Raw genomic sequence first — 71,611 nt, forward strand, 5'->3', positions numbered from 1 at the left:
CGACTCGATGGCATCGGCCGCGTGGCGGACGTTGGCAGAGTTTAGGCGCCGTGCCAGCGTGTCTGGCGCCATCCAGCCTGCTCCTCCGCCATCGAGCAGGTCCCTGACCCTGGTCACCTCACCAGCCACAGCCCTCTCTTCCGACCGCCACATGAAACCTCGGCCGTGGAGGTACGGATTCCCGAGCAGCGGCTCCTGCAGGACGGCCGCCACTCCAGCCGGCGGAGAGCTGCGCTTGGTGGAGACTTTGTTCCAGACCCTTATGAGTTCCCTGTAAAAGACAGGCAGCTCCCGGAGGGCGGTCCTGGCACCCCCCAAGTTCACAAACAGGAGCTGCGTGTCATAATTGAGGTCGCGCTGCTGGCGGAAGAAATACCTCGCCAGAGCACACCACCTAGGAGGAGGCTCGACGTAAAGGTATCTCTGCAGGGTCTGAAGACGGAAAGTCGCGAGCTGGGCGCTGACGCACACCAACGACTGACCGCCCTCCTCAAGCGGGAGACTCAAGACCGCGGCAGAGACCCAGTGCTTCCTGTTGTTCCAGAAGAAGTCCACCAGCTTCTTCTGTATCTTGGCGACAAACGCAGGGGGAGGGGTCAAAGTGACCAGCCGGTACCACAACATTGCGGCCACCAGCTGGTTTATGACTAGCGCTCGACCCCTGTAGGACAGCACTCGGAGCAGTCCTGTCCAGCGCCCTAGGCGAGCGGCGACCTTGGCCTCCAGCTCCTGCCAGTTCGCCGGCCAGGCTCCCTCGTCGGGGCTAAGGTAGACTCCCAGATAGAGGAGATGGGTCGTGCTCCAGGCAAAAGGCCTGAGCTCCTCCGGCAGGGAGTCCACCCGCCACTGACCCACCAGGAGTCCGGAACATTTCTCCCAGTTGATCCTGGCGGAGGACGCGGCCGAGTAAATCTCCTGGCACTCACGCATCCTCCGCAGGTCAGCGGGATCCTCTACCGCGAGGAGCACGTCATCGGCGTAAGCCGAGAGGACGACCTCCACGCCCGGCCCTTGCAGTCCTTGTGCATGAAACTCTTTTGAGTTTACCTGCGAAAACATAAAACATTAAACGGTGCCACCCGACCTGGGTGACACTCCAGACATTTACAAGGCCCTTTTTTTTTTTCCCCCTTTTTTTTTTGGGCACTAAAATCACAATTTTCCCCAGTGCCCCCTATAAAAGGGAAGGGGGACACTAAAAGCACCGGCAATTAAAACAAATTAAACTTTAAAACGTAAAATCAAATTAAAATTTGGTTGCCGGGCATGATGATGCACTCCAGTCCCTCCGGTGCCTACCTCTCGCGGAAGGCCGCGAGCGTACCGGCGGACACCGCGTGCTCCATCTCCAAGGACACCCTGGACCGGATGTAAGAGCGGAAGAGAGGCAGGCAGTCAGGTTGAACGACCCCCTCGACCGCCCGCTGCCTGGACCGGCTGATGGCACCCTTGGCCGTGCCCAGGAGCAGTCCTACGAGGAGGCCTTCGGACCTACCTGCTCCCCTCCGCACAGGGTGCCCAAAGATCAGGAGAGTGGGACTGAAGTGCAGCCAGAATTTCAGGAGCAGCCCCTTCAAATAATGGAACAGGGGCTGCAACCTCGTGCACTCAATAAAAACATGGAACACGGACTCCTCCAGACCGCAGAAATTGCAGGCGGCCTGGGAGTCCGTGAACCGGCTTAAAAATTTATTGCACGGCACTGCTCCGTGCACCACCCTCCAGGCCAAGTCCCCGATGAATAGTGGGAGGACCCCTGCGTAGAGTGCCCTCCATCGGGGACCCCCGCCTCCTCCGGACGGCAAGATGGTACGCCATGGCGTGTCCGGACGGCCGGCGAGGATGGCAAAGTTGAGGGTGTGCAGGAGCAGCCCGTACAGGAAACCCCTCCGCGCGGAACTGAAAGGCACGGAGGGGATTTCCCCGAGGCGGCTCAAGTTGTGAGGCGCCGGCCCCCGAGGGAGGTTCCGGGGTTTGGCGCCGATGAGGAATTCCGTCCGGACGGGGGTCAGTTCGGACGGGATCTCCCCACGTGCTTGAGCCTCCTCGATGCACCTAACGGAGTCAGGGCCCAGAGCTGTTTTTAGCGACTCGATGGCATCGGCCGCGTGGCGGACGTTGGCAGAATTTAGGCGCCGCGCCAGCGTGTCTGGCGCCATCCAGCCCGCTCCTCCGCCATCGAGCAGGTCCCTGACCCTGGTCACCTCACCAGCCACAGCCCTCTCTTCCGACCGCCACATAAAGCCTCGGCCGTGGAGGTACGGATTCCCGAGCAGCGGTTCCTGCAGGACGGCCGCCACTCCAGCCGGCGGAGAGCTGCGCTTGGTGGAGACTTTGTTCCAGACCCTGATGAGTTCCCTGTAAAAGACAGGCAGCTCCCGGAGGGCGGTCCTGGCACCCCCCAAGTTCACAAACAGGAGCTGCGTGTCATAATTGAGGTCGAGCTGCTGGCGGAAGAAATACCTCACCAGAGCACACCACCTAGGAGGGGGCTCGACGTAAAGGTATCTCTGCAGGGTCTGAAGACGGAAAGTCGCGAGCTGGGCGCTGACGCACACCAACGACTGACCGCCCTCCTCAAGCGGGAGACTCAGGACCGCGGCAGAGACCCAGTGCTTCCTGTTGTTCCAGAAGAAGTCCACCAGCTTCTTCTGTATCTTGGCGACAAACGCAGGGGGAGGGGTCAAAAGTGACCAGCCGGTACCACAACATTGCGGCCACCAGCTGGTTTATGACTAGCGCTCGACCCCTGTAGGACAGCACTCGGAGCAGTCCTGTCCAGCGCCCTAGGCGAGCGGCGACCTTGGCCTCCAGCTCCTGCCAGTTCGCCGGCCAGGCTCCCTCGTCGGGGCTAAGGTAGACTCCCAGATAGAGGAGATGGGTCGTGCTCCAGGCAAAAGGCCTGAGCTCCTCCGGCAGGGAGTCCACCCGCCACTGACCCACCAGGAGTCCGGAACATTTCTCCCAGTTGATCCTGGCGGAGGACGCGGCCGAGTAAATCTCCTGGCACTCACGCATCCTCCGCAGGTCAGCGGGATCCTCTACCGCGAGGAGCACGTCATCGGCGTAAGCCGAGAGGACGACCTCCACGCCCGGCCCTTGCAGTCCTTGTGCATGAAACTCTTTTGAGTTTACCTGCAAAACATAAAGACATTAAACGGTGCCACCCGACCTGGGTGACACTCCAGACATTTACAAGGCCCTTTTTTTTTTTCCCCCCCTTTTTTTTTGTGTTTTTTTTTTGTGGTTTTTTTTTTTTTGGGCACTAGAATCACAATTGTCCCCAGTGCCCCTTATAAAAGGAGAGGGGGACACTAAAAGCACCGGCAATTAAAACAAATTAAACTTTAAAACGTAAAATCAAATTAAAATTTGGTTGCCGGGCGTGATGATGCACTCCAGTCCCTCCGGTGCCCACCTCTCGCGGAAGGCCGCGAGCGTACCGGTGGACACCGCGTGCTCCATCTCCAAGGACACCCTGGACCGGATGTAAGAGCGGAAGAGAGGCAGGCAGTCAGGTTGAACGACCCCCTCGACCGCCCGCTGCCTGGACCGGCTGATGGCACCCTTGGCCGTGCCCAGGAGCAGTTCTACGAGGAGGCCTTTGGACCTACCCGCTCCCCTCCGCACAGGGTGCCCAAAGATCAGGAGAGTGGGACTGAAGTGCAGCCAGAATTTCAGGAGCAGCCCCTTCAAATAGTGGAACAGGGGCTGCAACCTTGTGCATTCAATAAAAACATGGAACACGGACTCCTCCAGACCGCAGAAATTGCAGGCGGCCTGGGAGTCCGTGAACCGGCTTAAAAATTTATTGCACGGCACTGCTCCATGCACCACCCTCCAGGCCAAGTCCCCGATGAATAGTGAGAGGACCCCTGCGTAGAGTGCCCTCCATCGGGGACCCCCGCCTCCTCCGGACGGCAAGATGGTACGCCATGGCGTGTCCGGACGGCCGGCGGGGATGGCAAAGTTGAGGGTGTGCAGGAGCAGCCCGTACAGGAAACCCCTCCGCGCGGAACTGAAAGGCACGGAGGGGATTTCCCCGAGGCGGCTCAAGTTGTGAGGCGCCGGCCCCCGAGGGAGGTTCCGGGGTTTGGCGCCGATGAGGAATTCCGTCCGGACGGGGGTCAGTTCGGACGGGATCTCCCCACGTGCTTGAGCCTCCTCGATACACCTAACGGAGTCAGGGCCCAGAGCTGTTTTTAGCGACTCGATGGCATCGGCCGCGTGGCGGACGTTGGCAGAATTTAGGCGCCGCGCCAGCGTGTCTGGCGCCATCCAGCCCGCTCCTCCGCCATTGAGCAGGTCCCTGACCCTGGTCACCTCACCAGCCACAGCCCTCTCTTCCGACCGCCACATAAAACCTCGGCCGTGGAGGTACGGATTCCCGAGCAGCGGCTCCTGCAGGACGGCCGCCACTCCAGCCGGCGGAGAGCTGCGCTTGGTGGAGACTTTGTTCCAGACCCTGATGAGTTCCCTGTAAAAGACAGGCAGCTCCCGGAGGGCGGTCCTGGCACCCCCCAAGTTCACAAACAGGAGCTGCGTGTCATAATTGAGGTCGAGCTGCTGGCGGAAGAAATACCTCACCAGAGCACACCACCTAGGAGGGGGCTCGACGTAAAGGTATCTCTGCAGGGTCTGAAGACGGAAAGTCGCGAGCTGGGCGCTGACGCACACCAACGACTGACCGCCCTCCTCAAGCGGGAGACTCAGGACCGCGGCAGAGACCCAGTGCTTCCTGTTGTTCCAGAAGAAGTCCACCAGCTTCTTCTGTATCTTGGCGACAAACGCAGGGGGAGGGGTCAAAGTGACCAGCCGGTACCACAACATTGCGGCCACCAGCTGGTTTATGACTAGCGCTCGACCCCTGTAGGACAGCACTCGGAGCAGTCCTGTCCAGCGCCCTAGGCGAGCGGCGACCTTGGCCTCCAGCTCCTGCCAGTTCGCCGGCCAGGCTCCCTCGTCGGGGCTAAGGTAGACTCCCAGATAGAGGAGATGGGTCGTGCTCCAGGCAAAAGGCCTGAGCTCCTCCGGCAGGGAGTCCACCCGCCACTGACCCACCAGGAGTCCGGAACATTTCTCCCAGTTGATCCTGGCGGAGGACGCGGCCGAGTAAATCTCCTGGCACTCACGCATCCTCTGCAGGTCAGCGGGATCCTCTACCGCGAGGAGCACGTCATCGGCGTAAGCCGAGAGGACGACCTCCACGCCCGGCCCTTGCAGTCCTTGTGCATGAAACTCTTTTGAGTTTATCTGCGAAAACATAAAACATTAAAGAGTGCCACCCGACCTGGGTGACACTCCAGACATTTACAAGGCCCTTTTTTTTTTTTTTTTTCCCCCCTTTTTTTTTTGTGTTTTTCTTTTTTTGGTTTTTTTTTGGGCACTAAAATCACAATTTTTCCCCAGTGCCCCCTATAAAAGGGAAGGGGACACTAAAAGCACCGGCAATTAAAACAAATTAACTTTAAAACGTAAAATCAAATTAAAATTTGGTTGCCGGGCGTGATGATGCACTCCAGTCCCTCCGGTGCCCACCTCTCGCGGAAGGCCGCGAGCGTACCGGTGGACACCGCGTGCTCCATCTCCAAGGACACCCTGGACCGGATGTAAGAGCGGAAGAGAGGCAGGCAGTCAGGTTGAACGACCCCCTCGACCGCCCGCTGCCTGGACCGGCTGATGGCACCCTTGGCCGTGCCCAGGAGCAGTCCTACGAGGAGGCCTTCGGACCTACCCGCTCCCCTCCGCACAGGGTGCCCAAAGATCAGGAGAGTGGGACTGAAGTGCAGCCAGAATTTCAGGAGCAGCCCCTTCAAATAATGGAACAGGGGCTGCAACCTTGTGCACTCAATAAAAACATGGAACACGGACTCCTCCAGACCGCAGAAATTGCAGGCGGCCTGGGAGTCCGTGAACCGGCTTAAAAATTTGTTGCACGGCACTGCTCCGTGCACCACCCTCCAGGCCAAGTCTCCTTGTGCATGAAACTCTTTTAGGAGTCTACCTGCAAAACATAAACAACATTAAACTGTGCCACCCGACCTGGGTGACACAGCAGACATTTTCAAGCCCCTTTTTTTTTTTTTTTTTTTTTGGTTTTTGGTTTTTTTTTTTTTGGGGCGCTAAAATCAAATTTTTCCAGTGCCCCCTATAAAAGGAGAGGGGGACACTAAAAACACCGGCAATTAAAACAAATTAAACTTTAAAACGTAAAATCAAATTAAAATTTGGTTGCCGGGCGTGATGATGCACTCCAGTCCCTCCGGTGCCCACCTCTCGCGGAAGGCCGCGAGCGTACCGGTGGACACCGCGTGCTCCATCTCCAAGGACACCCTGGACCGGATGTAAGAGCGGAAGAGAGGCAGGCAGTCAGGTTGAACGACCCCCTCGACCGCCCGCTGCCTGGACCGGCTGATGGCACCCTTGGCCGTGCCCAGGAGCAGTCCTACGAGGAGGCCTTCGGACCTACCCGCTCCCCTCCGCACAGGGTGCCCAAAGATCAGGAGAGTGGGACTGAAGTGCAGCCAGAATTTCAGGAGCAGCCCCTTCAAATAATGGAACAGGGGCTGCAACCTTGTGCACTCAATAAAAACATGGAACACGGACTCCTCCAGACCGCAGAAATTGCAGGCGGCCTGGGAGTCCGTGAACCGGCTTAAAAATTTGTTGCACGGCACTGCTCCGTGCACCACCCTCCAGGCCAAGTCTCCTTGTGCATGAATCCCAAAAAGTTAGTTTGCAGGTGCAGCAGGTAATCAGGAAGGCGAATGGAATGTTGGCCTTCATTGCGAGAGGGATGGAGTACAAAAGCAGGGAGGTCCTGCTGCAACTGTATAGGGTATTGGTGAGGCCGCACCTGGAGTACTGCGTGCAGTTTTGGTCACCTTACTTAAGGAAGGATATACTAGCTTTGGAAGGGGTACAGAGACGATTCACTAGGCTGATTCCGGAGATGAGGGGGTTACCTTATGATGATAGATTGAGTAGACTGGGTCTTTTCTCGTTGGAGTTCAGAAGGATGAGGGGTGATCTTATAGGAACATTTAAAATAATGAAAGGGATAGACAAGATAGAGGCAGAGAGGTTGTTTCCACTGGTCGGGGAGACTAGAACTAGGGGGCACAGCCTCAAAATACGGGGGAGCCAATTTAAAACCGAGTTGAGAAGGAATTTCTTCTCCCAGAGGGTTGTGAATCTGTGGAATTCTCTGCCCAAGGAAGCAGTTGAGGCTAGCTCATTGAATATATTCAAATCACAGATAGATAGATTTTTAACCAATAAGGGAATTAAGGGTTATGAGGAGCTGAGTCCACGGCCAGATCATCCATGATCTTGTTGAATGGCGGAGCAGGCTCGAGGGGCTAGATGGCCTACTCCTGTTCCTAATTCTTAGGTTCTTATGTTCTTATTGCACCTCCCCATTAGACCTTGATTAATCTGAACATTACACTTAAAATGTAATTTGAAGGGAAGATTTTAAAAAACTTCAATGAGAACACTGGTCTTATGACTCATTAAATCCGAGTATTTCAATGCAAATATAATAAATGCATTGGAATAATATTGCATATGAACAATTAAATCAGGACTTGCTAAATTAGAGCATTTAATTCAAAATGTAACCATTGCAAGCTATATTTTATTGCAGGCACCAATAGTGATTCAGCATATTTTAATCATTGGTCCACAATAAAGCTCAAATAAACCCTTAGTGTTAATTTCCTACATTATAACAGTGACTACATTCCAAAAGTACTTCATTGGCTGTAAAGTACATTATTCTGGTGGTCGTGAAAGGCGCTATATAAATCCAAGTCTTTATTTCCTTATAATTTAGGAATATCAACTTACAAGATTTTCCTATATAAGAAACCATTTAAGGTTTTATAACCAAAAAAAAAATATTTTACCTTTTAATCACTAAGTGTTCATTTGAGCTTTATTGTGGAGCAATGATTAAAATATGCTGAATTACTGTTGGTGCCTGCAATAAAATATAAATTTTATAATCATTGGTATTATAAGAGTTGGCATGCATAAGCTTCATTTTATAAGTGGGAACACCAAAACACGATTTATTATTGAGGAAAGGATGTTACTGAATATTAGTCTTATAATCTAGTATATTTATCACGCAAAGTCAAGTTTACTAAACATAAGTTTGTTTTATATTTAATAAATCTAACAAATGAAAGGTAGCCTTTCAGAAATTGGAACATTTGATCTGGATTTAATGATTTGAATTTTGACGTCAACATTTGCTGTCAAATTAACTTCAAAACAGAGGTAGATCCTTACTGTGCATTATTTATAATTTGATCCTTTAAATAAAGACATTATCCCAAATAGTTTCTATCTTGAATGAAAGTTCCTGGGCACCACATCTATTTATACATGTTTTTTTGATACTGTTCACGTTCTTTTGTCAGGTGAAGATACAATGTAGAAAATGAGCGCAGCTTCTTTCCTCCCCCGCCCACCCCCCCACCATTGACACTTAAATCAATCAAAGCCAATGTGGAATGCAGCAGCTTAGCGTTGCACTGGTGGGTTGCCTAGATTTGCTGCACTGCCCAATGAGCAGCTAGTTCGCGAGCGAGTGTAGCGCCAGCAACGGCGTTGGTGATTGGACAGTGGCAGAATCGAAAATGGCGGCGACTGCGGTGGAGCATGTTGTGGCGGACGCCGGAGCTTTCCTGAAGAACGCGCCGCTGCAGGTTGGTGGGCGGCCGCTATGCAGCCTTTGTGGAAAGGGGCAGCAACAACCTTGGTCTTGTAAATTGTTTTGTGTTTGTTTCTCGGGGTCTGGGGGCGGGACGGAGCGCTGTCAGATCTCAGGCCTCCGTTTTGCCTAACGGTTTAATGAGAACGCTGTTGGAAATGTTACAGACCTTCCAAAAGATCTCGTGCATTCATCCCCCCTGCATTTCACCATCTGTTTCAGACTCGCCGCCTTCAACAGTGTAGATCGAATGAAAAACTTGGATTTCAATAGCACCTTTCACCACCTCAGGATGTCCCAAAGCACTTTACAGCCAATGAAGTATTTTTTGAAGTGTAGTCACTGTCATAATGTAGGAAACATGGCAACCAATTTGCGCACAATAATGTGATAATGACCAGATAATCTGTTTTTCTTTAAGTGATGTTGATTGAAGGATAAATATTGTGCAGGACACCGGGGATAGCCCCCCCTGCTCTTCTTTAAATAGTGTCATGGGATCGTTTACGTCCACCTGAGAGAGCAGAAGGGGCCTCGGTTTAGCGTCTCATCCGAAAGACTGCACCTCCAACAATGCAGCACTCCCTCAGTACTGCACTGGAGTGTCAGCCTGGATTTATGTTCTCAAGTCTCTAGAGTGACTTGAACCCACGACCATCTGACTAAGATGCAAGGGTGTTACCAACCGAGCCACGGCTGACTCTCAAATAATCAAAAAGGAGATGGATTGGATAACCAAACATATTTTTCTTTGTGATGCTCATCAAAGTAGGTTGGCATTTTTGAACCACAGTAATTGAGTGTAACTGCGTGAATGGAACTTTCTAGATCTAATTGTGCGCTGGCAAAGTTTCATACATTATCAGCCTGGTGTCAGGTACGTGTGAGAATCCATCGTCAGGCTCAAGATTCTCCAAACCAAACTGCTGAGCCTGGCTGATCTATTCCCTCTGGTCATACGACTGAGCCAGGCTGATTAGTCAATTCTCAGAAGCACCCTGGAGTACTCTGATACAAAATTACTGCATTTACCACAGAGTCAGAAAGTTGTGGGTTCATGTCCCACTCCAGAGACTTCATCACAAAAATCTAGGCTGACAGTCCAGTGCAGAATCCGAGGAGTGCTGCACTGTTGGAGATGCTATCCTTCAGATGAGACGTTAAACTGATTTCTCAGGTGGACGTAAAAGATCCCACGGCATTATTTTGAAGAAGAGCAAGGGAGTTATCCCTGGTGTTCTGGCCAATATTTATCCCTCAATCAACATCACTAAAACAGATTATCTGGTCATTATCACATTGCTGTTTGTGGGAGTTTGCGGTGTTCAAATGCCACCGCATTTCCTATGTTTTTCTGTTTTGCTGCTGTAAAAATTCCTAGAAAGCTTTAATAATAAACTTAATGCCTCCACATCATAAAACGCAAGTGAGCAGGAAAAAGGAGCTTGTATCTTTAAAATCAGACTTTTGTCAGGTGAACAGTTTTGAAGTTTCCAGTGTCTGATATAAAATAATGCCTGCGACAACCCCGTGGATTTTACCCAGGACTGGAGATGTGACTTTTTTACCTTACCTTACCTTGCCTTGCCTGTAGACACTGAGGCCATTTGTAGCATCTCCAATCATTCCAGCTAAAATTGGCCAATTCAGCACAGACCTGAGCGCTGCCTGTCAGCATAGCCTCAATACCACATCGCATGATGCTTTTAGTCATGGAGCCATTGAGAGGTCAGATGTTTGCTAAGCAGGATGGAAATGTAGAATTTGACATTTCTGCGTGAACTTCAGAAGATCCTAAGTTATAACAAACTGTTTCCAAGTGAAATTATAGCAATGCATTAGTTTTGCATAATTTGCAGATTTGACGGGAAAAAAAATAGTGATTGGTTATAGTTATCTAACAGGACACGAGACTTGGTAGATGTGCTCGATGTTTGTTCGTTTGGCAGTCTGCACATGAGCAATCTACTTGTTCTCTGGCTGCAAGATGGGACAAATTGGAAGAAAAAAAATTGAAAACTGAGATAAAGAAAATAAAATTAGTAGAAAGAATAATGGAAGAAATATGAAAAAAGCTGGATGGTGGGTTGGGAGGAAGCAAACGACTAAAGGAAAAAAAAGTAAAAGAAATGTATCTTTGTAAGAAATTGTAACTTCTTTGGCTGTAAAGCACTTAGCCACATCCCATGTATAACTTTTGAAATATTTGTTATGTAGGCAGATGTGGAATCTAATCTATATATAGCAAGGTAGGACAAATAGGAAGCTAGATGAATGAGCAGATAACCTGTGTTTGGTAATAGTTGAGTGAGGACTGGTGGCCATGTCACCGAGAGCTCCCTTCTCTTTAAATAGTGACATGGGATCTTTTATGTCCACCTGTACCCCATTCTCTTCCTTAATGTCGCCCCCACCCACCTGCAACCAAAAAAAGATATTTCAAGAGAGGAGTTCGAAGTTCACAATCTGAGGGAGTTGTTAAACAAGATTGATTATATATTTTCTTTCAACGTGGGCTGGGAGTTTATCAAATTAACAACATTTGATTTGAGAGATAAAATCGATAAAAGTAGTTTTCATTGCATTATAGCTCTTAATGTTTTTATTGATTTTAGGAGTTTGGAAAAAGCATCTACACAATAAAGGAAGTTGTGAATGAAATACGGGACAAGGAAACTAAGCGAAGGCTGGCAGTTTTGCCATACCAGCTCCATTTCAAAGAGCCATTTCCTGAATATATCAGACAAGGTGAGGTTCCCCCTATGTGATTTGCTTAGTTTAAAGTGTAAAAGAAATATAGTTTTGGTTATAAAATCTTAAGTTCTTGTTATTTTTTGGTTTCACTTTTTTTAAACAAAGTGGATATCATTGTGTAATGAAGGAAAGCAAGAGCTTGCATTCATAAAATACCTTATCAAAAGTGCTCCAAAATGCTTCACTTTGAAATGAGTCAGTTATGTAGGTGAGCACAGTAGCCATTTGAGCCCAGCAGTGCTGTACAGTTACCAGTTTGTTAACCAAGTTAAGAACCCTACAGTCCGTGAACCTTTATTTAATAGCAATCATAATATGATCAAGCTCGACGTTGTGTTTCAAAGAAAGAAAAGTGAAACAGCTACTAAGATTCTAAATTTAGGCAATGCCAACTTCAACGCAATGAAACCGAGACTGTCCACAGTAAACTGGGTAAATCTGTTAATGGGTAAATTGACACGATCAGTGGGAGGTGTTCAAAAAATAAATTAACGTGATGTAGAACCAGTTTACACCCCTAAGGGACATGAGCTCTACTTGCCAAAAATAAACAGCCATGCATAACCAAACTAAAAGAAAAAACATACAGGTACAAAAATGCAAAAAATCCTGGCGACTGGGAGAGATATAAAGAACAACAGAAGGTGACAAAACAAATAATAGCTCCAAAAAGGGAATTTGAAAAGAAACTTGCAAGGGATATTAAAATCAACACTTTTTTTTTAAACAATTATATTCGGAAAAAGAGGGTGCTTGGGAGCAATATGGGCCCCTTGAAAACTGATAATAGTGATATTGTAAATGAAAATAAGGAAATGGTGGACATGTTGAATAATTACTTTGCATCAGTATTTACAGTAGAGGAAGAGGATAGTATGCTGCACATCCCAAGGAAACTAATATTGAATCAAGGTCTTGCCAAAATTAATCTAGCAAAATAACAGTAATGAAGAAGATAATGGCACTAAAGAGTAACAAATCCCCGTGGCCAGATGGTTTCCATCCCAGGGTTTTAAAGGAGTAGTTGAGAACATTGCAGATGTCCTAACAATAAACTTTTAAAATTCTCTCAATTCAGGAACTATCCATTTAGATTGGAAAAATTGCACATGCCACTCTGCTATTTAAGAAAGGTGAGGGTGGAAACTGGGGAATTATAGACCAGTTAGCCCAACATCTGTTGTCCAGAAATTACTAGAGTCTATAATTAAGGATAGGTTGACTGACCCCTTGAAAATTCTGCTGATCAGAGAGCCACCATGGATTTGAAAAGGGTAGGTCATGCCTGATGAGCCTGATTTGAATTTTTGAAAAGGTGACTAAAGTAATGGACAGGGCAATGTCTACGGATGTTATTTTATATGGACTTTCAGAAGGCATTTGATAAAGTCCCTCATAAGAGACTGTTAACTAACTAAAGTTGAAGCTTATTGAATTGAAAGTAAATTATTGACCTGGTTAGGAAATTTGCTGAGTGGCAGGAGACGGAGTGGGGATAATGGGCAGTTACGCTAATTGGCAGGATGTGACTAGTGATGTCCTACAGGGATCTGTGTTGGGGCCTCAACTACTCACTATGACTTCGATGATAGGATAGAGAGCCATAGATCCAAGTTTGTCGATGACACAAAGATAGTTGGCATTGTTAGCAGTTTAGATGGAAGCATAAAATTTCAAAGAAATACTAATAGATTAGGTGAATGGGCAAAACTGGCAAATGGATTTTAATGTAGGCAAGTGTGAGTTCATCCACTTTGGACCTAAAAAGGATAGAACAGAGTACTTTCTAAATGGGGAAAAGCTAGAAACAGTGGAGGTTCAAAGAGAATTAGTGTTCCATGTATATACAGTTACGACCTCCGAAATCCGGAGTTCTAAAAACCAGCATGTTCCGAAAACCGGACATTGTGCAGATCGGAGGAGGAGTTGTCTGAAATCCAGACCGGACTTTTTTTTTTTAAACGGCGCACGAAGTAAGGAGTCATCCAGATGTGATTAGACACTTTGGCTCTGATTTTAACTGCCCCCCTGCCGGGCAACAGGCCATAGGAAGTTAAAATGAGGGCAACGATGTTAGCCCCTCTGATCCCGATGTTAACCTACAGGAAGGCAGCGGGTTCCTCTTTAAATATCGGACATCATCGGGAACTGATCTTCGGTTTTAGTTGGCGGCCTGAAAGGTGGAGCAGTGGCAACTTCCCCGCCCTTGGAGGCCGTGTACACCCGTTGTCCGGTCATCACCGTGAATTCAGGCAGACCTCTCGAGTCCGTGGTCGACCGGGTTTCTTAGGCAGCGGTCGTCGGACTGTTTCGCTGAAGCCATGGAGAAAATAGTCAGGAATCCCGATTTATGGGGAAAAATGGGAAACATTGGAAGAAGTCGAGTTCTTCAAACATTTTCTACTAATGCCTTTAAAGAACAGTTATATCAATATATATGCAAATTAACACAATGGAAATCACCACAGTGTAGAATAACAGCGGGAATGTTAACTGCCGATTTCTTTTTTGTACTATACAACCTGAAATCTGACACAGTTCTTACTTGTTTTCTATATTTATGAATATAGATAGGTGCATGTAAATTACTGTCCAGGCAGGTAAGTTATGAAACAGTTTTTTTAGGTTTCCTTAGGCCACCCTTGCCCCAGGCCGCTTCCATCCCACGCATCCAGAGCCCCCCCTCACCATTTACTTGATTGCCGGAATTGTTCTCATGGGCTGTGGCCCTCTGCTGCCGAATTGTTGCTCCAGGCAGTGGATCGGGCGGGTTGCTGAGAAAAGTTACGGATTCGGGACATCGAAATCTGGAAATACCCGAAAGTCGGCCCAGGGGTTTCCGGTTTTGGGACATCGTATTTCTGTACCGAAAGGGGAGCGGGCAGGGAAGTGGAGCTGAGTCCATGATCAGATCAGCCATGATCTTATTGAATGGTGGAGCAGGCTCGAGGGGCCAAATACTCCTGCTCCTATTTCTTGTGACCTTATGAAACCCGGAAAAAACTGAATGGCCTCTGTCCCGAGGTTTCTGGATTCCGGAGGTTGTACCTGGAGTTTGTTTATAATGTTATGGACAGGTACAGAAAGTAATCAAAAAGGCTAATAGAATGCTAGCCTTTATATCTAGAGGACTAGAATACAAGGGGTAGAAGTTATGCTGCATCTACAAAACCCTAGTTACACTGCACCTGGAGTACTGTGTTCAGTTCTGGGCACCACACTGTAGGAAGAATATATTGGCCTTGAAGGGAGTGCAGCACGGATTTAGCAAAAGGACACCTGGACTCCAAGGGTTAAATTACGAGGAGAGATTACACAAACTAAAGTTATATTCCCTAGAATTTAGATGGTTATGGGATCAAAATTTTCAAGATATTAAGGGGAACTGACTGGGCATAGAGAGAAGCTATTTCTGCTGGTTGGGGATTCTAGGACTAGGGAACATAGCCTAAAAGTTAGAGCCATTCAGGAGTGAAGTTGGGATACTCTTCTGCAAATGGCATTGGTTGCTAGGTCAATTGTTAATTTTAAATCTGAGATTGATTAGATTTCTGTTAACCAAAGGTATTAAGGGTCATTGGGCAAAGGTGGATATATGGAGTTAGGTCACAGATCAGCCATGATCTAATGAAATGGCAGAACAGGCTCAAGGGACTAAATGGCCTACTCCTGTTCCTATGTTCCTAAGTTCTATTGATTCTTATGTTTGTGCACCATCTAGCAAAAATGCAGGCTATTAGCTTGCCTCTGTGGGAGGATTCTTGCCTCTTGAGTCATAAGGTTGTGGATTCAAAGCACGTAATTTCAACATTCCAGTGCAGTATTGAGTGAGTGCTGCATTGTTGAAGCTGTGGCCTTTTGGATCAGATGTTGCTCATGTCAACAATCCCATGTCACTATTTGAAGAAAAGCAGGGGAGTTCTCCTGGGGTTGTGGCCACCAACTCCACTGAAACAGATTAATCAGTCATTCATCTCATTGCTGTTTGTGGAAGCTTGTTGTGTGGAAACCACCTGGTGCATTTGCCGAAGTATGGAGAAGTCCTGAGGATGTGAAAGGTGCTATATAAATGCAAATTGTTCCTAAAGTTCTCTAGATTCAAAGCTTCTTTTAAAAATTGCTTTTTGATATTTTCTTCACAGTAACTGAATTTTCCAAAAAAACTGGAGACTATCCCAGCCTCTCAGCAACTGACATTAAGGTTCTGGCACTAACCTGTCAGCTTGAAGCTGAATTTGTGGGAGTTGGCCACCTGAAAAAAGAACCTGCACAAAAAGTAAGTCATTTATCATGTAGAAGTTCTTTCACTAATGGGCTGTCTTGTACTGTCTGAACAGCAACACCCGTAGAAATCTGTAGCTGCACAAAAGTAACTGCAGACACATTTTTGGGGATGGCATGGTTTATCTTTACAATGGCATGGTGATCGTTATTAAGGAAAATTTCTATATAAAAATCATTTATTGTGGGTTGTAATATATGTGTATACTAATATTAAAGACTGAATTTGATTTTTTGCAGAATCTAAATGTTTTATGTGATAATGATATAATAAAGTAGTCAATGCCTGTACGCAGCAAGATCTGGACAACATCTAGGCTTGTGCTGATAAGTGACAAGTAACGTTGTGCCACGAAAGAGCCAGGCAACGACTATTTTCAACGAGGGAGTGCCTAATCACCTCCCATTGACATTCAATTGCATTATCAACATCCTGGGGGCCTTCATTGACTAGAAACTCAATTGGACCAGCCACACAAATGCTGTGGCTACTAAAAAAGGTCAGAAGTTGGGTATATTGCAACATGTGTCTCACCTCCAGACTCCCCAAAGCTTCCATCACCTACAAGGCACAAATCAGAAGTGTGATGGAATACTCTCCAGTTGCCTGGATGGCTGCAGCTGCAACAGCACTCCAGAAGCTCAACACCATCCAGGACAAAGCATTCTGCTTGATCGGCACTTCATCGACCCTGCCCCCCCCTCTATCACTGGCGTGCCATGGCTGCAGTGTGTTCTAGCTACAGGATGCACTGCAGCAAGTCACCAAGGCTTATTCGGCAGCACCTTCCAAACATGTGTCCCAAGAATGAATTCTAAAAATGCAGGGAGTTACCTCTGCGTTTGACTGATTCTTCCCTTGTTGCTGTGATTTATGCATTCAAAATAGTTTGTTAGGCAGCCCATGACCAAGCTTTATATGTAAAGCTCTCATTGGTATGTAATGAAGCTATGTTCCTGCGACTTGAATAAGGCATCTCCCCAGTACTGAGGGCAGTCAACCCCTTCCCGGGTTTCTGCCAATGCTGCTTCATAAGCAGTTTTAAGGAGATGAATCAGAATTATCTGAACAATTTGGCCTCCATTGTTTTCCCACCTTGCCATCTCTGGAAAAGCATTGGTTTCTGCTCAGCACCTTACCTGGGAGTATGAACAAGGATAGGAACTTTCCATATGAGGAATTCTATGTTTGGGTCACAGTACAGTGGAGTACCAGCATTCTAGGTCATAGTTTTATAAATGACATTCACTTGCCAATCTGAGATCACAAAAGTGGAAAAAGAAATGGTTACTGGTGGTGCAGGGTTTCAATCGGGTAGCAAAATATAGAGCTGTTTATTGAATCACATCTGAATGTCTGCACTGTGGAAACTTTAATTTTGCATAGGCTGTTGTTCTGTTTCTAATGAGCATCTACTGCACATGGATAGTTTTAGAGGAACAGTCAGTTACTTTACAAATGTTTTGAATATGGTGGATGTTTTTGAGTTTCTAAAATAAGATCTTATTCATATGAAAATGATGGGCAGGAAAAGACCAGCTGGTCCATCAAGCTTCCATTCAATGCACTTTGCCCAGTATTTTGAAATCAAATCTGATACCATAGTAGTACAATCTAATACACAGGCTTGCAAATCCAGAAAACATTTTTCAAAGGGATTTGTATCTCTTTCGTTCTGCTGTTGCTGAATTAAAATTAGGCCCAAAACTGAAAGTGTGAAATGGGACCAATAATTAACAGAAGTCACTGGTCCACAGTAAAAACTGCTTGTTTGCCAAGGTAATATAAATTACGGAGTGACTCCTGCCAATGACCAGAAGCTGCGCAGAAGCGCACTGCATATTCATCTTGAACCGGAAGCTTCTGTTTTTGTTTCAAAGATCCCGCTTCCTCCCGGCATTTCAATTTAAAAAAAAAAGCGAACCGGCTCCCATGACGAACCTGAAGTGCGCAGGCGCAGAACATTTCCGGTTCATTGGCAGCAGTTGCGTCCTATCTGTACATCCTGTGTCAAATACACACATTCATTGGATATATGGTTTATCTAAAATCTGCAGAAACTTTCTGTGCAGGTATGCTGAGCCCAGTGCAGTGAGCATGTATTGGCATTTCAGTATCATGTGCAGGAGTCACATTGCCACACTCTCTGCTTCAAAATGTACACATCTCATGTAAGCAATCCAGTGTTTATTTTGTATAATAGAAATGTTAGGCAGATATATTCAAGATAAAAAAAAATCACTAATTGTGGAAAATCCAATTTGTTTCTTTTTGGTAGGTTGAAGTGAGCAGCACTTTAAGACACCCAGAATCACTGATCAACATAGCAGGCTTTCACCTGCCATCGAAGGTAAATGAAATTTAAAACGCATAGTTTAGAATATTCGAATTCTCAAACAACAACTGTTGATAGTTAGCTTTGTACATACTACATTCCTAAACTCTATTATCAAAATACAGGTTGTATCTCTCCAGTCCGGGACTCTTTAGTCCGGAGACATCCCTGGTCCGCCATCAGTCCCGGCGTGGACTGCCCCTTTAGGCGGTGTTGCGGCGCGCGGGCTTGGCTGGGCTGGGCTGGGCTGCTGCTGCGGTGTGTGTGTGCAGCGATTGGTTGGAGCGGCTGTCAGTCAGTCCGGGTTCTGCTGGTGCTGGGGACCATGCCTACAGGCTGCAAGCGGGAGCCACAGACACAGAGCACATGCATGTTGCACAAAAGCGCTGCCTGCAGCTTGCTGTCCCTCTCTCTCTCTGTCTCAGGGGAGGGGGAGGGGTCTGTGCATTATGCAAAGCGTTCTGACCTGCCCGGTGGGGGGGGGGTCGGTGAGGGAGGCAGGCTCTGATTCTCTGTCTCAGGATCCATCACACATTCCATACTGCAAGAACCGCTGTGTGTGTGTGTGTGTGTGTGTATGTGTGTGTGTGTGTGGGGGCCGTCGTGGTCTTTGGAGGGGGGAGGTGTGTGTGTGTGTGTCGGTGCGAGGAGGCTGCCGCTTCCACCAGTCAGGCTCTGCTCGCAGCTTAGACACAGACTGACACAGGGAGTAGGATTGTGGGTAAGGGTCGGCGTCTCTCCTTGACTTTATCCTCCACTTTATCTCCGATCTCTAGTTTTATTTGTGTATTTGGTTTTTTGCGGTGTTAGTGTTGGTGTTCACTGAGGTAAGCGGGCCGGGCAAGGGAAGGGCACGTGGCTGACTGAGGCACCGAAACTGGGCCTGAGGATTTTAAAAAAACGGAATGATTCTGGACAACAAAACATTACGCAGTAGGCTTCAGCGCAGCGCATGCGTAGAACGCATCCGGATCGTTGTCAGCAGTGTTGTCACCAGTTGACCTCCCGTGGTTCGGAAAATTCTCTGGTCCGGCACCGGTCAGGTCCCAAGGGTGCCGGGCCAGGGAGGCCCAACCTGTATAGAACAGTAAAGAAAGACTTGCATTTAAAAAGCGCCTTTCATGACCCAAAGCGCTTTACAGCCAATAAAGTACTTTTGAAGTGCAGTCACTGTTGTAATGTAGGAAACGCAGCAGCCACTTTGCGCACAGCAGGCTCCCACAAACAGCAATGTGGTTATGACCAGATAATCTGTTGTTGTTATGTTGAGGGATAAATATTTGCCAGGACAATGGGGATAACTCTCCTGCTCTTCGTCAAAATAGTGCTGTGGGATCTTTTATGTCTACCTGAGCGAGCAGACGGGGCCTCGGTTTAACGTCTTATCCGAAAGATGGCACCTCCGACAGTGCAGCACTCCCTCAGTATGCACTGGAGTGTCGGCCTAGATTTTTATGCTCAAGTCTCTGGAGTGGGACTTCAATCCGCAATCTTCTGACTCAGAGGCAAACGTGCTACCCACCGAGCCACAGCTGACACTAGTCACTGTTGTTTTGTGACGGCTGCAACAGCCAAATTTGACACAACAAGTTTCCATAAACAGCAGATGAGATGAATGATTAGTTAATCTGTTCTGGTGCTGTTGGTTGAAGATGAAATTGGCCAGGACATTGGGATAATTCCATGCTCTTTGAAAATTTGCCTTGAGATCTTTTTATATTCGCCTGAACAAGCAGACAGTTTAACGTCTCATCTGAAAGTACTGTCTCTCAGTACTGCATTGAACTGTCAGCCTAGCTCAGCTTCAAGTCCCAGAATGGAGCTTGAATTTAAAGGTTTTAAGGCATATCTTCCAAATGCAGACTTTCTTTGTTTTGTACCCTAGTGTTTTAAGAACATAAAAACATAAATAGGTGCATGAGTAGGCCATTCAGCCCCGCGAGCCTGTTCCGTCATTTAATAAGGTCATGGCTGATCTTCTACCTCAACTCCACTTTCCTGCACTATCCCCATATCCCTTGATTCCCTTAATATCCAAAAATCTATCAATCTCTGTCTTAAATATACTCAACGACTGAGCATCCACAGCCCTCTGGGGTCGAGAATTCTAAAGATTCACCACCCTCTGAGTGAAGAAATTTCTCCTCATTTCAGTCCTAAATGGCCGACCCTTTATTCTGAGACTGTGATCCCCTGGTTTGAGACTCCCCAGCCAGGGGATAGATACATCCTCCCTGCATCTACCCTGTCGAGCCCTTTACTGTACCTTATTTAGTTAAAACTTAGTGGATTCATCTTTTGAACGAGATGGACCTACTTTGTAATATTGAATATGTATAACTGCATTACTAATTAAAATAAGAGATGAAAATTGGAAATTGAAGATCGAAACTGATGTACTGGGGCAAAGGGAAATGAGGGGGAAGAATGAGAGAGAATGGTTTGAAGTTGAGAGAAACATGGCACTAAGTCAAAGCCAATGCTGTTCAGAATGGATTAAGTTAGACCAGATTTGGCTGAAAAAACAGGTTTTCATTCATCCCGTCCCAACTCCCCCGGCCTAATGTATACGCTCCATGCAGACCTGGTGGTTTTGGTTTGATTCTCAGAGGGTGCTGCTGAGTTAGTTGATTTCAACTGGGACAGCAGTCAGGAGCACCAAGAAAAGGAAAGTTTAGTCAGGCTCCTATGTGTAAAGATTGGTTGAAGACAGGATCAGAAGTCACTATGATGTCCCCCATATTCAAATAGCCCATCTAGATTTGCATCTAAAATTGCCCATGGATTACCAGCATGAAAGAAGTCAGCCTCCCTCAGGACATCAGGGAAGAAAGTTGGGAGGTGGGGGAGGAGGAGAAAGAGGCAAATCGCAGAAATAACATTTCTGAACTGCTCAAGAAGTCAAAACTTGCAACTATTGTAAAAACTTGAAACTAAAATGTGATATCTGTTTTGAGCTAATAGCTTTAATTTAGATCTGAACTTGTTTAGACTGAGTCAGTTGAGATTAAAGAAAGAAAGACTTGCATTTATATAGCGCCTTTCACATCCACCCGACATCTCGCAGCACTTTACAACCAATGAAGTACTTTTGAAGTGTAGTCACTGTTGTAATGTGGGAAACGCGGCAGCCAATTTGCGCACAGCAAGCTCCCACAAACAGCAATGTGATAATGACCAGATAAACTGATTTTGTTCTGTTGATTGAGGGATAAATATTGGCCAGGACAACGGGGATAACTCCCCTGCTCTTCAAAATAGTGCCATGGGATCTTTTACGTCCACCTGAGAAAGCAGACGGGGCCTCAGTTTAACATCTCATCCAAAAGATGGCACCTCCAACAATACAGCAATCCCTCAGCACTGCACTGGAGTGTCAGCCTAGATTTATGTGCTCAAGTCCCTGAAGTGGGACTTGAACCCACAACCATCTGACTGAGGCGTGTGTGCTACCTACTGAGCCACAGCTGAGTGGCTGAATTAAGTTGAATTGTACATTCAAACAAAGCTGTTTCGCTCATCCTTCCCACGGGACCTTTGTGATTTAGAAACTCTTGTATTCTAGCTTGTGAAGTATGTATTAATGCAACAATGTAAGAAATACTGAAAATCATTTTCTTTTTATGCAACAGCTTCCAGAGAAAGGTTGCCCAAAGGGAAGTTGTGTCATTCCTTCAGCTTCAGAGGCTGGCCATCCCACCAGAACAAATCATTCTGGTGGGTCAGCTGTGGCTGATTCATCAGAATTCAATGCCTTTCAGTACTGGAGAAGCCCACTACCGAGCATTGAAGAAGATCTACAAGACTTGCTGGTAAGCAATATGAGTTTTATTCTGATGAAAGGTCATCGACCTGAAACGTTAACTCTCTTTCTCTGACCTGCTGAGTGTTTGCATCATTTTCTGTTTTTTATTTCATATTTCCAGCATTTGCAGTATTTTGTTTGGTTTGGGTTTTATTCTATTGCTTAAATAAGCTAATGTTACTGCTTGTACATAAACATTAAATGCAGGCTAATCTCCAGCCATGGAGAAATAAATGTAGATATTCCGATTCTAATACTTTGCTGCCTACCAGAAACTGATGTGCTAACCTGCATTACTTAGCAGAACAAAGAGAATGTCTGCATTTCAAGAGAGAGACCACTGAATCAACAACAAGAAGAACTGCATGGAAGTGAAGGGGGGGAGGAGGAGGAGGAGGAGGAGGATGACGACGATGATGATGATGGGTGGATAACACCTAGTAACATTCAGCAGATCTGCCAGGATATGGGTTGCTCCGAGACGGTAGCAAATGTCAAAGTTGGTTGTATCACCACAGATTTTGCCATGCAGGTAATGGATTTTGTTCTTCATTTTAAGTTTTTGAACTATTTGGTAGAAAACTTAGTGGTTAGAATCATGGAATGGTTACAGCACAGAAGGAGGCCATTTGGCCCTTTGAGCCCATGCCAATATCCCAGTCCCCTGCCCTTTCCCCGTAGCCCTGCAAATTTAGCCCTGATTATTTATACTCCTGCTTGAAAACCTATTGAAATCTTAATTGTTGCCATGTTGTTCCCTCACAAAAAAAAGGTAAAATCATTTGTACCTCACCATTTGAGCTGGTGACTATACCTGTGTCCCAGTGACAAGTGGAGATGAATAATAGTGACAGACCTTGCATGTGCAATTGAGCTTTATTTTACATTGACAAGCTATGGTGAAGAGCTAAGGCCCATAGTGCAAGACACCACACCGGTTGGAAAAAGAGAGGACAAGGTAAATCAGGAAGAACCGATTAGGTGTAAATTTCCTTGGTTTCATACAGTTGGAACATAGACAGGAGGAAGAGGGTGGAAGATGTATTTAGAGCATAAAAAGATTGAAAGAAAAGTTCAGAGGCGCAGTGACTATAGTCATCTAATAAGATTACAACAGAGAGAGTTCTCTTAGAGTCTGCTCTGACATACTGTATACTGCACTGGAGGTTGTACCTACATGAAGTGACTATTGTGCTTATGTTTTAAGTACATATTTTGCACATTGAGTGACTACACATTATTTAGACATACACTTATTTTTTCTCCTGGTTTCGTGGCCAATATTTCATCATAGGCAGTTCCTCGAAATCGAGGAAGACTTGCTTCCACTCTGAGTGAATTCTCAGGTGGCTGTACAGTCCAATGCGGGAATTACAGTCTGTAACAGGCGGGACAGACAGTGGTTGAAGGAAAGAGTGGGTGGGGTGCCTGGTTTGCCGCACGCTCCTTCTGCTGCCTGCGCTTGCTTTCTGCATGCTCTCGGCAACAAGTCTCGAGGTGCTCAGCGCCCTCCCGGATGCTCTTCCTCCACTTTGGGCGGTCTTGGGCCAAGGATTCCCAGTTGCCGATGGGGATGTTACACTTTATCAAGGAGGCTTTGAGGGTGTCCTTGAAGTGTTTCCTCTGCCCACCTGGGGCTCGCTTGGCGTGTAGGAGTTCCGAATAGAGCATGCCTCCTAGTTTTAGTTTCCCCTAATAGTGTCGGGCATGCGGACGATGTGACCCGCCCAACGGAGCTGGTCGAGTGTGGCCAGTGCTTCAATGCTGGGGATTTTGGCCTGAGCGAGAATACTGACGTTGGTGCATCTATCCTCCCAGTGGATTTGCAGGATCTTGCGGAGGCAGCGCTGATGGTACTTCTCCAGCGCTTTGAGCTGTCTGCAGTATATAGTCCACGTCTCTGAGCCATATAGGAGGGCAGGTATCACTACTGCTCTGTAGACTGTAAGCTTGGTGCCAGATTTGAGGTCCTGGTCTTCAAACACTCTTCCTCAGGTGATCGAAGACTCCGCTGGCACACTGGAGGCAGTGTTAGAACTCGTCATCGCTGTCTGCCCTTGCTGATAGACTCCCGAGGTATGGAAAATGGTCCACGTTGTCCAAGGCTGAGCCGTGGATTTTGATGACCGGTGGGTAGTGCTGTATGGCAGGGTCAGGTTGGTGGAGGATCTTTGTCTTACGGATATTCCGGAGATGAAGGGGTTGACTTATGAAGATAGGTTGAGCAGGTTGGGCCTACACTCACTTCATTAGAATGAGAGGTAATCTTTTCTAAACATATAAGATAATGAGGGGGCTCGACAAGGTGGATGCAGAGAGGATATTTCCACTCATAGGGGAAACTAAAACTAAGGGGCATAGTCTCAGAATAAGGGCCGCCCATTTAAAACTGAGCTGAGGAGGAATTTCTTTTGAGAGTTGTTTGTCTGTGGAATTCTCTGCCCCAGAGAGCTGTGAAGGCTGGGTCAGTGAATATATTTAAGGTGGAGATAGACAGATTTTTGAGCAATAAGGGTTATGGGGAGCGGGCAGGGAAGTGGAGCTGAGTCCATGATCAGATCAGCCATGATTTTATTAAATGGCAGAGCAGGCTCGAGGGGTCAAATGGCCTACTTCTGCTCCTATTTCTTCTGTTCTTATGCTTAGCGTAAGGCCCATGCTTTTGTACGTCTCAGTGAAGGTGTTGACGATGGCTTGGAGTTGGGCCTCTGAGTGTGTGCAGATGCAAGTGTCGTCCCCGTCCTGTAGTACGATGTGGGAGGATGGGACGACCTTGGATCTAGCCTGGAGGTGACGTAGGTTGAATAGGTTCCCATTGGTTCTATAGTTTAGTTCCAGCGGAGAGCTTGTTGATAGTGAGATGGAGCATTGCAGCAAGGAAGATCGAGAAGAGCTTTTGGTACGATGATGCAGCCCTGCTTGACCCCAGTTCGGATGTGGATTGGGTCTCTGGTGGATCCGTTGGTCAGATTACGGCTTGCATGTCATCGTGAAGCAGGTGGAGGATGGTGACAAACGTTTGGGGGCAGCCGAAACGCTCCATAGTTACTCCAGGTTTACAATTTCAAAGACCTTTGTGAGGTCAAAGGCCATGTACAAGGGTTGGTGCTGTTCCCTGCATTTCTGTGTAGTTATCGTGCGGTGAAGACCATGTTCGTTGTACCCCTTAGTGGACGGAATCTGCATTGTGACTCTGGGAGGAGCTCTTCAGCCACAGGGAGACGATGGTTGAGGAGGATTCTTGCGATGACTTTGCCAGTGGCCGACAGCAGGGAGATTACTCTAGTTGCTGCAGTCGGACTTGTCTCCTTTTTTGAAGATGGTCACAATTACGGCATCTCTGAAGACCAACATTTATCCCTCAACCGACATCACGAAAATAGATTCATTTGTTATTGTTGTTCGTGGGATAATGCACTGTGCAAATTGGCTGCTGTGTTTGCCTACACTATAACATTACATGATAAATACAAGTTCTTTCTTTCTTTCTTTCTTAGAATGTCCTTATTCAGATGGGGCTTCATGTGATCTCATTAAATGGAATGCTTATAAAACAAGCAAGAAACTATATTCTGCGTTGTCATGCATGTTTCAAGTAAGTATTGATCATTGGAACGTAATTTTGTGAATCTCAAACTATTCAGTGATTTGCAACAAAAAACAGGAATTTCATGTGGGGTATTGGAGGATGAGCACATGCCATACCACCGAAGGCCAAAAACTGCAGATGCTGGAAATCTGAAACAAAGCAAGGAAAATGCTGGAAACTTTCAGCAGATCAACCAGCATCCGTGGAGAGAGCAGAGGAGTTAATGTTATGGGTATGAATCCTTTGTCAAAACCCAAAGATATTACAGATGAACAGCAGTAAAAAGGGGGAGAAAAAACGGTACCCTCGGAGAAATAAATGGCCTGTAAAGTGCTTGTGGAAATCAGGAGTTGGTTAAATAGCTAAAGTAATATTGGCATGAGGAAATACGAGGCATAATGAGAGGGAAAAAAAACATTTGCAAGACACTGAGAATGTGTGAAAACCGAGGAGGGGAAGGATGAGGCAGGTAGAAATAGAAGCACGAAAAACTGTCCGAGTGGAGCAGGCTTCTGCAACCCAGAAGCACGGGAGAAGAAAGAAACCGTCAACACCAAGGGTGTAGACCATTCCACCAGCATGGTGTTCTAGCGGAGGGTCCCAACCCCAAGCACCAAGTCATGTGGTATGTTTAACCCCAGTCCATTCTGAATTGAGTTTTAATTGATTTTTATGCTCATCAAGGCAAAGGATACTATTGTCGGGATTGTTCTGATTTTAGGGACCCAGTGTTGGCATCCAGTAGTCACTGAGTAATTATAGCACAAGTAACTGCAAAGTAAGATAGCCTCTTTGGTCCAATATTGTGCTTTAGCTCCAAGCTCAGAAGAGCACCTCTGAAATAATAATTTCCATAGCAGACATCTTTATTCCTCTCTGAATAATTGCTGACTTGGAGGCAGTTTCATGGTGTAGACTGAGACACATTGAAAACTAATTTCCCCATCTTAGCCCAGCAGTGCTAAGGCCAATTGTAGCAGTCTTACTGCGACTGAAATAACGAATTGTGAATTGCTGACCACCTGTGGATGTAACCAGAGTCCTTCTTATGTGACAGAGATGGTAATCCTACCTCTGAGCTACTATATAAATGTACCAAAAAATAGGAAGGGATGATGACGATAACTGAAATCCAGAGTTGTCTCTCTAAACTTGCCTCTGGTTGGTTTTAACTAGGACTACATCTAACATGAACAAGACATTCTGCCCAAGCTGTGGTAACAAGACACTGAAGAAGGTAGCAGTGACTTTGAATGAGGATGGCAGTCTTCGCATGCATTTCTCAAAAAACCCAAAAGTGCTAAACCCACGAGGACTGAGGGTAAGATCCTGTTTTTTTTTTTAAATGCATTTATACTATTCAGTGTTATGCCTGTTATATTTTTAGTCTGAAAACATCCACTGTTCCAAAATTGCTTGATAAGAGTATAGTTGATATAATTGAAAACAAAGCATGGATGTTAGTGAAACGTTTAAGTTACAGCTGTAAAAACTATATTCCAGTAATACTTAATTCACAATGTATGATATTTTTAAAGTTCGAATTCATTGAAGTTTTGGTCCAATGTTTTTTTTAAACTTGCACTATCAAAAAAAACTCTGCTCCCTAAGTAACATGCAGGTGCTCAAAACTGAAGTGGGTGGGGCGCTGGTTGGTGAGAAGGTGAGTCGATTCTTTATGATCATTGGGAGGAGCAATAGGACTTGAAATGGTGTAATTGAAATATTACATTCTTTTTGTAATCACTCCCCTCTTCCCATTGTCATCCCAATTGCTTTAATGATAGTGAGAAATTTACTAGAATTTTTTTTTTCTGGATTTCTGGTGGGGTGGGGGGGGAGGTGAAAGCTAAATCAAGGAAAATGTCACTGGTCTGTATCATGTAATCTCTTTTACAATATGCTGGGATGAATGCTGTTGTGGAATGTAGTAAAGCTTTGAAGAGCGAAATAATTTAAAAGAATACTAATTACATGGAAGGAATATGAGTCTTGTTTCAGAAGGAAAGATTTCCTTTTTAAGAGCAACCTTTTCTTAGGTTTTTAGTCAACTATAGTTTACCAAATTGTAAATACCTTATTTGGCATGATACATTTATATCAGGTATTCTTATGATTAAAATTGTGTTTGAGTTGCATTCATTTTTCCCCCCAATAGTATTCTCTCCCATCACCACATGGCGGGAAGCACGGCAGTAATCCACATTTGAGTGAAGATCAGAACTTTCCTCAGCAACGACTGTCCAAAAAGGCTAAGCAGAAGACGAATGTCTTTGACCCAGATTATGCTGCCGGGGTTTCTCCATTTGTGGAGAATGACATCTACAGCAGAGCTGCTAACTTAAACATTCGGGACAACCGAATTGGAGCTGGGAGGAGGAGGATGAACCCAAATGCTGTAACAAAAAAATTTGTTAAGAAGAAATAAATGTTTCCTTTCCAACTATTACACTGCAATTTTTCAGTATCCTACTAGAGTTTTCAATCAAAATTTGATGCTGTAAAACTATCTATTATGTAAATTCAATGAGGGTTGTTAAAGGATGTTCATTATTGAACACCCTTTTTATCAACAATATTGCCTGAAGGGACATGACTCTTGCAATTATTTACCTAGGCTGTTCTAAACCAGTAATCCCATATATGCATAATGTTTTCTAAAGAAGGTGTATTTATACTTGTGTTGCTGGGGCAAGAGGGTTTAGCAGTCAACACAATGTCTTCAACCACATGCTTCTTGCTTCATTAATACAAAAATTCGCCAGTGGAATTTAGCAAATCCTTTGAGTCTGGATTCTCTGGCGATGCTCTACAGTGTTCATCCACTTAAATTTTTTCTCAATGTTTCATCAAGCTCTGGTTTCCCCTTCTGATGTATTAATCTGCATTCATGACATCAAAACATTCTTATTGGTTCAGTAACTTCCAACGTTGATAATCTCTTGATTCTGTTTTTAAAATTTGACACACATTTAAAAAATAATACTTAACCACAATTGGTGCCACTGCATGGCTGTTTATCAAAAAATGCTGAATTAAGTTCTATCTTAAAAACTTTTGGGAGGGGTACAAGTAACCTAAAAATTTCAGTGTACACAATTTTAATTAACCTTTTATTTCAGGAAATGTTGAGGCTTTTTACAGAAGAGGGTCTCAGATTTTGCAGCAAGCCACAGGGCTCTCACCTGTTGATTACATGCAGCTCTAGACTGCTTGGCATAAGAAATAGGAGCAGGAAGGAGTAGGCCATTTGGCCCCTCGAGTATGCTCCGCCATTCAATAAGATCATGGCTGATCGGATCTTGGGCTCAGCTCCACTCCCCACTCGCTCCCCATAATCCTTGACTCCCTTATCATTCAAAAATCTGTATCTCCACCTTAAATATATTCAAAGATCCAGCCTTCACAGCTCCCTGGGGTAGAGAATTCCAAAGATTCACAACCCTCAGAGAAGAAATTCCTCCTCATTTCTGTCTTAAATGGGTGACCATTCAGAAACTATGCCCCCTAGTTCTAGAATCCTCCACGAGGGGAAACATTCTCTGCATCTACCCTGTCCAGCCCCCTCAAAATCTTATACGTTTCAATAAAATCACTTCTTCTAAACTCCAATGAGTATAGGCCCAATTTGCTCAACCTTTCTTCATGTGACAACCATATGTATAGTTTGATGGATAACGTTAGACTTAACTGTCTTTAAATAATCAGCCCTAAGCAAGCAGTTCCCATTTCACACACAAGGCCACAGTTCCCCATGGTTATTGGTGGTGATAAAAAAAAAATAAGGTGGTGCATCTTGCATTCCAGATTTGACACCTTCATCCCTAGGATTGTATCAATTTAAAAATGGAAAAGTGCACTGTAAACTACCTTTGCACAGTAGTAAATACAATAGTTGTATTAGTTAAAATAGCAATTACTGTGGTGGTACATGTAACAATAGTAATGGCAGAAGGTTAATTTAAATAAATTAAATTGAGTTTGTATTTACAATATTTATGTGGGTGATGTTTCAAATGATTGCTTTTTGTGATTTTTGCAAATGCATTTCTGAATGCTTTTAAAGTGATGGTGAGCTTTCAAATTAGCTTCAGTAGGTCAATGAAAAGAGAGTGAGAGATATACAGCCTGCTAGTTATATACTGTACCAACTATGTTTTAAACCTAAAACAAAGTTTTGTATTCTGGTATCAGAATTCTGATATTTTATTAAATTTAGATAAACTTGTTCAGTAATAGTTATTGCGTTGACTTCATTTACAAATCATTATTGTGTTGAATTCAGTCTGCTAAAGCTTAAGTGGCACATCACACACTGATTAACTGCACTTCAGAATGGTGGGACATGGATGTTTAAGTTCAACAGACACAGCCATTAGATTATTACAGCAGATATTTGAATAATATCTTGACGGCACACATGCACAGTATTCAATCTGGGCTTTTTTGTCTCTTGGATTCATTGTATTAAGATTCATCTTTGTTTCAAGAAGCAATGTGTCTTTGCTGCAATTTGATTGTGGAAATCAGTTCTTCTACTGCGATCTCTCAATTAAATATATAAAGTGGGTCAATATCCTAGTCTTTTAAAGATGAGAAGTACTGAACTGTCAGGACCAGCATTTTTGATGTGGGTAAGAACTGAAGCCTGCTTCAGATTCCAAGGAAGCAGGTTATTCTGCAATAGATGGAGCAAAACCTCCCTTTTGCATTTATCATTGCGTATAATCATAGAATCCTGCAGTACAGATGGTGGTCATTCGGCCCACCATGCTTATGCCAGCTCTGTGAAAGAGCTAGCCAGTTAGTCCCACTGATCTGTTCTTTATCCATAGCCCTGATTTTTTTTTTTTCCTTTTCAGATATTTATCCAATTCCTTTTTGAAAGTTAATATTGAATCTGCTGCCACCACTTTTTCAGGCACTGCATTCCAGATCACAACAATTTGCTGCATAAAAAAATAATCACCACTCTTTTGGCAGTTATCTTAAATCTGTATCTGCTGATTACTGACACAACCCTCCAGTGGAAACGGTTTCTCCTTGTTTACTCTTTGAAAACCCCTCTTAATTTTGAACTCCTCTATTAAATCTCCCTTCTCCTTCTCCACTCTACGGATCACAATCTCAGCTTCCTTGGTCTCTCCCCATAACTGAAGTCCTTGATCCCTGGTCTGATAAATCTCCTCTGCCCACCTCTTCCAATGCATTGACATTCTTTCTAAAGTCCGGTGCCCAGAATTGGATACAATATTCTAATTGAGGACCAACTGTTGATTTATAAAGGTTTAGTGTGCGTCTATTTATAAATCCAAGGATCCCAATGGAATCTTGGTCTTTATTACAAAGGGGATGGAGTATAAAAGCAGGGAAGACATGCTACAGTTGTACAGGGTATTGGTGAGGCCGCACCTGGAATACTGCATGCAATTTTGGTTTCCATATTTACAAAAGGATATACTTGGAGGCAGTTCAGAGAAGGTTCACTAGGTTGATTCCAGAGATGGGGTTGACTTATGAGGAAAGGCTGAGTAAGTTGGGCCTCTACTCATTGGAATTCAGAAGAATGAGAGGTGATCTTATCGAAACGTATAGGATTATGAGGGGGCTTGACAAGGTGGATGCAGAGAGGATGTTTCCACTGATAGGGGAGACTAGAACTAGAGGGCATAATCTTAGAATAAGGGGCCGCCCATTTAAAAGTGAGACGAGGAGAAATTTCTTAGAGGGTTGTGGATCTGTGGAATTTGCTGCCTCAGAGAGCTGTGGAAGCTGGGACAGTGAATAAATTTAAGACCGAAATAGACAGTTTCTTAAACAATAAGGAAATAAGGGGTTATGGAGAGCGGGCAGGGAAGTGGACCTGAGTCCATGATCGGATCAGCCATGATCACATTAAATGGTGGAGCAGGCTCGAGGGGCCGTATGGCCTACTCCTATTTCTTATGTTCTTATATGCTTTTATAATAGCTTTATCAACTTGTCCTCCCACCTCCAAAGATTGTGAACCCTCAAGACTCTTCCTGCACCCCATTTGGGGATGTACACTGTATAAGAATTTAATATTGTAAATATTACCTGCACAAATCAAATTCATCATAAAACACTACATATAGGAGGGAATAGTGGCAGATGTTTAGCAGAGTTAATGTTGACCCTGTATACAAAAAGGGAGCTGGAACACAATCTGGGAACTATGGACCAGTCAGCATAATGCGTGGTAGAAAAGATATTGAAATCTATACTAAAAGAAGTGATAGACGAGCATCTAGAGACAGAAAACATAAAAATAGCATAGATTCCGAAAGATTGTCATGCTTAACTAACCGGATACTGTAGTAGTAGATATCCTATACTTGTATTTTAAAAGGTATTCAATAAGGTACCACACGGTAGGCCCATGATGAAGGTTAGGGCATGTGGAGTCAGGGAACAAATAGCGAATGGATAGAAAATTGGCTAAAAAAACAAAGCAGAGAGTAGGGATAAAGGGTAGTTACTCAGAGTGGAGAAAGGTAGAGTGTGTTCCACAGGGATCAGTGCTGCACCTACTGTTGTTCATAATTTACATGAATGATTTGAGAAGAGGTAACTCAATATCACAATTTGCAGATGATACCAGACTCAGGTTTTTATAGCTTAACATGGAGTAAGAATACAACACAATACAAGAACATAAGAAATAGAAGCAGGAGTAGGCCATACGGCCCCTCGAGCCTGCTCCACCATTCAATAAGATCATGGCTGATCTGATCATGGATTCAGGTCCATTTCCCCGCCTGCTCCCCATAATCCCTTATCGCCTTATTGTTTAAGAAACTGTCTATTTCAGTCTTAAATTTATTCAATATCCCAGCTTCCACAGCTCTCTGAGGCAGCGAATTCCACAGATTTACAACCCTCAGAGAAGAAATTCATCCTCATCTCTGTTTTAAATGGGTGGCCCCTTATTCTAAGATCGTGCCCTCTAGTTCTAGTCTCCCTCATCAGTGGAAACATCCTCTCTGCATCCACCTTGTCAAGCCCCCTCATAATCTTATATGTTTCGATAAGATCACCTCTCATTCTTCTGAATGCCAAGTAGAGCCCAACCTACTCAACCTTTCCTCATAAGTCAACCCCCTCATCTCCGGAATCAACCTAGTGAACCCTCTCTGAACTACCTCCAAAGCAAGTATATCCTTTTGTAAATATGGAAACCAAAACTGCATGCTGTATTCCAGGTGTGGCCTCACCAATACCTGTATAGCTGTAATAAGGCTACCCTGCTTTTATACTCCATCCCCTTTGCAAAAAAGGCCAAGATACCATTGGCCTTCCTGATCACTTACTGCACCTGCATACTATCCTTTTGTGTTTCATGCTCAAGTACCCCCAGGTCCCGCTGTCCTGCGGCACTTTGCAATCCTTCTCCATTTAAATAGTAACTTGTCTTTGATTTTTTCTGCCAAAGTGCATAACCTCACACTTTCCAACATTATACTCCATCTGCCAAATTTTTGCTCACTCACTTAGCCTGTCTATGTCCTTTTGGATTAGAAAACTTGCAGGCTGGGCAGTTAGGTTGTAAATTAACTTTAACATGGATAAATATGAGGTGATGCCCTTTGGTAGGAAACATAAAAACATCACCTGCAGCGTAGAAACTTAATTTGGGTAGAAGGGGAAGGGGATCTAGGGATACAGGTTAGTAAAGCAATTAAAAATGCTAACAAAGCACTGGCATTTATTTTTAGGCATATAGAATTCAAAATAGTGAAGTTATGTTAAACTTGTATAGGACCCTGGTCAGGACATACTTAAACATCTTGTGCACAGTTCTGGTCTCCAGTGGACATAGAAGCACTGGAGAAATTGCAAAGAAAATTTAAAAGTATGTATCAGAACTGAGAGATTACAGCTATTGGAAAAGATTGAACAGGTTTAGGTTTTTTTCTTTTGAAAAGAGAAGACTTAAAGGTAACTTGATAGAGGTCTTTAAAATTATGAATGGGTTGGACAGGGTAGATGTGGAGAGAATTGATCAGCTCTGCTGGATGGGCCACATCGTCCGCATGTCTGACACGAAACTCCCAAAACAAGCACTCTAGTCGGAGCTCTGACACGGCAAGCAAGCCCCAGGTGGGCAGAGGAAATGCTTCAAGGATGCCCTCAAAACCTCCTTGAAAAAATGTAACATCCTTATCAACACCTGGGAATCCCTGGCTCAAGACTGTCCAAAGTGGAGGAAAAGCATCCGGGAAGGCGCTGAACACCTCGAGTCTCTTCACCGAAAGCAAGCTGAAGCCAAGTGGAAGGAGCGCGCGGGAACCGAGGACTCCCCCACCCATCCATTCCTTCAACCACCGTCTGCCCCACCTGTGGCAGAGACTCTTCAGTCACGAGAACTCATTTTTAAGAACGTAAGAAATAGGAGCAGGAGTAGGCCATACGGCCCCTCGAGCCTGCTGTGCCATTTAATATGATCATGGCTGATCCGATCATGGACTCAGGTCCACTTCCCTGCCCACTCCCCATAACCCCTTATTCCCTTATCGGTTAAGAAACTGTCTATCTCTGTCTTAAATTTATTAAATGACCCAGCTTCCACAGCTCTCTGAGGCTGCGAATTCTATAGATTTACAACCCTCAGAGAAGAAATTTCTCATCTCAGTTTTAAATGGGCAGCCCCTTATTCTAAAATTATGCCCCCTAGTTCTTGTCATGTATTCAACTGTCATTGTAACCCATGTATAAGCTGACCTAAGTTGTACACCTTGAGAACACTGACCACAGGGGGCAAACTTGTGGGAGACACTCCTAACCTGGACTTTACGGTATAAATGGGGAAGCTCCATCCACTGTCTGTCTCTTGAGGTCTTGGTAATAAAGGTCAGATCCCAAAGTCTTATTGGGATCATAGGTTTAGTCTTTCAGATGGTCTACGCTCCCTCGTGGAGCGCCGCAGTTGGGGCTCTGGTTGTTGGACACTGACATGAGTGTCTGTCACCTCTGGTGATTCTGGCCTGTCCGGGCTGACCGCAGGGACTGTGCATTCTTCTGAATGCTCTTGTTGCTCATTCACTGGCGGTGTTGTGAGCTCCATCTCATGGTCTTCTTCAGGTTCCTCCGTGTCGATGCTGAACCTTTTTTTTACTTGGTCCAGATGCTTACGGCATATCTGACCATTGTTGAGTTTTACCACGATGACCCTATTCCCCTCTTTGTCAATTACAGTGCCCTCAAGCCATTTGGGCCCCATGGTGTGATTGAGGTCGACTACAGGATTATTTATTTCTATACATCTCCCCCTCGCATTGCGGTCATGGTACTCGTTTTGTGACTTGCGCTTGCCCTCAACTATGTCGGTCAGGACTGGGTGAATGAGGGACAACTGAGTTTTGAGTGTCCATTTCATTAGTAGCTCTGCGGGCGGGACCCCCGTGAGCGAGTGCGGTCAGGATCTATAGGCCAGCAGGAGGCGCGATAGGCGGCATTGTAGGGAGGGTTCTTGAATCCTAAGCATACCTTGCTGAATGATTTGGACCGCACGTTCCACCTGGCTATGGAAGGCCGGCTTGAACGGCGCAGTCCTGACGTGGTTGATGCCATTGCCTGACATAAACTCTCTGAATTCGTGGCTTGTGTAACATGGGCCATTATCACAAACCAGGATGTCCGGCAAGCCATGGGTTGCAAAGATCGCACATAGGCTTTCCACAGTGGTGGATGACGTGCATGAATTCAGAATGATGCACTCGATCCATTTTGATTACGCATCTACCACAATAAGGAACATCTTACCCATGAACGGGCCCGCATAGTCAACATGAATGCGTGACCATGGCCTGGTGGGCCAGGGTCACGGGCTGAGCAGGGCCTCCCTGGGGGCATTACTCAGCTGGGCACATGTTGTGCACCTGCGAACACAGTGTTCCAGGTCTGAATCAATTCCAGGCCACCAAACGTGTGACCGGGCAATGGCCTTCATCAGCACAATGCCTGCGTGCTCGCTGTGGAGTTCCCGGATGAATGCCTCTCTGCCTTTCTGGGGCATAACTACCCGGCTGCCCCATAGTAGGCAGTCGGCTTGGATGGAGAGCTCATCCATCCGTCTGTGGAACGGTCTGACCTCCTCAGGGCATGCTCCGTGTGCGGGCGCCCAATCCCCAGTCAGCACACATTTCTTAATCAGGGATAGGAGGGGATATCTGTTTGTCCAGATCTTGATCTGGCGGGCTGTGATGGGGGAGCCTGCGCTGTCAAAGGCATCGACAGCCATGACCATCTCAGCGCTTTGCTCTGCTGCCCCCTCAGTGGTGACCAGCGGAAGCCTGCTGAGCACGTCAGCGCAATTTTCAGTGCTGGGCCGGTGCCAGGATGGCGTAATCATAGGCAGCCAGCGTGAGAGCCCATCGCTGTATGCGAGCTGGTGCGTTGGCATTGATAGCCTTGCTGTCAGATAACAGGGATGTTAATGGCTTGTGGTCCGTCTCTAACTCAAACTTCCTACCAAAGAGATACTGATGCATTTTTTTTTACACCATAGGCACATGCCATATCCCCGTTCTGCTTGAGAGAGCGACCTGGAGGCATAAGCCACAGGTTTTAGTTGACCCTCAGCATTGCCCTGCTGCAACACGCACCCAACCCCATAGGACGATGCATCACATGTAAGAATCAATTTTTTACAAGGGTCGTACAGGGTCAACAACTTGTTTGAACAAAGTAGGTTTCACGCCCGATCAAAAGCCCGTTCCTGACAGTCCCCCCAAAACCAATCGTAACCCTTACGTGCTCAAGTTCGGCAGAAAGTTCCCGAAATAGTTCAACAGTCCCAGGAATGAACGCAACTCTGAAATGTTGCAGGAGCTGGGTGCTCGTCAAATCGCCTCTGTTTTGGATTCAGTGGGCCAAATCCCATCTGCAGCAACCCTCCTGCCCAGAAACTCAACCTCAGGGGCTAAAAACACACATTTAGACTTCTTGAGTCGCAGGCCTACCTGGTCCAGTCGTCGTAGCACCTCCTCCAGGTTGTGGAGGTGTTCCTCGGTGTTTCGACCCGTGATGAGGATGTCGTCCTGGAATATGATCGTTCCAGGAATGGATTTAAGCAGGCTTTCCATGTTTCATTGAAAAATCGCGGCGCTGATCGAATGCCAAACGGGCACCTGTTATAAACTAACAGACCCTTGTGCGTGGTGATGGTGGTCAGTAGTTTGGATTCGTCGGCCATTTCCTGGGTCATACAGGCTGAAGTGAGGTCCAACTTGGTGAACAGCTTGCAGCCTGCCAGCGTGGCGAAATGGTCCTCCGCTCTCGGGAGCGGGTATTGATCTTGTAGGGACACCCGATTGATGGTGGCCTTGTAGTCGCCACAGATCCTGACCGAGCCATCCGCTTTTAGGACGGGAACGATGGGGCTCGCCCAATCGCTGAATTCAACAGGCGAGATGATGCCCTCTCTCAACGGCTGGTCCAATTCGCTCTCAATCTTTTCCCGCATCACATACGGCACCGCTCTGGCTTTGTGGTGTACTGGCATTGTGTCCGGGGTGATGTGTATCACTACTTTAGTGCCTTTGAAAGTCCCGACGCCAGGTTGGAATAGTGAATTGAATTATTGCAGAACTTGTGAGCACGAACTTCGCTCCACAGATGACATTGCGTGAACATCCCCCCATTTCCAGTTCATCTTTGCTAACCAGCTCCTCCCCAACAGTGCGGGACCATTTCCCGGGACAATCCAGAGCGGCAGCCGATTCACTCACCCTTTGTGTGAGACAGCCAACGTTGCACTGCCTAGCACCGGAATGATTTCTTTAGTGTAAGTCCATAATTGTGTCTCAACACATGCTAATTTTGGTCTGCTGGCTTTAAATGGCCATAGCTTCTCAAATTGCTGAACTCCCATGGGTGACTGGCTGGCCCCAATGTCCAACTCCATGCGTACAGCGATGCCATTTAACAAAACCTTCATCATCATGGATGGCGTTTTGGTGTATGAACTGTGAATATTCGCCACATGGAACCGCTGAACCTTGGCGTCCATCGATTTGCCCCAAAAGTCATCCTGCCTCAGAGGACCCTCTTCTGGCCCATCCACCTCATATATTAGTCTGGTTGCAGGCTTCCTGCACATTCGAGCTAAATGGCCACTGAGATTTTAGTTCCTGCAGACAAACTGTTGAAATCTGCAAGATCTGGCTGGGTGTTTTCCCCCACACCTCCAGCATGAGTTAAAGCTTCCATTGTTGGGAACAAAGGGACTATGGCTAGGCATTCCGCCATGTCCCTTGGACTCCTCTTAAGTACCCTGTTAGTGGGTGTCAATGGCCCCATCCCGGGCCACATTGTCCACTGTGATGGCATGAATGTCCGTTTAGCCTGCCATTGTCTCTGTTGACGTCCTACTCTGGGGTCTATTGCTGCCTGGGGGGTGTCGAGCTGCCCCTGCCTGCCTGCGGGGCTCTGAGCCACATTGATGATGTTGACTCCCTGATCCCTCGCCGCGTTAGAGGCAGAATTGCGCGCGTATATTATTTTCGTCTCTTCCTCCCCCGCCATGAAAGTTTGAGCTAGCAACGCCACCGTTTCCAAGGTCAAATCGTTGGTCTCAATTAACTTGCGGAAAATCCTCACATGACCGATGTCCTCGATAAAGAAGTCCCTTAGCATCTCTCCCCTGCAGGCATCTGTGAACTTAGAGGCTGGCCAAACGCCGGAGGTTCACTACGAAGTCTGGTATGCTCTGTCCTTCCTGATGTCGGTGGGTGTAGAATCTGTGTTGGGCCATATGTATGTTACTCACCGGTGTGAGGTGCTCCCCAATCCATTTGCTGAGTTCTTCAAAGGTTTTGTCCGCTGGCTTTTCGGGTGCTAGTAAGTCCTTCATGAGCGCGCAAGTCTTTGGTCCGCAGCTGGTCAAAAGATGAGCCCCTTGCTTGTCGGCTGCTGCATCCCCCAGCCATTCTTTCGTAACGAAGCTATGCTGAAGCCTCTCGACAAAATCGTCTCAGTCTTCCCCAACACAGTATTGTTCCTCTGTGTTACCGGTGGCCATTCTCATGGGTCGTGAATTCCCGTTTCTCGTCGCCAATGTAAAGTCCTTACTCTATAGCATGAAAACACACGAGGCACATTCTGGAAACAAGGTCACTCTGTGATCTTAACTCTTTATTCACAGGACTCCAAGTGATGACCCTGCGTGGGACCTCCCTTTATATACCTGTGTGATCAGGTAAGGAGTGTCTCCCACAAGTTCACCCCTTGTGGTCAAGGTGTGCATCTAGGTTGAGTGTATACAGTAATACAGTGGTGTTACATTGTGGTTACATACATGACAGCTTATGCCTCCAGAAGTCTGTCCCGGGCAGAAAGGGGCTACGGGATGGTAGAAAAGGAAGCACTAGCATGTGTATATAGAGTAAAAAAAATGCACCATTACCTGTTTGGCAGGAAATTTGAGCTGGAGACAGATCACAAACGCCTAACGTCCCTTTTGGCCGACAGCAAGGCCATAAATGCAAATGCATCGGCCCGCATACAGAGGTGGGCACTTACGTTAACCGCCTATGACTACACAATTCGGCATAGACCGGGCACTGAAAACTGTGCCGATGCACTCAGCAGGCTACTACTAGCCACCACTGAGGGGGCAGCTGAGCATGATGCTGAAATGGTCATGGCTGTTGAAGCTTTCGAAAGCGAAGGCTCACCTGTGACAGCCGTCGGACAAATAAAAACCCGCTATTGTCTTTGGTTAAGAAATGTGTCCTGAATGGGGACTGGGCAGCCACGTACGGGGCATGCCCTGAGGAGTTTAAACCGTTTCATAGGCGCAAGGATGAACTCTCGATTCAGGCCGATTGCCTACTGTGGGGAAACCGAGTAGTCATGCTCCAGAAGGGCAGAGAGGTGTTTATCAGAGAACTTCACAATGAGCACCCGGGCATTGTCATGATGAAGGCAATTGCCAGGTCACACGTTTGGTGGCCAGGGATAGATGCAGACCTGGAACTTTGTGTTCGCAGGTGCAACACGTGTGCTCAGCTGGGCAATGCACCCAGGGAAGCCCCCCCTTAGCCCCTGGTCCTGGCCCGCCAAGCCATGGTCACGCATCCATGTGGACTACGCAGGTCTTTTCATGGGAAAAATGTTTTTGGTTGTAGTAGACGCCTACTCCAAATGGATTGAGTGTGCCATTTTAAATTCAAGCACATCCTCTGCCACGGTAGAAAGTCGATGGGCAATGTTCGCCGCCCATGGTCTACCGGATGTCTTGGTCAGCGACAATGGCCCGTGCTTCACAAGCACTGAATTCCAGGACTTCATGGCAGGCAATGGAATCAACCATGTCAGAACGTCACCGTTCAAGCCGGCCTCAAACGGCCAGGCGGAACAAGCAGTGCAGATAATCAAACAGGGGATGCTCAGAATCAAAGAGGTTCCCTACAAAGCCGCTTATCACGCCTCCTGTTGGCCAATAGATCCCGACCACACTCGCTCACAGGGGTTCCACCTGCAGAGCTGCTAATGAAAAGGACGCTCAAAACTAGGTTATCCCTTATACACCCTACTATGAAAGAAATTGTTGAGAGCAGGCGTCAGTCACAATGTGACTACCATGACAGGAATGCGAGGGCGTGATGTATTGATGTCAATGACCCTGTTTTTGTCCTTAATTACGCTGCAGGGCCCAAATAGCTTGCAGGCAGTGTGATTGCCAAAGAGGGGAATAGGGTTTTGGTAGTTAAACTTACCAATGGACAAATCTGCCGCAAACACGTGGATCAAACTAAAAGGAGGTTCAGCAACCCCATAGAAGAAACAGAGGAAGAACATGACGTAGAGTTTACTCCACCACAGGTGACCGAACACCGGAACCAAGTGGAGGAGAGCCCAGTCACTGTGGGCAGTCCGGACAGGCCTGAGGCACCGCAAACAGCAGACACTCAGGCCAGCGCTCAAGAACCAGAACCCCAACTCAGGCGCTCTACAAGGGAGCGTAAACCACCAGAGAGACTTAACCTGTGATCCCAATAAGACTTTGGTGGGGAGGTGATGTCATATATTCAACTGTCATTGTAACCCATGTATAAGCTGACCTAAGTTGTACACCTTGAGAACACTGACCACAGGCCGCGAACTTGTGGGAGACACTCCTAACCTGGACTTTCCGGTATAAAAGGGTAAGCTCCACCCACCGTCTGTCTCTTGAGGTCTTAGTAATAAAGGTAACAGATCACAGAGTGATCTTCTCTCAAGTATGGGCCTCGTGTGCATTTATACTGTATAGTAAGGACATATTAGTTCTAGTCTCCCCTATCAGTGGAAACATCCTCTCTGCATCCAACTTGTCAAGCTCCCTCATAATCTTATGTTTCGATAAGATCACCTCTCATTCTTCTTAATTCCAATGATTAGAGCCCCAAACTACTCAACATTTCCTCATGTCAAGCCCCTCATCTCCGGAATCAACCGAGTGAACCTTCTCTGAACTGCCTCCAAAGCAGAGAGGGGAGGAAAAAGACTGGGAGAGCTATAGTGGTAGGAGATTGTATTGTAAGAGGAATAGATAGATGTTTCTGCGGCCACAACCGAGACTCCAGGATGGTATGTTGCCTCCCTGGTGCAAGGGTCAAGGATGTCTTGGAGCGGGTGCAGGACATTTTGAAAAGGGAAGGTGAGCAGCCAGTTGTCGTGGTGCATATAGGTATCAACGATATAGGTAAAAAACTGGATGAGGTCCTACAAGCTGAATTTAGGGAACAAGGAGTTAAATTAATAAGTAGGACCTCAAAGGTAGCAATCTCAGAATTGCTACCAGTGCCACGTGCTAGTCAGCGTAGGAATCGCAGGATAGCTCAGATGAATATGTGGCTTGAGGTGTGGTGTAGAAGGGAGGGATTCAAATTCCTGGGACATTGGAATCAGTTCTGGGGGAGGTGGGACCAGTACAAACCGGACGGTCTGCACCTGGGCAGGACCAGAACCAATGTTCTAGGGGGTGTGTTTGCTAGTGCTTTTGGGAGGGGTTAAACTAATATGGCAGGAGGATGGGAACCTATGCAGGGAGTAAAATAGGGGCAGAAGCAAAAGATAGAAAGAAGAAAAATAAAAGTGGACGGCAGAGAAACCTAAGGCAAAAATCAAAGAGGGCCAAATTGCAGCAAAATTCTAAAAGGGCAAAGTGTGCTAAAAAGACAAGCCTGAAGGCTCTGTGCCTCAATGTAAGGAGTATTTGTAATAAGGTCGACGAATTAACTGCACAGGCAGCAATGAATGAATATGATATAATTGGCATCACGGAGACATGATTCCAGGATGACCAAAGCTGGGAACTAAACATTCAGGGGTATTCAACATTCAGGAAGGATAGACAGAAAGGAAAAGGAGGTGGGGTAACGTTGCTGGTTAAAGAGGAAATTAACACAATAGTAAGGAAGGACATTAGCTTGGATGATGTGGAATCTGTATGGGTGGAGCTGCGGAATACCAAAGGGCAGAAAACGCTAGTGGGAGTTGTGTACAGACCACCAAACAGTAGTAGTGAGGTTGGGGACAGCATCAAACAAGAAATTAGGGATGCGTGCAATAAAGGTACAGCAGTTATCATGGTGACTTTAATCGACATATAGATTGGGCTAAACAAACTGGTAGCAATAAGATGGAGGAGGATTTCCTGGAGTGTATTAGGGATGCGTTTCTGGACCAATATGTCGAGGAACCAACTAGAGGGCTGGCCATCCTCGACTGGGTGATGTGTAATGAGAAAGGACTAATTAGCAATCGTGTTGTGCGAGGCCCCTTGGGGAAGAGTGACCATAATATGGTAGAATTCTTTATTAAGATGGAGAGTGACACAGTTAATTCAGAGACTAGGGTCCTGAACTTAAGGAAAGGTAACTTCGATTGTATGAGACGTGAATTGGCTAGAATAGACTGGCAAATGATACTTCAAGTGTTGATGGTGGATAGGCAATGGAAAACATTTAACGATCACATGGATGAACTTCAACAATTGTACATCCCTGTCTGGAGTAAAAATAAAATGGGGAAGGTGGCTCAACCGTGGCTAACAAGGGAAATGAAGGATAGTGTTAAATCCAAGGAACAGGCATATAAATTGGCCAGAAAAAGCAGCAAACCTGAGGACTGGGAGAAATTTAGAATTCAGCAGAGGAGGACAAAGGGTTTAATTAGGAGGGGGAAATTAGAGTATGAGAGGAAGCTTGCAGGGAACATAAAAACTGACTGCAAAAGTTTCTATAGATATGTGAAGAGAAAAAGATTAGTGAAGACAAACATAGGTCCTTTACAGTCAGATTCAGGTGAATTCATACTGGGGAACAAAGAAACGGCATACCAGTTGAACAAATACTTTGCTTCAGTCTTCACGAAGGAAGACACAAATAATCTTCCGGAAGTACTAGGGGACCCAGGGTCTAGTGAGAAGGAGGAACTGAAGGATATCCATATTAGGCGGGAAATGGTATTAGGGAAATTGATGGGATTGAAGGCCGATAAATCCCTGGGACCTGATAGTCTGAACATAAGAACATAAGAACATAAGAATTAGGAACAGGAGTAGGCCATCTAGCCCCTTGAGCCTGCTCCGCCATTCAAAAAGATCATGGCTGATCTGGCTGTGGACTCAGCTCCACTTACCCGCCCGCTCCCCATAACCCTTAATTCCCTTATTGGTTAAAAATCTATCTATCTGTGATTTGAATACATTCAATGAGCTAGCCTCAACTGCTTCATTGGGCAGAGAATTCCACAGATTCACAACCCTCTGGGAGAAGAAATTCCTTCTCAACTCGGTTTTAAATTGGCTCCCCCGTATTTTGAGGCTGTGCCCCCTAGTTCTAGTCTCCCCGACCAGTGGAAACAACCTCTCTGCCTCTATCTTGTCTATCCCTTTCATTATTTTAAATGTTTCTATAAGATCACCCCTCATCCTTGTGAACTCCAACGAGTAAAGACCCAGTCTACTCAATCTATCATCATAAGGTAACCACCTCATCTCTGGAATCAGCCTAGTGAATTGTCTCTGTACCCCTCCAAAGCTAGTATATCCTTCCTTAAGTAAGATGACCAAAACTGCACGCAGTACTCCAGGTGCGGCCTCACCAATACCCTGTACAGTTGCAGCAGGACCTCCCTGCTTTTGTACTCCATCCCTCTCGCAATGAAGGCCAACATTCCATTCGCCTTCCTGATTACCTGCTGCACCTGCAAACTAACTTTTTGGGATTCATGCACAAGGAGACTTGGCCTGGAGGGTGGTGCACGGAGCAGTGCCGTGCAACAAATTTTTAAGCCGGTTCACGGACTCCCAGGCCGCCTGCAATTTCTGCGGTCTGGAGGAGTCCGTGTTCCATGTTTTTATTGAGTGCACAAGGTTGCAGCCCCTGTTCCATTATTTGAAGGGGCTGCTCCTGAAATTCTGGCTGCACTTCAGTCCCACTCTCCTGATCTTTGGGCACCCTGTGCGGAGGGGAGCGGGTAGGTCCGAAGGCCTCCTCGTAGGACTGCTCCTGGGCACGGCCAAGGGTGCCATCAGCCGGTCCAGGCAGCGGGCGGTCGAGGGGGTCGTTCAACCTGACTGCCTGCCTCTCTTCCGCTCTTACATCCGGTCCAGGGTGTCCTTGGAGATGGAGCACGCGGTGTCCACCGGTACGCTCGCGGCCTTCCGCGAGAGGTGGGCACCGGAGGGACTGGAGTGCATCATCACGCCCGGCAACCAAATTTTAATTTGATTTTACGTTTTAAAGTTAATTTGTTTTAATTGCCGGTGCTTTTAGTGTCCCCTTCCCTTTTATAGGGGGCACTGGGGAAAAATTGTGATTTTAGTGCCCAAAAAAAAAAAACAAAAAAAAAAAGAAAAAACAAAAAAAAACACACAAAAAAAGGGGGGAAAAAAATGGGCCTTGTAAATGTCTGGAGTGTCACCCAGGTCGGGTGGCACAGTTTAATGTTTATGTTTTCGCAGGTAGACTCTAAAAGAGTTTCATGCACAAGGATCCCCAGGTCCCTCTGCACCGCAACATTTTGTAATTTCTCCCCATTCAAATAATATTCCCTTTTACTTTTTTTTTCCAAGGTGGATGACCTCACATTTTCCGACACTGTATTCCATCTGCCAAACCATAGCCCATTCGCTTAACCTATCTAAATCTCTTTGCAGCCTCTCTGTGTCCTCTACACAACCCGCTTTCCCACTAATCTTTGTGTCATCTGCAAATTTTGTTACACTACATTCTGTCCCCTCTTCCAGGTCATCTATGTATATTGTAAACAGTTGTGGTCCCAGCACCGATCCCAGTGGCACACCACTAACCACCGATTTCCAACCCGAAAAGGACCCATTTATCCCGACTCTCTGCTTTCTGTTAGCCAGCCAATTCTCTATCCATGCTAATACATTTCCTCTGACTCCGCGTACCTTTATCTTCTGCAGTAACCTTTTGTGTGGCACCTTATCGAATGCCTTTTTGGAAATCTAAATACACCACATCCATCGGTACACCTCTATCCACCATGCTCGTTATATCCTCAAAGAATTCCAGTAAATTAATTAAACATGATTTCCCCTTCATGAATCCATGTTGCGTCTGCTTGATTGCACTATTCCTATCTAGATGTCCCGCTATTTCTTCCTTATTGATAGCTTCAAGCATTTTCCCCACGACAGATGTTAAACTAACTGGCCTATAGTTACCTGTCTTTTGTCTGCCCCCTTTTTTAAACAGAGGCGTTACATTAGCTGCATTCCAATCCGCTGGTACCTCCCCAGAGTCCAGAGAATTTTGGTAGATTATAACGAATGCATCTGCTATAACTTCCGCCATCTCTTTTAATACCCTGGGATGCATTTCATGAGGACCAGGGGACTTGTCTACCTTGAGTCCCATTAGCCTGTCCAGCACTACCTCCCTCGTGATTGTCTCAAGGTCCTCCCTTCCCACATTCCTGTGACCAGCAATTTTTGGCATGGTTTTTGTGTCTTCCACTGTGAAGACCGAAGCAAAATAATTGTTTAAGGTCTCAGCCATTTCCACATTTCCCATTATTAAATCCCCCTTCTCATCTTCTAAGGGACCAACATTCACTTTAGTCACTCTCTTCCGTTTTATATATTGGTAAAAGCTTTTACTATCTGTTTTTATGTTTTGCGCAAGTTTACTTTCGTAATCTATCTTTCCTTTTTTTATTGCTTTCTTAGTCATTATTTGCTGTCCTTTAAAATTTTCCCAATCTTCTAGTTTCCCACTAACCTTGGCCACCTTATACGTATTGGTTTTTAATTTGATACTCTCCTTTATTTCCTTGGTTATCCACGGTTGGTTATCCCTTCTCTTACCAACCTTCTTTTTCACTGGCATATATTTTTGTTGAGCACTATGAAAGAGCTCCTTAAAAGTCCTCCGCTGTTCCTCAATTGTGCCACCGTTTAGTTTGTGTTCCCAGTCTACTTCAGCCAACTCTGCCCTCATCCCACTGTAGCCCCCTTTGTTTAAGCATAGTACGCTCGTTTGAGACATTACTTCCTCACCCTCAATCTGTATTACAAATTCAACCATACTGTGATCACTCATTCCGAGAGGATCTTTTACTAGGAGATCATTTATTATTCCTGTCTCAGTACACAGGACCAGATCTAAGATCGCTTGCTCCCTTGTAGGTTCTGTAACATAAGAAACAATCCCGTATGCACTCTATGAATTCCTTCTCAAGGCTACCCCGTGCGATTTGATTTGACCAATCGATATGTAGGTTAAAATCCCTCATGATTACTGCCGTTCCTTTTTCACATGCCTCTATTATTCCCTTGATTATTGTCCGCCCCACCATGAAGTTATTATTTGGGGGCCTATAAACTACACCCACCAGTGACTTTTTCCCCTTACTATCTCCAATCTCCACCCACAATGATTCAACATTTTGTTCATTAGAGCCAATATCATCTCTCACAACTGCCCTGACATCATCCTTTATTAACAGAGCTACCCCACCTCCTTTCCCTTCTTGTCTATCTTTCCGAATTGTCAGATACCCCTGTATGTTTAATTCCCAGTCTTGGCCACCCTGCAACCACGCTTCTGTAATGGCCACCAAATCATACCCATTTGTAATAATTTGTGCCGTCAACTCATTTACGTTATTTGGAATGCTGCGTGCGTTTAGGTAAAGTGTTTTAATACTAGTTTTAAAAGCATGATTTTTAGTTTTGACATCTCCTGCAGCCCCTTTATATTCATACATATTGTCCTTTCCTATCACCTTGTGGTTTACACTTACCCCAGTGCTACTCTGCTCTGTTGCCTCCTGCCTTTTGCATTCTTTCTTGGGGTCCTGTTCATCTGCACTCTCACCCACTCTACCTAGCTCAGAGCCCTCTCCTGGGTTCCGAATACTCCTCGCATTGAGGCACCGAGCTTTCAGGCTTGACTTTTTGTTACACTTTGACCCTTTAGAATTTTGCTGTACATTGGCCCTTTTTGATTTTTGCCTTGGGTTTCTCTGCCCTCCACTTTTACTCATCTCCTTTCTGTTTTTTGCTTCTGTCTCCATTTTGTTCCCTCTGTCTCCCTGCATTGGTTCCCATCCCCCTGCCATATTAGTTTAACTCCTCCCCAACAGCACTAGCAAACACTCCCCCTAGGACATTGGTTCCGGTCCTGCCCAGGTGCAGACCATCTGGTTTGTACTGGTCCCACCTCCCCCAGAATCGGTTCCAATGCCCCAGGAATTTGAATCCCTCCCTGCTGCACCACTGCTCAAGCCACGTATTCATCTGAGCTATTCTGCGATTCCTACTCTGACTAGCACGTGGCACTGGTAGCAATCCCGAGATTACTACTTTTGAGGTCCTACTTTTTAATTTAGCTCCTAGCTCTTTAAATTCGTCTCGTAGGACCTCATCCCTTTTTTTTACCTATGTCATTGGTACCAATGTGTACCACGACAACTGGCTATTCTCCCTCTCTTTTCAGAATGTCCTGCACCTGCTCCGAGACATCCTTGACCCTTGCACCAGAGAGGCATGTTACCATCCTGGAGTCTCGGTTGCGGCCGCAGAAACGCCTATCTATTCCCCTTACAATTGAATCCCCTATCACTATTGCTCTCCCACTCTTTTTCCTGCCCTCCTGTGCAACAGAGCCAGCCACGGTGCCATGAACTTGGCTGCTGCTGCCCTCCCCTGATGAGTCATCCCCCTCAACAGTACTCAAAGCAGTGTATCTGTTTTGCAGGGGACCCCTGCACTACCTTCCTTGCACTGCTCTTCCTGCTGGTCTTCCATTCCCTAGCTGGCTGTGGACCCTTCGCCTGCGGTAAGGCCAACTCGCTACATGTGCTACTCACGTCATTCTCAGCATCGTGGATGCTCCAGAGTGAATTCACCCTCAGCTCCAAATCCGCAACGTGGTCCGTCAGGAGCTGGAGGCGGATACACTTCCCGCACACTTAGTCGTCAGGGACACCGGAAGTGTCCCTGAGTTCCCACATGGTACAGGAGGAGCATATCACGTGACCGAGCTCTCCTGCCATGACTTAACCCTTAGATACACTTAATTTGGCGACAACAATGTTAACAGGTTACTTACTGATATAAAAAAGAAAAAGACAACAATGTTAACGACTTACTTACTGATATAAAAAAGAAAAAAAAAAGCTATTCACCAATCACTTACCCCTTTGTCTGTGACGTCACCTTTTGATTCCTTTCTACTTTTTTGCTTTTTCTCCTGGCTGGAGCTGTACAAGCTGGGCCTTTATAGGCCTCCACGCACCCCGGGCTCGCACTGCATGAACTGCCGTTCCTCCTCCGATATTGGGCCTTTATAGGCCTCACCACGCACCCCGGACTCGCACTGCTCGAACTACCGCTCCTCCTCCGACGTTGGGCCTCTTATAGGCCTCGCCACGCACCTCGGACTCGCACTGCTGCATCCCAGAGTACTTAAGGAAGTGGCCCTAGAAATAGTGGATGCATTGGGGATCATTTTCCAATAGTCTATCAACTCTGGATCAGTTCCTATGGACTGGAGGGTAGCTAATATAACACCACTTTTTAAAAAAAGGAGGGAGAGAGAAACTGGTAATTATAGACCGGTTCGCCTGACATCAGTAGTGGAGAAAATGTTGGAATCAATTATTAAAGATGAAATAAAAGCGCATTTGGAAAGCAGTGACAGGATTGGTCCAAGTCAACATGGATTTATGAAAGGGAAATCATGCTTGTCAAATCTTCTGGAATTTTTTGAGGATGTAACTAGTAGAGTGGACAAGGCAGAACCAGTGGATGTGGTGTATTTGGATTTTCAAAAGGCTTTTGACAAGGTCCCACACAAGAGATTGGTGTGCAAAATTAAAGCACATGGTATTGGGGGTAATGTACTGACATGGATAGAGAACTGATTGGCAGACAGGAAGCAGAGAGTCGGGATAAAAGGGTCCTTTTCAGAATGGCAGGCAGTGACTAGTGGGGTGTCGCAGGGCTCAGTGCTAGGACTCCAGCTATTTACAATATACATTAATGATTTAGATGATGGAATTGAGTGTAATATCTCCAGGTTTGCAGATGACACTAAACTAGGTGGCGGTGTGAGCTGTGAGGAGGACGCTAAGAGGCTGCAGGGTGACTTGGACAGGTTAGGTGAGTGGGCAAATGCATGGCAGATGCAGTATAATGTGGATAGATGTGAGGTTATCCACTTTGGTGGCAAAAACACGAATGCAGAATATTAGCTGAATGGCAGTAGATTAGGAAAAGGGGAAATGCAACGAGACCTGGGTGTCATGGTACATCAGTCATTGAAAGTTGGCATGTAGGAAAGCAGACGGTGAAGAAGGCAAGTGGTATGTTGGCTTTCATAGCTAGGGGATTTGAGTATAGAAGCAGGGAGGTCTTACTGCAGTTGTACAGAGCCTTAGTGAGGCCTCACCTGGAATATTGTATTCAGTTTTGTTCTCCTAAATCTGAGGAAGGACGTTCTTGCTATTGATGGAGTGCAGCGAAGGTTCACCAGACTGATTCCCGGGATGGCTGGGCTGACATATGAGGAGAGACTGGATCGACTGGGTCTGTATTCACTGGAGTTTAGAAGGATGAGAGGGGATCTCATAGAAACATATAAAATTCTGATGGGACTGGACAGGTTAGATGCAGGAAGAATGTTCCCGATGTTGGGGAAGTCCAGAACCAGAGGACACAGTCTAAGGATAAGGGAAAAGCCAGTTAGGACTGAGATGAGGACAAACTTCTTCACTCAGTGAGTTGTTAACCTGTGGAATTCCCTACCGCAGGGAGTTGTTGATGCCAGTTCGTTGGATATATTCAAGAGGAAGTTAGATATGGCCCTTATGGTTAAGGGGAGCAAGGGGTATGGAAAGAAAGCAGGAAAGGGGTACTGAGGTGAATGATCAGCCATGATCTTATTGAATGGTGGTGCAGGCTCGAAGGGCCGAATGGCCTACTCCTGCACGTATTTTCTATGTTTCTATGTCATCCAATTTATTAAGACATGGTTGGCTGGCTATTCAGATGCTTAATATTTAAAAAGAGAAATTTCAAAAGGAAGGACGTATCTAGTCAGTTATACTGAAACAAAAACTGAAAATGCTGAAAACATTCAGCAGGTCAGGCAGCATCTGTGGAGAAAGAAGCAGAGTAAATGGGCCCGATTTTAACTGCCTCTGGCGGAAAAACTGGGCCGAGGGAGCAGTTAAAATCACTGGTCAGTTCCCCCCACCGATCCCTCTTCCTCCCTGGTTTGCCCCAATATTAACCTACTTGTTTGAGCAGGCGTGCAGGACGCCCGCAGGAGGGAAGCGGGGTCCTGTTTTAAATATGTGTCCAATTATGTCATCAGTTCCCGATAAGATGCCCCAACAGGGGTGGGGTGGGGTAACAGGGTCAATGGCGGCGCCCCTGTCAGGAAAAAGCTGCCGGGAGCCAGATCCTGGGCCGGAAGAGGCCCAGCACATAAGCTTGAAATTTATTTTTCAGGATTTCTTGTGGGCGAGTAGGGGCAGGAATGCTCTTCTGGGCCTCACGTGGAGGCCTTGGACCTCCCTTAAACTGGGCTTCAGTAATGTATTTGCTTCATGGGTTCTCTGCTTATGAATTCATAGCAACACATTGCAATTAAGAATTAGTTGGTTTATTAGCAAAGATTTAACAATCACACTACACATTACCAGTTCATCCACCAGGCTCACAACCACCTGCCTCTTCGTGGATCCCCTGAACCCAACTGGCTGGGGTTTTATTGAGTCTTGTGAACATCACATGATTGGCTAAGCTACTCACAACTCAACAGCTCTACATATTTTTGCAGTCAACTATCCCGCATTTGGGAACATCGCAGGTGTCAGCACACCCGAAGTGCAATGGGCTAGCCTCGACCTGGGAGAACCACCTTCTTGATCATTGTCTCTCCTCTGCCAGGTCCTGTGAGCATACTCACAGGTGCATACATTACAGGTTACTCCAGCCACCCCCCCCCCATCACGGTTCTGTTCACAGCCCCGGTCGTGGCAAGAGCCCCCTCTCCCTGGCCCCGATTGTAGTTCCGTTCACAGTCCACCTCCTTCCCCACGGCCCCATTCACAAACCCCTCCCTCCCACCTTCCCCCCACGGCCTAGATTGTGACAAGACTCCGCATCCCCGGCATTGCTGCCAATCACAGCCTCCTCCGCACACTCCCTGCCTCCCCCCGTAAATAATGGGGCCAACATTTCAGGTCAATGACCTATCAAGAACTGGAAGAAAGTAGAGTTTTAACACTTTCTAAGCAAGTATAGAAACAGGGAAAAGATGGTTAGAGAAAGAACATAGGGGAAGGTCTGTGATTAGGTGGAGGGAAGGAGTGATTGAATGACAAAACGGATGATGCTGCAAGGCAAACAAAGGTGGTAATGGGACAAGTAAAGAACTTATAATATTGATAGGGTTACATGAAGAGGGGTGAAAAGAAGTGTGTGTGGTGCATAAACACTGGCATGGATTAGTTGGCCTGTTTCATGTGCTGTATATTCTATGTACAAAGATGGGTCCAGAGGAGGTGTAAATGATTACAGCAGAACCATTACCAGCAAATGTTTTCTGAGAAAGCATGTGGTAGTTATGATCTAAAATTGTTGAACTCAATGTTGAGACCGGAAGGCTGTAAAGTGCCTAATTGAAAGATGAGGTGCTGTTCCTCGAGCTTGTGTTGAGCTTCATTGGAATAATGCAGAAGGCCTTTAGTTAGTTATACTGTTTGTTTTCATCAGTGAAGTACTGTCTGTACGATCTGAATTCATTTTAGGCCACTTTATCAATAAAATGTGCCATGGAACTGCAGTGAGAAGACATTCAGTTTTAGTGATGCTATGTGATATTTATATGAATGTGATGTAGACCAGGATTTATAATTGCAATGCCCCAGAATCTTCTGGAGTGGGGCATTTCAGAGTGAGCGCCGTCAATTGGATATTTTTCATTACTCTTCAGCTCCAATTATTTTGTGGCCCAAATTGGTGCGAGTGCAAATTGATAACAGAACGGCGAGGTTAACAGGGCATCTGGGACCTTGGTGAATGATGGGACCAATAGTCTATCTCCTTAAGCAATTAAATTTAAGGATTTGAATGGTTAGCAAAGCTCTGAAATGGCAACTTGGACATTGATTATTTTTGCAGAAATTTCTGCAGAAATCAAAAAACAAAATTATTTCTTAACTAGAGCAGGGTGATGGGGAAATGTATTAATTAGTTTGTAGTGTTAAATGTCTTGATATACATAATAATTCATGTGGACCCGTAGATGAAGGGAAACTTATAACTAACGAGGCTCCTGTCATTTATAAGCCAGGATTGGGTATTTGGCTAATGTTCTCCAAGTCTTTTGCTGCTAGATTTTCTTTGCCTCAAAACAGGTCACTCTCACTATTACAAGTTGTCAAATAACCTTGATCCTAAGTCTTTTAGCCATAATTCAATTAGGAGGACTACCCATTGGCTGTGCCGCTTCTGATTTGTTGGTATGCGCGCTGTGGCGTATTCAAATCAGTTCTCCAGAAAATCCTGCTGTAAATTTGCCACTGGAGGATCGAGGAATGCAGTGGTCGAAATAATGCCATTTGTCACCAATATCACCGTTGCAATGATTTCCAGGCCATTGGCCTTTGTCCACCACCACCATCAAGCTTTAGTTAAGCTAGGTTGTTCCCAAAAGGAAGAGTGCCATAATAAATGAGGATGAGATTAACATGTATTAACATACTTTTTTCACTGTAAGCAAAATTGTAATGCCAGAGAAAAATAATCACAATTTTTGCATTAAGATACCCACTCAGCAGCTCCACAAGTTCTAGAAGAGTCCTTGGTGGTCTTGGTACCTATCATCTCACTCGGCAGCACTGAATTCAACAGTACATATTTTGCACTGGAAGTTGTGGTTATTAGAAATCCAGAACAGCGCGACGCCCTCTACAGGGAATTTGGGACCTGCATGAACAGGGCAAGATCTCCTTAACCAATTGGATCGAAGAATCCTTAAGAGTCATGCAGAGCCTAAACCAGGAGAGTCAGATAGAATTCTTAATTCAATGTCAAATCATGTATAGAAAGCGAGGGAAAGCAAGATGAGATTAAGATATAAGAGACAGAAAGACTAATTTAATTCCTTAAAAAAAAATTGAAAATCTCCCAATAATTAAAATCTGGAGTGAGACTCCACACTTGTAAAAGTTAATTTTGCGTGCCAGTTGTTTAGTAGTGAATAAGACATCACACCATTAAAAATACACACACTTGAATGGACATACCCTAATTTTTTGTGGCGTGTTTAGTGGGTAAGCACCACAACTTCGTGCTGTTCCACCCGTTTCAATGCCGAGTCTCTAGCTGAGAGACTGTCATAACGCAGCTTCTGCAGGAGCAATGCAACTCAGACAGCAACTTCCCGATTCCCGTGTTTAACTGGGGGAGGGATCGGATGCTAATTCTAATGTTCTTATGTAACTGCGCATGTGCTTTAACTGGAAGTTGCTGTCTGATTTACTCTTTAATAACAGCTTTAATATCAGCTAACTGATAGCTTCACCATTATTATTTAAATGGAGAAAGATTGCAAAGTACTGCAGGTCAGTGGGACCTGGGGGTACTTGTGCATGAAACACAAAAGATTAGTTTGCAGGTACAGCAAGTGATCAGGAAGGCCAATGGAATCTTGGCCGTTATTGCAAAGGGGATGGAGTATAAAAGCAGTGAAGTCTTGTTACAGCTGTACAAGGTATTGGTGAGGCCACACCTGGAATACTGCATGCAGTTTTGGTTTCCATATTTACAAAAGGATATGCTTGCTTTGGAGGCAGTTCAGAGAAGGTTCATTAGGTTGATTCCGGGGATGAGGGGATTGACTTATGAGGAAAGGTTGAGTAGGTTGGGCCTCTGCTCATTGGAATTCAGAAGAATGAGAGGTGATCTTATTGAAATGTATAAAATTATGAGGGGGCTTGACAAGGTGGATGCAGAGAGGATGTTTCCACTGGTGGGAGAGCTAGAGGGCATGATCTTAGAATAAGGGGCCGCCCATTTAAAACTAAGATGAGGAGAAATTTCTTCTCTCAGAGGGTTGTGAATCTTTGGAATTTGCTGCCTCGGAGAGCTGTGGAAGCTGGGACATTAAATAAATTTAAGACAGAAATAGACAGTTTCTTAAACGATAAGGGGTTATGGGGAACAGGCAGGGAAGTGGAGCTGAATCTATGATCAGATCAGCCATGATCTTACTGAATGGCGGAGTAGGCTCGAGGGGCCGTATGACCTACTCCTGCTCCTAGTTCTTATGTTCACCGTTATTTGTACAGCAAAATCTGGGCCAATATTATGTGAATTCCCGTAACATTCCAGTTGTTCCTCTTAAGCTCTCTTGAAGGCAGTGATTGTTGCAGAGGTTGATTACATAGGTGCCAGCAGCCATTTTGCTCAGATTAGTGTGGAGGGCATTACTGCTGAGCTTAACCCTATCCTCACCCAATAGGTAGCAATGGTGATTAGAAGAGGGATTCCTAAATGATTCCCACTCCATACCTATTGGAATTGCTCATAATTCTTCAACACAGACCTTGCATCGAATCAGGAACCTTCTTGGTTTATATGGCTCAGTTCTACAGTAAGTGGTATGTTCTCCAGTGCACATATTCCTATTTTGCTCTCCATTGCACCATCTCATTTTAAAATAGGGATAGGGGAATAAGTTTGCTTTTTAAGCGCAAGTAGGAAGAAATGAGCACTGAAAGAGCAGTCTCTTTTTTAACCTTCATACATAACAGCTGGTATGTGCAATTAGAGCATTCTAAAACACATCAATGAGGCCTTAAGATTGTACAAAAAGTATTTATCATTAGAATTGATTGTTGACAAGGTACAAGAACTTAAGAAATAAAAAGACATTTGACTTGGATCAGTCATGCATTTTGATCTTGATTGGACATAATCGCCCGGAATTTGTGGTGGTAATGATGGCAAAACCTTCAGCGTTTGCCAGCATTACTCTGCAAACCTGACTGCAACTTCTGGAGTCTGCAATGTGCAGTCAAACGGGGGCAATCCTGAAGTTGCTCAGTGATACCCTGCTCCTCTACAGGAGCCATTACAGTCCTCGCAACAATGAAAATTATTGAATTGATGTGAACGTCCACTTTTCATGGTTTATTCACGCTGTAAAAACCCTTGAAAAAGTGAAGCTTGTTAAATGAGGTGTAACTGAGTTTTTAAACGGCGTACAGTCATAATTACTGCTGAACAACCTCTCTGGCCCTGAAAAACAAATTTTATATTTGTGTAGTGTCATGTTCTTAATTCCATGATAAAAATTCCATAGATTATTAAAAATAATAATAATAATTTTTTTTTTTTAGTTTGTTTATGACATTTCGACTTCCACCTTAATCGCCGGTGTATGTCTCAATCTTTATTTCGCTTTCTGTAAAATATAAAAAGTGAGTAATAAAATCTACTTGTTTCTTCTTCGATTGCTGTCCGTGAGAATTCTTCAATATGATTAAGCTGCTTAACCTGCTTGATGATATCACTGTTGCTGGACACCAGATACCCCTATAGATGGCGCCAGAATGAAATTAACATCGGAAAAGATGAAATTGGCACCACAGAGCCAGCTAAACGTTTGTGGGCAGCTTTCTTCGAGGTCATCGGCGGGCACTGTCACTTCGCCGCTGACCACAAAACCTGAGCCATTGGGTTACAGCATGACTGAGCCATTAACACTGGTAAATGAAATTGATCTCCAGTTTTCTCAGACCACACATTAGAAAGCATATCCTTGTACACTGCTTGGATGTTGACTAATTTTTAATTGGTATATGAAATAAATTAACCATTTTTACAGAGATTTGTACAAGAGAAATCACAGTAATTAAACAGAACTTCTCTATAGGACTCAAATCTGTGCCTTTCTGCCCAAGGGATTAATAACCCATTGCCTTAACCACTTGGCAACTTACCATGACAAAAATTGTCAGAAGTTCAGTTATTTTTAAGAGCACTTTCCACCTTAAATTTGATACTTAAAATTCCCAACGCTAAGGCTGCTTTCATTGATTAACAAATAATTTATCAAGTTTCACATGTCCCAACAATATTGTTGCAGATTACATCACTGGTTTATAATAAATGTTTAATAGCTATTTACATAATAAGCTCTTATTTTAATTTCACAGAAATTTCACCACTCCTTTTAAGTTTCGAAAATGATTTCAAAACAGCTATAGACTACTTGCCACACCTTTTAAGTTTCGAAACAGCTCTAGACTGCTTGCCACATATATAGTTTGAGATTGTATTGTATTGTACAGTTCGTCTGTAAACTGCATTATCTTTGGAATGTTGAATTGTTAAAGATTCAATACCATCCTAGTTTTTTTTTTTTACACAGGCCAGATTTAATATATGGGAGACATTAAATACAATTTAATTAGATTTTTGTCAGGCCAGTTTCTTTCCAATCAAGTGATTTCTCATTTCTGGAGTAAAGTTTAGAATATGTGTGTGGCCACAGAAATCCTGTTAGTAACTAGTTCAATGGATAAGTGGTTGCTATAGCACTAAGTAGTTTATTCACTATTTTATCATTACCATTAGAGTTCACCAACAATTTTAAAACTGCCAAACTAATGAAAAGAACTGGACAGAGAGTGCCAAATGTAGAAACACAATGTCATTCTGTTACAGACATTAATCATTGTTTTCTCAATTCTCAGTTTATATATTTATTTGCATTAGCTGCTGAAAATTCTTGTAGATATTTTGAGATTTGACAACACAAAGTTATCAAAACATCAGATACTTGGAAAAACTATATTTCCTATTTTATCAACTGTTAATATGATGGGCTGGGACAAAAAAAAGTGGCAACTATTCCACCTTGGTTGACCACATCAAGACATTTATTTTGCAAAAAGATCTGCATTTTAAGATCCAACTGATACCAAAGCTAACCTCATATTTTTCAATTTTAATTAACTAGGGGAAAAAAAAACAATCAGGCATTTATGCACTCCTGTCCAGTGTTTGGAATACATGAGAGGAATCCCGGTACACAGTTACATTTTCTAACTTAAAAAAATGCTACAATCCAGATTGCACTGAAGCATCTTCTGCTCTCTGGCCATCTACATCCGGTGTGTCTACTTTAATTTCCTCTGCTGTAACACTCGGCACAGGTGAAGGCACTGCTGCTGGATATTGTTTACTTAGCTTCTCAGTTTTTGTTTCTAATCCAGAGCTGTCTAAGCTAGTTTCCGCTGTCGCGATCTGTTCCAGTTCCGCATCAAGGTTGTTCGTGGGTGGAATTATAATTTCCTTTTTTGGTAGGATAAAAACAAGTAGTTCTAGAATAACACCTATATTAATGCATCCAATGGAGCCATACTTTTGAACCTGAGTGGGAGGAATACCTGCCAAACACACAAAAAAAAGTTAATGATGTGAAATACGCAAGACAAAGGATAATACATAGCCGCCAGTCAGTTACAGGGCTGCGGCTAAACTGGGTTTATTCAACAGCAATTGAAGTACAGGTATAATACATTAAAACTAAGTAAATAGTGACTAGAGCATGAGCAACAGCTGAGTACATACCAAGAATCTGCGCTACTTGTGCAGGTGGAAAAAGCACCTGTAAGCATCGGTTCAGGTAAGGGACTAGGTCTTCAGTAAATGTAATGCAGAACTGGACAAACAACTCCCGTTCTTTCACACTGAAGGCAGTTTCCTCTGCTCGATGAAAAGCGAGAATTAACTTTGTAACCTACAAAGAAAAAATGAATTAGCAAAACATTACTTTGTTGCAAACTGCTCAGCACTTAACATCCCGCTCCAAAGAAAGAAGATGAAGCTGTGGACTTCTCCAGATCGGCCATTGCCATCACTGATCATGCAGCAGGGATAATTACAGCACAACCGGTCAGGTAACACAATTCCTCCTCCCCTCTGCATTCCCTATAAACTCATGTAAAAGTTTGATTTTAGAACTACTGTTTCCAAATTACATTTTTGACAAACTATTCTGAAGATCACTGCTGCAGTCTAACATGGCTCACTTCTGACGATCTTATGGGATTCATTCTTAAGGAATGAGTTCAGCATTAAATTACCACCCTGAATCAAAAGAGCATGAGTGTCACAGAGCAAGGGGAAATGGGGTTGGTAAGATATTATCTGTTTTTTTACAATGTAAATGGTAATTTCAGTAAACCGATCTTCTTTATCTTGATCTTGCCCACTTTCTCATGCTCTCCATCTTAGTATATACGTCATATACTCTCTCATTCTGTGAGTCTCACTTTTTCCTTTTCCTCTCAACCTTTCATGGAGATAAAGAGCCAGACTTGAGGTTTTTACAGCTGCAGTAATTATCTCCCTAGGTACGAGGCAGGGAGTGAGTGAGGGCCGGTGATTAAAATGGGCGATGATAATGGATCAAGATTTGGCAAGGTATCTGGATGTCCAGAAGAACAGCAGAGAAAAGTTCAGTTGGCTCTTAATGTTAGAACAAAAGAGGTTTAAATCAAATTTGGAGAAAGCTGAGAAAATGGACTACAACACTTTAAACAGCCCTTCCCTCGGTCTCTTCGGATTAATGGCCGGGGGGGTGGGGGGGAAGGGGTTAGAGAATGGTGAGATTCGGGACCACTGGAGGAGTATGGGGTTTGAAACCAATGGGTGAAATGGATTGGGGGATAAGTGTACCAGAGACAACTAGATTGCCCAAGGGTACAAAGAGGGGAAGGTAGGTACCAGGTGTACTGAAGTGGGAACAGAAAGGGTGAACTGTGGGCTGGAAACACAGGCTATGGGGCTGAAAGTAATCCGGGACACATACAGATAGGTCCTGGAGTGAGCAGACGTGAGAATGGAACAGACGCTAGCTATGAGCACACTAAAGGTCTGGCACCATAGAGTGGCAGAAGTGTCAGGCATCCTGCATTGCCAGCAATTACTGCACAAGAGAAAATGGAAGGTCTAGTTAAGTTCTGACGTTATTACAACTAATATCAGGCGAGTGGGCTGCAAAGTGCCTCGGACAAAGATGAGGTACTCTTCCTCGAGCTTGCATTGAGCTTCATTAGAATAGTGTAGAAGCCAAAGGCAGGGCGGAAATGGGGCGGAGAATTGAAGTGGCAAGCAATTGACAGATGTGATGCAGACAAAACAACTGGGAGAAGGGAATGGAGTCCTTACAAGCAGTTCTCTAGGTAGTTGTGGGAGTCAGTGGGCTTGTACTTGATGTAAGTGGACAGCCTATCCCCAGAGATAGTGATAGAAAAGTTCAAGAAGGGAAGAGTTGGACCAGGTAAAGGGAGCTGGAAATCTGAAGCATAATTAATAAAGTTCTCTATATTAGGGCAAAAGCAGGAAGCAGCTTATTAATATAATAGAAAAAGAGCTAAGAGAGGGTGGGCAAAGAGTGCTCAATAGCCTACAAAAAGACAGTCATAGCTAAGACCCATATCTGGAAGCCCTTTTATCTGGAGAAGGTGAATGAAAATCAAGAAAAAGTTGAACAAGGTGAAAATAATTTCTACCAGAGGAGGTTTGTGGTGGATTGGTGGTGATGGTGGAAGGGGATTGGTGGCGGCGGTGGTGGAAGGGGATTGGTGGCGGTGATGGTGGAAGGGGATTGGTGGCGGTGATGGTGGAAGGGGATTGGTGGCGGTGATGGTGGAAGGGGATTGGTGGCGGTGGTGGTGGAAGGGGATTGGTGGCGGTGATGGTGGAAGGGGATTGGTGGCGGTGATGGTGGAAGGGGATTGGTGGAAGGGGATTGGTGGGGCCACTGTTCGAGGAAGAAACATCGAGCGTCTGCCGGACCTCTCTGAATTGCTCTGCTTCTCCACATCCCTCTCCTCCTTAATAGCCACCTCTTTGGTCCAAGCTTTAAGTCACTCTTCCTAATATCTATTTCTTTGATTTGGATATTTGGTAATTTAACAGAGAAGACCTCATTTCAGCCACTTTTTTTTTTGCCCTACAGGTGTGAGACACCATAGCATTTGACAATTTTAGGTACACGCCTCAGAAAGGAAAGATGTGATCAACATGCGCTAGATGCAAGACTTGTAATGTATACCCCGTGGCACTAATACTTGTTTATGCTGTTTTTGTTCATAGAATGTACAATATGATAATCACCACTGATATATTCAGAAATACACTAATTACTGATACATGAAATTATGGGAATGTTTATAGTATTTTCAGGTTCAATGACTGTGTCCATATTTTCACAGAAATTGTAAATTAGTGACCTTAATTGTCGTGTGTTTGTTTAGCTATGTATTCCCCCTTATGTTTTTCCCCTTTTAAAATAAAATCCAGGAAGATGGTAGGGAAGATAATCCAGGTTGCAGTTTCAATATGACGGACAGGTATGATGGAAAAAATATTACAGCAATCTCATTGCATCAACTAACCAGCCAATCATTTTAGTGCAGTACTTCAATTAATCTAGACTGTAAGCAGAATCTAAGTAGGCAAACAAAGCAACTTTTGTGTTCCTAAACTTGCTTAATTAGCACTTTGTCTAAAAACGCTTTTTCTTTAACATTTGATTATGTTGTGGTAACAGCAGCTGAAATACCTTCACAAGTGCATCTTCCAAGCACATGGTTACTTCCTGCGCAAGTGCTATGGGACAGCAGAGACGAAGATCGTTAAAGGCTGCCAAATTGTTATTTAGAAAACATGCCAGCGGAGGGAAGTCCAGGAGCACCATTGGAGGCTGCAGAGTGCCCGGCTGACTAGTTGGAAGAGTCACAGGGATTGTGCTCCCTAACACTGATGGGGCAGAGATTAATGTGTACAGGTTCATGTCTTCCTGAAACTTCTCCATAGCCTCCTGAACAGCTTTCAAAAAAGTATTCATAGCAACCTTCTGAAACATAGGAGCAAGTTGTCCACGAAAATCTGCTCCTACACGACTAAAAGAAAGTCCAAAATACATACACTGGCCCAGCAATGAATCCAAGCGGCCACCCACTCCCTTCTGAAGATCCGATTCCAGGGTCTGTAGAAACTCAGAAACCTTTTGCACCACCCAGCCATGGAAAATAGCACTTTCATTCACTGTGTGATCGCTGGAAAGCAACAATGGATCTTCATCTGAGAAAATAGCACGGTACTGAGTGATTATGTCAAACAGATGGACGCGGCAAGCCTCAATTGTTTTGGTTATGTGGAAATAAGGATCATTGTCTGATATGGAGCCAAGTATAGATTTCAGCCAGGCATCTCGAGCTTGAAGAAACTTTATTCTTAATTCTGCTTCAGTGAAAACATCCATTCTCCTCAAATAGCCTATGACCCGAAGACAAGCCGGAAGTTGGATGTTGGTACGTAATTGCTGGATAAGCTGGTTTAACATCAACTGAGAAGATGAACGCACTTCGTTCACTATCCCCTGTGTGAGAAATGTCATAAAGAACACTTAAAAATGTTGGGAGAGATTTTAAATTAAAAAAAAAGATACCTTACTTGCATTTCCCTATTTGAAATAATAACCGAGGTGAGCAGAAAATAGACCACAATGCATAAAATGTGTGTGTGTAGGGGATGAAACTAATTAAAAGTATCTTTCAGATAGTGCATTAAAAAACTAATTTGCCTTGTCCTATTTCTCATCTACATGTTGCTCCTTGGCGACATCATCCACATGACACCCAGCTCTACTTCACTACCACCTCTCTCGACCCCTCCACGGTCCCTAAATTGTCAGACTGCTTGTCCGAAATCCAGTTCCTGTTGAGCAGAAATTTTCTCCAATTGAATATTGGGAAGACTGAAGCCATTGTTTTCGGTCCCCACCACAAACTCAGTTCCCTGGCCACTGACTTCATTCCTCTCACCAACTTCTATCTGAGGCTGGACCAGACCGTTCGCAACCTTGGTATCACATTTGAATCTGAAATGAGCTTTCGACCATATATCCGCAGCATAACTACGACTGTCTATTTCCACCTCTAACATCGCCCGTCTTCACCCTTGCCTCAGCTCATTCGCTGCTGAAGCCCTCATCCATGCCTTTGTTACCTCTGGACTTGACTATTCCAATGCACTCCTGGCTGGCCTTCCACATTCTACCCAACGTAAACTAGAGTGTGATTCAAAACTCGGCTGCCTGTGTCCTAACTCACATCAAGTCCCACTCACCCATTATCCCTGTGCTCGCTGACCTACATTGGCATCCGGTTACCCCAATTTCAAAATTCTCATCCTTATTTTCAAATTCCTCCATGGCCTCGCTCCTCCCTATCTCTGTAATCTCCTCCAGCCCCACAACCCCCCCCCCCCATCCCCCACCAGAGAGTTGTCTGCACGCCTCTAATTCTGTCCTCTTGAGCATCCCTGATTATAATTGCTCAACCATTGGTGGCCCTGCCTTCTGTTGCCTCGGCCCCAAGCTCTGGAACTCCCTGCCTAAACCTCTCCGCCTCTCTTTTCTTCTTCAAGATGCTCATTAAAACATACCTCTTGGACCACCTGCGCTAATTTCTACTTATGCTGCTCGGTGTCAAATTTTTCCATCTCATAATATTCCTGTGAAGTGCCTTGGGACATTTCACTACATTAAAGGCGCTATATAAATACAAGTCGTTGTTGTTGTCAAATGAGCTTAATTACAACTAGGCATAACAACTCAGTTATATCTATTTCATACAAAAGCAAAATACTGTGGATTCTGGAAGGTCAGGCAGCATCTGTGGAGTGAGAAACAGAGTTAACCTTTCAGGCCAATTACCTTTCATCAGAACTAGAAAAGGTTAAAGATGTAACGGGTTTTATGCAAGTATGAGGGGGTTGACTTATGAGGAAAGGTTGAGTAGGTTGGGCCTCTACTCATTGGAATTCAGAAGAATGAGAGGTGATCTTATCGAAACTAAGATTATGAGGGGGCTTGACAAGGTGGATGCAGAGAACATCCTCTCTGCATCCACCTTGTCAAGCCCCCTCATAATCTTAGTTTCGATAAGGGGGGCCTAGAACTTGAGGGCATGATCTTAGAATAAGCCCATTTAAAATAAATGAGGAGGAATTTCTTCTCAGAGGATTGTAAATCTGTGGAATTCGCTGCCTCAGAGAGTTGTGGAAGCTGGGACATTGAATAAATCCAAGACAGAAATAGTCAGGTTCTTAAACGATAAGGGGATAAGGAATTATGGGGAACAGGCGGGGAAAGAAGAGCTGAATCCATGATCAGATCAGCCATAATCTTATTGAATGGTGGAGCAGGCTCGAGAGGCCATAATGCCTCCTCTTGTTCCTATTTCTTCTTATTTCTAATTTTTTCCAGTTCGGACGAAAGGTCATCAATCAGCCTGCAACGTTTCTCTCCATAGATAGTGCCTGACCAGCTATGTTTCTAGAATTTTCTGTTCTATATCTATTTCATGGCATGTTATGACAAATGAAACAACAGCAATGTCAGCTGTGGCTCAGTGGGTAGCATACTCTCCTCTGAGTCAGAAGGTTGTGGGTTCAAGTCTCACTCCAGAGACAAAAATCTAGGCTGACACTCCAGTGCAGCACTGAGGGCTGCACGGTCAGAGAGTGCTGTGTTTTGGATGAGACGTTAAAGAATCCCATAACACTATTTCAAAGAAGAGCAGGGCAGTTATCCACCCCCCCACCTCCCGTCCCTCAATCAACATAACAAAAACATATTATCTGCTCATTATCACATTGCTGTTTGTGGGAGTTTGCTGTGCGCAAGCTGGCTGCCGCGTTTCCCACATTACAACAGTGAATACACTTCAAAAAGTACTTCATTGGCTGTAAAGCGCTTTGAGACGTTCGGTGGTCGTGAAAGACGCTATATAAATGCAAATCCTTCTTTTCTTTTAACATCCAGAACTCTCTGAAATCAGGCTTAGCTGATATTGAAAAAATAACATTTACAAGGAAGCCAATACCTGTATGACGGGTATGGAAGAGTATTTCTTCTCCAACCTCTTCACGTAAGAGGCCAACTCAAGAGCCTCCTCGTAGTAGCCGTTCCTCACGCAGGTGTCCATGAGTTGCGGGATCTCCAGGATTTCGAGGATCTCGGTGTGGCGGTTGAGGGTCAGGCTGTTCATCCTTCTGCTGGCGCCGGTCTCCTCCGTCTCCTTGATGAACTGCTTGCATTTCTCGCTCAGGCCGGGCAGCTTGCCCAGCACCCCGGAGACGTGCTTCTCCACCAGGCCGAAGTCGCGGTAGATTTCCTTGGTGCACTCCGCCGTTTTGATGAAGGTTTTGTAATTGGAGAAGGCCAGCTCTTGGGTCTGCTGCAGGATCTGGGCCCGCTCCTCCGCAAGCCTCTCGGGCTCCCGGTTCAGCTTGTCCACTCCGTACGAGCTGAGCTCGGACAGATACAGCGTGAAGTCGGGATTCTCCCTCCAGTTTTCGGGGAATGAATCTCTGAAAATCGACGCCAGGATACTCTCATCCTCCACGTCAATCCCCAGGGCCGCCATTTTGGTGGCGAACATAACTTCCGGTTTGAATAATAACAACTTTATTGGAAGGACACGGCGGCGGTGACACTTCAATCTCAGAAGCCGTCTTTGCTGTTGCTAGGCAATGGTAATGCTGTATAGTTCAAGAACACGTCATGGCTGCCAAATGCTACCAATACTGAAAGAATTTGTATTAATATAGCACCTTTCATGATCCAAGGACTTCCCGAAGTGCTTTATAGCCAATTATGTACTTTTTTTGAAGTGTAGTCACTGTTGTAATGTGGAAAGCACGCTGCCCAATTTATGCACAGCAAGCTCCCACAAACAGCAATGTGATAATGACCAGATAATATGTTTTTTTTAGTGATATTGGTTGATATTGGCCAGTACTCTGGAGCGGACTCCACTGCTCTACCTTCAATTATCACAATTATCGATCTTTTACGTCGACCTGAGAGGACAGACAGGTTTTGGTTTAATGTCTGATCCAAAAATGGCGGCATCTCCAACAGTGCAGCACTACTTCAGTACTGCAGTGTCAGCCTGTTATACCCCAATGGGGGGCTCTCTACACAGGAGTCCTCCCTTTATCTATTGGGGACTTGGCCTGGAGGGTGTAGTACGGGGCAGTCCTGTGCATTTTCTGCGGCCTGGAAGAGTCTGTTCCACGTTTGTGTTGAGTGTGAGAGGTTGCAGCCCATCTTCCACTATTTGAAGGATCTGTTCCTCGATCTTTGGCTGCATTTCAGTCCCATGCTCCTGATCTTTGGTCACCTGGTGCGGGAGGCAGCGGGCAGGTCGGGGGACCTCATCGTAGGACTGCTCCTGGGCCTGGCCATCAACAGATCCAGGCAGCAGGCGGTCGGGTTGTTTGGCCCGACTGCCTGCCTCTCTTCCCAACCTACGTACACGCCTGGTAGTCCCTGGAGATGGAGCTCAAGGCCTTCCGCACCCGGTTGGCACCAAAGGGACTGGAGTGCTTCACAACCAGTTATAGAATTTTAATTTAATTAGTTAAGTTTCCTTTTAATTTTGTTTTTAATTTACAGTCTATATTGGTTGTGCCCTTTTAAAAAGGTGCACATGCTTGACTTTTAATCGGCAATTGCCGGCATGAAGAAGGGTCAGCCTAAGTTATGTGCTCAAGTCTCTGGGAATAGGACTTGAACCCACAACCTTCTGGGGGAGACTTTCGCCTTCATTTTCAGCGATATGAGCCTAATGTATCTTGATTGCTGCCTTAAGAGGCTGTTAGTGAATACATCTGTGTTACTTCCTCAACGGCAATATGTTCAACTGCCTTAGGCAAGCTAAACAATGCAAGTACTAGAAAATGGAACAAGTTTAATCTCTATATGCTTTATTCTCTTTCATTTCTGTGACATTGCTTTTCCGATAACAAGCCGCTTTTCTTTTCATAAAGACATTGAGGGAGACTTACGCCTTCATTTTCGGTGATTTTCTCAGTGCTACAGCTGTTTTTGTGAGAGAAACCACCCGGCGAAAGTTTCCCCCTGAATGGAACCGGCCACATCTTGAAACGACCGCCGGGAGCAAACTGCCGACGTGCACCGCCGAGAAAATCGCCAGGGCATAAGTTTGGCCTCAACGGAAGTCCGTCCAGATCACCGAGGGAACCGCCCTGTGAAAGCTGCTGAGACAGGGCTGTAGGTGAGTATTCTGCAAAGAAAGGTAAGTTAAAGGTTCTTTATTTTTTTTAAATTGTAAAACTGCGATTAGCTGTAAAACTATCTTGGGAATGTTTTAAAACTTTTTGGGGGGATATTTTTAAAAAAGGTTTCCTCCCTCCCTAGGCCCAATCGCAGCCTCGGAGTAAATTAAAAACATTTTTTAAGATCCGCCCATTTCACCTAGTTTCGCCTTTAACCCCCGAGAAACCGCCGAGAATATTGGTGCAAGATCCATTTTCTTGATGGTCGGTATTTCTTACCTTTATTATGAAAATTTTCGCGAGTGTTAGTTGCAGAACATTAGCGGTGTTTCTGGGCGGCAATTGGGTGGTGAGGGGTTTTAGGAAAAGTCTAGCCCTCTGACTCAGAGATGATAGTGTTACAACTGAACCACGACCGACACTGAAAAAATGTCAACACATATCCTCAAATGTAGTGATTTCTTCCTAATTGAAATCTAGTGGACTTCTGGTATAATACATTTAAAAGATTGGCTACAAACAGAGTAAATAAAAGTGTCTACAGATATATCTCCAAGGCTTCTTTAGTTATACAGTTAGGTTGAAGAGAAATTGGGTAGTTCTTGATGTTCTACAAATCTATAGATCCTGTAGAGGTCACCAGTGGTCTTTCCAAATTTGTTAACAGTGCTGGCAAAGAAAAGTAAATAAAAATGTAATGAAACAGGACAATTGCAAATGACATGAAGAATAAAATACGGCACAGAATGAATTATAAAAAAACTTTAAAAGATCATCAAAGATCAAATACAAATTACAGTACATAAATTATTAGCATTAACCCATACCTGTTGTAGTGTATTAGTACTGACGGAGTGGCTAACCTACCTGTAATTCCTGCATTTCTTTCCACTCACTAAGAAATTTGGGTCTTGCAAAATGATCCTTTGGGTACAGGCAAAACAAGACTCCTCCTTTTCCAGCATCGCTCCTGTTTTTGTGTGCATTCCTTCCCTTGCCTTTGTTAGCTGCATTAACTCCTTCATTCCTGGCTCCTGTGTCCATTGCATCCATTTTCTATTCCACTTGCTCTGCAATTCCACAATTTATCCAGGCTCAATGCGCTCCCTCTCTCTAACAGTTTGCTTCTCAGCATGGCGGACCAGCACTTAGCAATGACCTGATCCCTGATCAGATCAATACTGGGACCGTAATCACAGTTAAGTGCCTGGAGACTCAACCGGCACACAAACTTCTCTACAGTTTCTCACTCTGCCCGGGAGTATTGGTGGAAAATGTGCCTCTCAAATGGTACAATGTTCTGAGGTGAGAAATGACTGGTCCAAATAGCATAGGTGTCCAAGGCCCAAAAGAGTCTGTATCCGTACCGCAGTTGAAGAATAATTCTTCTGTCTCCAATCCCACAGAATTAGAGCCTTCTTCTGCTCTCTGTTAGTGATGCCTCAGGCAGCCAAGTATAACTTGAACTCTCTAATGCACCACGTCCATCTTTGATTGACTGCGTGGGGGTTCTGCCTTCATATCTAAACACGATGTTCTCTTCTTCCTGGGCTCAATCTTTCCTGAATATCCTCATTGCCAATTAGTGCAGTTGAAGTAATAAAACACTGCTAAGCGACAAAGGGCTAGACTTTCCACTTCACATCGCCCATCTAAGGCCCATCTATGGCCCAAAATGGACCTCTATTGCCGGAAAAATAGGCCCCCAAGTTTCCACTTTGATCGCTGAGATGATCGCCCAAATGATCGCCCACACAAGGCCCATCCCAAGTTTCAGCACTTAGCATGCACTTCGCTGGGCCGATGCAAGGCCCAAAAGAGTGCTCAAAAATAGTTGCTTTTTCAGGGCCTTAAAGAGGGAAATGGGCACTACGGGCGCCATTTTTAGCCTCTGAGGAAGGGTGGAGAATTGTTCTGAGTTATTTAGAGAGTAAAAGTGATGCAAATTGTACTCAGAAATTTGGGACAGGGAATATAAATAGGTATTATCACCTTATTTATGCATATATTGGAATTATTTATGAAATAGCTTTTACATAGTGAAGTTATTTAATGATATTCCGTGGGGAAACAGAATAAACAAACATCTGAATGAAAAACTGTACGTTGTAAAACGTATGTAAGTAAGAGAGAAGGTTCAAAAGTTGTAGACATTTTTTTTTATTAACAAACAAAGAACTAATGAACAACACCCTCCCTCCAACCCCCCACCCTTCCCTCAAAATCCCCAAAACGTTACAAGAAGAAGAAATGAACATTTTACAGAACAAGTGACCATTTAAGAAATGATAACAAGTGACCATTTCAGTGATGGCAACAAGTGACCATTTCAATGATGGCAACAAGTGACCATTACAGTGATGGCAACAAGTGACCATTACAGTGATGGCAACAAGTGACCATTACAGTGATGATTACAAATGACCATTTCAGTCATAACAACAAGTGACCATTACAGTGATGGCAACAAGTGACCATTACAGTGATGATAACAAGTGACCATTACAGTGATGGCAACAAGTGACCATTTCAGTCATAACAACAAGTGACCATTTGAGAAAGAATGGAAAGGGAACAGTTAAGTAATGATAACAAGTGAACAAGTGAACATTTAACTTTATGTTGGGTTGTGTAAAATTTAGTTATGTTTAAATGTAACCCAATAACATTGCAGATTCTAGTTACTATTTAAATCATTAAATAATACATAAATTTAAATTTCAACTACTCTCGCAGCTGCCAGTAGGCTGTTCCACCGTTTGCGGCACTGGTCCGGTGTGCACGTTTCATTGGAGGCCGATGTGACTACGTCGGCTATTTCGGACCAATTCCTGCGATATGCACGGGGTGGAGGTTTCCCCTGCCCACCCCGTGTCAGATCCTCCCACCTGGAGCTGACAGCATTTACGAGTACCTCATTTGCCTCTTCGCTGAAGGGTTTGGCCCTTCTCTTTCCTGCACCTCCCTCCATTCTTTAAATTTATCTGTAATTTGGATAAGACTTTCTGACCTGCTTCCTTTCTCCTCTCTCTCTCTCCCAGACCCACCCAGAGCTTCTGAGCATGTATGAAGACCCTTGACCTCTCAAAACACTGGAAGAAGCATCAACCTGAAAAAATAAATCAACCTGCACATGTGCATTAATGCGTTGCTAGGGAAGCTTTTTTTTTCATTCACTTCCGTTTTCTTTGGGCGATCAGGAGATCGCCGAGAAATGACATTGCCCATTTGACATCGCTGGGCTAAGGCCGAGTGGAAAATCGCAAAAAAAAAGGGCCTTGAGCCGGCGATCAGCACAGGCGATAGGTTCCGCATCGCTGGAACAAGGCCCATTTTTTTTCGGCCTTAGCCTGAAAGTGGAAAGTCTAGCCCAAAAACTTTGGGGCTGATATTGTACCACACCCCCACAATGGGCGGGAGAGGGTCGGGTCTAAAAATTAAAAATCGCGAAATGCACAACTTTGTCCTCAGCTCATTCACATGTTCAGCAGGATTCTCAGGACAGAGATCACAAGTGGAAATCTTGGTCAAGTTATCCCCTCACTAACCCAGGGATGCCAACGCCAATTATAATTACTCAATGCCTGACCCAGTTGAGATCAGCTGTTAAACACAGATATCAGGAAATATTTACATATTCAAAGAAGTATTAAACATTTTGAATGATCTACCAAGAAATTTAATATAGACAACAGTAATGGGTTATTCAGAATACAATTGAATGCTATGAATGAAGAGGATGAGTTTTAATGAACCAAGTGGCCTTTTCTCATTCCTGACTTTTCTTAGAATCAGAGAAAGGTACAGCAGAGAAGGAGGCCATGTTGCCCATTGTGCCTCTGCTGGCTTTTTGAAAGAGCTGTCCAGTAAGTCTCTGTTCTTTCCCCACAACCCTGCACATTTTTCCTTTTCAAGTATTTATCCAATTCCCTTTTGAAAGTTACAATTGAATCTGCTTCCACCACCCTTTCAGGCAGTGCATTCCAGATCATAACAATTCGCTGCGTATAAAAATGTCCTCTCATCTCACCTCTGGTTCTTTTACCAATTAGCCTAAATATATGTCCTCTGGTTACCGACCCTGCCAGTGGAAACAGTTTCTCCCTATGTATTTTAACAAAACCCCTCATAACACTTCCATTAAATCACCCCTTAACCTTCTCTAAGGAGAACTGTAAAGTCCTGACCCTGCAGTACAGACTTACACGAGGCACATGCTGAAGTCAAGGTCACTCTGGACCTGCACCTTTATTTCACAGCTCTCGAGTGCCACACTTGCCTGAGACCTGCCTTTAGAAACCTGTGTGGAACAGGTATGCAGTATCTCCTGCAAGTGCACCCCTGGTGTTAAGGTATGCTTGTGGTTACAGGTCATATCTAGTTACAGTCATGTATAGCATATTAAGATACTGTTATATACAGTAGTGTGAGATACATGATATCACCCTCCCCCAAGGTCTTATTGTCTTTATAGATTCAGTCTCTCATTTGGTCTACGCTCTGGCATGGAGCGTCTTAGTTGTGCTTCAGTTGTTTGCCTTGGTGCCTGTCTTTCTTTCGGTGTGATTGCTGGTATCTCGTCTGGGCTGTTTGTTGAGACTGCCCTTTCCTCAGGTTGTTCCCTCTGTCTGTCCACCAGGTGTGGTGTGAGTTCCACATTGTAGTCTGCCTCTGGTTCTGCAATGTTGTTCGTGAATCTACTTTTTACTTGGTCTACATGCCTCCGGCAGGTTTGGCCATTGTCCATTTGTACAACCAGTAGCCTGTTTCCTTCCTTGGCTGTTACTGTCCCTGCTAGCCATTTGGGACCCCTGCCAAAGTTTAGCACAAAAACTTTGTCCCCTATCTCATTCCACTTCCCCCTCGAATTTCGGTCATGGTACTCAGTTAGCTTCCGGCGCTTTGCCTCAACAATTTCATGCATGTCTGGGAGGATTAACGAGAGCCTAGTCTTTAAGGTCCGTTTCATCAATAGTTGCGCGGGGGGAACCCCAGTCAACTAATGCGGACGAGATCTGTATGCCAGCAGCAGTCGCGACAGGCAGCTCTGCAGCGTGGGACCATGGATTTTTAGCATGCCTTGTTTAACGATTTGCACTGCTCGCTCCGCCTGGCCATTGGAGGCCGGCTTGAACGGTGCCTTCTTAATGTGATTTATGCCGTCGTCAACGATAAAATCTTGAAATTCTGTGCTGGTGAAGCACGGACCATTATCACTGACCAATATGTCAGGAATTCCGTGCATTGCAAACATGGTTCTAAGGCTCTCCACAGTGGTGGAGGTGGTGCTCGAGTTTAAAATAGTGCACTCGATACACTTTGAAAATGCATCGACAACTACGAGGAACATTTTGCCCATGAATGGGCCCACATAGTGTACATGCATCCGCGACCACGGTTTGGTGGGGCTTAGGGGGGGCATCCCTGGGGGCATTACTGAGTTGGACACAAATGG

General features: G+C 45.1%; 2 protein-coding genes and 1 non-coding gene across 4 annotated transcripts; 1 reads left to right on the top strand and 2 right to left on the bottom strand.

Moving 5' to 3' along the window:
- The first annotated feature begins 8,636 nt into the window (after positions 1-8,636).
- Positions 8,637-29,723, top strand: nob1 (NIN1 (RPN12) binding protein 1 homolog). Of its 2 annotated transcripts, none has more exons than XM_070896990.1 (9): positions 8,637-8,717; positions 11,338-11,470; positions 15,619-15,752; positions 18,037-18,108; positions 21,726-21,905; positions 22,200-22,430; positions 25,396-25,493; positions 26,664-26,808; positions 27,646-29,723. In XM_070896990.1, the coding sequence occupies exons 1-9, from the start codon at positions 8,649-8,651 to the stop codon at positions 27,913-27,915; spliced, it is 1,332 nt and encodes a 443-aa protein (XP_070753091.1). In that variant the 5' UTR covers positions 8,637-8,648; the 3' UTR covers positions 27,916-29,723. The 2 variants fall into 2 exon arrangements, with proteins under 2 accessions (XP_070753091.1, XP_070753092.1); XM_070896991.1 differs by having other exon boundaries at positions 22,203-22,430.
- A 21,054-nt stretch (positions 29,724-50,777) lies between these two features.
- On the bottom strand, positions 50,778-50,935 carry LOC139279217 (U1 spliceosomal RNA). Its single transcript, XR_011596429.1, has one exon. It is a non-coding gene; the product is annotated as a U1 spliceosomal RNA (small nuclear RNA).
- A 4,384-nt stretch (positions 50,936-55,319) lies between these two features.
- Positions 55,320-64,499, bottom strand: cog8 (component of oligomeric golgi complex 8). Its single transcript, XM_070896992.1, has 4 exons — positions 63,957-64,499; positions 60,629-61,447; positions 57,628-57,796; positions 55,320-57,443 (listed from the first exon to the last, which is right to left on the bottom strand). Exons 1-4 carry the CDS (start codon positions 64,497-64,499, stop codon positions 57,115-57,117), a joined length of 1,860 nt encoding a protein of 619 aa, XP_070753093.1. The 3' UTR covers positions 55,320-57,114.
- Positions 64,500-71,611: the final 7,112 nt, after the last annotated feature.

The sequence above is a fragment of the Pristiophorus japonicus genome, chromosome 13, assembly GCF_044704955.1.
Source record: "Pristiophorus japonicus isolate sPriJap1 chromosome 13, sPriJap1.hap1, whole genome shotgun sequence".
Lineage (NCBI taxonomy): Eukaryota > Metazoa > Chordata > Chondrichthyes > Pristiophoridae > Pristiophorus > Pristiophorus japonicus.

Bases quoted from the DNA above. Each gene is read 5' to 3' on its own strand.
- cog8 (XM_070896992.1), bottom strand. From the start codon at position 64,499: ATGGCGGCCCTGGGGATTGACGTGGAGGATGAGAGTATCCTGGCGTCG. The intron at 61,448-63,956 runs GTATTGGCTTCC...TTTCTCACACAG, and splicing joins CTTCCATACCCGTCATACAG to GGGATAGTGAACGAAGTGCG. The intron at 57,444-57,627 runs GTATGTACTCAG...TGTGTTTGGCAG, and splicing joins ACAAGTAGCGCAGATTCTTG to GTATTCCTCCCACTCAGGTT.
- nob1 (XM_070896990.1), top strand. From the start codon at position 8,649: ATGGCGGCGACTGCGGTGGAGCATGTTGTGGCGGACGCCGGAGCTTTC. The intron at 8,718-11,337 runs GTTGGTGGGCGG...TATTGATTTTAG, and splicing joins TGAAGAACGCGCCGCTGCAG to GAGTTTGGAAAAAGCATCTA. The intron at 26,809-27,645 runs GTAAGATCCTGT...TCCCCCCAATAG, and splicing joins TAAACCCACGAGGACTGAGG to TATTCTCTCCCATCACCACA.